At 33.5% G+C, this 67,498-nt stretch overlaps 2 protein-coding genes across 5 annotated transcripts; both read left to right on the forward strand.

Annotated features, from left to right (window-relative positions):
- The first annotated feature begins 8,908 nt into the window (after positions 1-8,908).
- Positions 8,909-27,602, forward strand: LOC127808277 (putative 12-oxophytodienoate reductase 11). 3 transcript variants are annotated; one of them, XM_052346743.1, is made up of 5 exons: positions 8,914-9,282; positions 10,816-10,956; positions 11,109-11,239; positions 12,619-12,795; positions 26,600-27,602. In XM_052346743.1, the coding sequence occupies exons 1-5, from the start codon at positions 9,200-9,202 to the stop codon at positions 27,190-27,192; spliced, it is 1,125 nt and encodes a 374-aa protein (XP_052202703.1). In that variant the 5' UTR covers positions 8,914-9,199; the 3' UTR covers positions 27,193-27,602. The 3 variants fall into 3 exon arrangements, with proteins under 3 accessions (XP_052202704.1, XP_052202703.1, XP_052202702.1); XM_052346742.1 differs by lacking the exon at positions 26,600-27,602 and adding an exon at positions 13,782-14,784 and having other exon boundaries at positions 8,915-9,282; XM_052346744.1 differs by lacking the exons at positions 10,816-10,956; positions 26,600-27,602 and adding an exon at positions 13,782-14,784 and having other exon boundaries at positions 8,909-9,282.
- An 11,628-nt stretch (positions 27,603-39,230) lies between these two features.
- On the forward strand, positions 39,231-45,101 carry LOC127808278 (putative 12-oxophytodienoate reductase 11). Of its 2 annotated transcripts, XM_052346745.1 has the most exons (5): positions 39,236-39,600; positions 41,133-41,273; positions 41,426-41,556; positions 42,936-43,112; positions 44,099-45,101. In XM_052346745.1, exons 1-5 carry the CDS (start codon positions 39,518-39,520, stop codon positions 44,689-44,691), a joined length of 1,125 nt encoding a protein of 374 aa, XP_052202705.1. In that variant the 5' UTR covers positions 39,236-39,517; the 3' UTR covers positions 44,692-45,101. The 2 variants fall into 2 exon arrangements, with proteins under 2 accessions (XP_052202706.1, XP_052202705.1); XM_052346746.1 differs by lacking the exon at positions 41,133-41,273 and having other exon boundaries at positions 39,231-39,600.
- Positions 45,102-67,498: the final 22,397 nt, after the last annotated feature.

Below are 67,498 nucleotides of genomic sequence, written 5' to 3' on the forward strand. Positions count from 1 at the left end.
GATTGCCAAAACTAAAATATGAAAGAGATCATATATGTGATGTATGTATGAAAGGAAAACAAATTAGTGAAGGGCTAATAGCGTGGTTTGATATTTTACTCTTGTATTTGGTTTTGATGATGAAAAATAAAATTAATTTATTCCCTAAGTCATTTGTCAAGAATATGGTTTTCAAACAAAAATCTATTTCAAATGAGTTGTTAAATCAAAATGAATTATGATTTTCTATTTAAACATATTTGATAGAAATTTGCAAAAACAAATATATTTTGATAATGGAAAATTATTTATTGAAAATCAATTGTTGAAATTTTGATGAGAGAGATATATTTTGATGATGAAGTTATTTTATTAACTTGGTCCTTCAAATTAATTCTATGTGATAAATTAAGCATAATAATAATTTTATCAATTGAATGTCAAAAAAAAAAATTCTTGTTATAAATTTCTTGATGACATTTGAAATATTGTTGAATGAAAATAACATATAATGCCAAAATATCTTGTGATAAATTTCTTAAATGGCATTTGATATATTATGTTTTTATTTGATGAAAATATATATATATTGAATGAAAATTAGTTTTAACAATCTAATGCCAAAGATCTTATGAAAAATTATTTGATGTCATTTGGAATATTTTATCTTATTTTTGATTAAAAATATTGCACCAAAAATTATTTATAGAGCCAAAAAGAAAAATAATATTCTAAACCTCCCAAGGTTTGATCGTGCGCCTCCTGCCAAGCTCAAGTCCTTAAGGAAAAATATGAACATTTATTTATGTGCACAAAATTATATATATTGTTTATAAAAATAAGTTAATTTTAATAAAAAGGCAACCGTTCCTTGGATTCGAACACGCACCAGCTGCAATCTAAGAACCTTATGCTTGCACGTGCTGCCATCTAGATTTTCAACTGTAGTGGCTACAAACGACTATATTTTTCTTGAGACTTTTGGGATATTTATAAATACAACTTAAGAATGATCAAGAAAAGACTAATGGATGAAAATGAGTTGATCTAAATATTGAAAGAAGTGAAGTGAGCTTACAAATTATTTTTATTCTTTTTCATTGTATTTGTATTTTAATTTTTGTCTCTCCAAGGTTTTGCTCTATCTTTGTAAATTTATTTTCAAACCTTATATTTTATTTTTGAGAGATCATTGTAACTAAGAGTATTATACTCTTAGATTTTCTTTCTTGTTCACTATTGTATTTTCTTTTCCAAGCTTGTGGGCCTACCCATTATTGGTAGGAGGTTTGTATTTCCTAGTGTTGGACTGGATTGGTTTAAAAAATCTTTAGTGAGGAGTTAAGGTAGTGGATTAAGTTTGATTTAATGCAAACCACTATAAATTCTTGTGTTAATCTCTTACTTATGTTTTTTGTTTCATTTATTGTTTCAAGCATTTCAATAATCTTTACTTGCATTATATTCTTATTTGTTTTTGAAAAAGATTTCAAGTTTTAAAGCTATTTTTTTAATAACCCAATTCACCCCCATTTTGGGTTGGTGCCATAGCATTTCAAATCTATTATGGTTTACCCTCAACTTAGGGACATTTTGCAATTTTATCCTATTTTGAGAAATGCGTCAATTTGGTCCTCGTACTTTAAGATTGATGTCAAATTTATTCTTTTGGTTTGTCCAAAAACGATATCATTTTGCTAATGTGTTAATCGAAAATAAAATTAACATCAATTTTAAAGTATGAGGACTAAATTAAAGCAATGTTTAAAAAGGAATAAATTAAAAAATGACAAAAAGTTGAGGATAAATCTGCTTATTAGCCCCCCACTTTTTTTTACTTTTATCCAAACACTATAAAAAATCATGAAATACTTTTATTTAAAAAAAAGAAAGAAACTTTTATCCTTTTTGTGCCCAAACAAGTTATAAGTTGTTTTTGAACATTAATATCTTTTGACAATTGTATTCTGATCAATATATGTAATTATAATAGTATGTGCTTGTTAATTAAATATCAATTGAATGTAGTTGTTATTATTATTATATAACTCTAGAGAATGTTAGATTATTTAAAATATGTGATGAGATTAACGCACCTATTATGAAGAGTTGCTTTCAGAGTTCTTGAGCCTTAACCCTTATTGCTTAAAAGAAAGAGGGTGTCGTGAAGGAATGTTTTAGGCAACCCACTACTATGTACCCACCTTGGCTTGGCAAGACAACAGATTCAAGCAGTTTTCCAAAGCCAATGGGTATGGGTATGATTGATGCTCACCCTTAGCACTAATAAATATTGGAGATCTAATCCAAGCAAGTTAATTATTTATTATTGATTCTTTTATCTTGCTCTCAGTTTAGTGTTTGCATTTGTGCACAATGATCCAAATTGACAAATAAAAGTATTTCGTGATTTTTTATGGTGTTTGGGTAAAAGTAAAAAAAAAAAAAAAAGAGGCTAATAAACTGATCCATCTTCAACTTTGGGTCACCTTTCAAGTTTAGCCCGTTTTAAGAATTGTTTCAATTTGGTCCTCATACTTTAAAATTGCAAAATAGTCCTAAGTTGAGGATAAATCAAGATATTAGCCCTTACTAAAACCAATTTTCATATAATCTTAAGATTTCCGCACCTGCCTTCCATGTAGGCTGCCCATTTTCTTCCAATTTTTCTCTTTACGTCCTAATTCACTTTCTACATATTTATGGGTGATTTTTCAAGGCTTGGAGTGAGCATGTGAGACCCCTACTCGAATACCCCAACCAAACCGAAGAACTCGAGCGAGAGCACCTTGAGGGGTAAAGAAAATAGAATAGAAATCATCATAACCTGCCATGCATGCTCAACTAGGATTATCCAAACTCATGTATAAGCAACAGATGCAGAAGCATAACTCACATCCTAGGCATGCATACAAAAGATAAGCGGTCATCGGGTTACATGGTGTGTATACATATACATATACAAAAAAAAAAACCATGTCAAGCACTCAAGTGCTAAACATCCATGGTATAACATCACAAGGAACACACCAATCAGGATATACTAGGACTGCTCTATACACCACCTATTGGGATAACTCAAGACCGCTAGCCTCACTCCCATACTTAGCTTTGCCCTTACCTGGAATGAAGAGAAGCAAGAGTGAGTCACAAGACAAAGCAATCATATAAGGAAGGAAAGACTGATAAGAGTATGGAAGCTAAAGAATAAACCGCACCCAAGTGCAAAACTCATGCAAAACATAACAACCAATCATCCATCCCATGTCCATGAACCACATGACAAATATATATGAAAATGCTGCATAATAAAATATGCACATACTGGTTCATGGGGCTCACATAAGACACATGGCACCCAAGTCTATATCACAAACCTGTTATTGCCCTGAAAGGTAGGTGTACCTGAATCTCGAGTCGAAGCTTACTCGAGTAGGAGCGACCAACACCTATCTCTGTAATTGGAACCGTAGCTTTAACTGAAGCCGAACCTCTGACTGGAGTCGAAGCTCTAATTGGAGCTGAAGCTTGCTCAGCACGCTGAAACGTTTGAAAAACATCCACACACACACACATACACACGACTACAGTAACCATGCAATGCACAAATATAATACAGTGGCATATGAGCATAAACGATGATACATAACCCCCATAAGCCATGCATCAAGCCTTGCTTGCCCATATAAGAAATCACATACGATGTCGTGCTCATGTCTAAATATGATGTAGAGGCATAATGAGCATAAATAATGATACATAGCCTCCATAAGCCATGCATCAAACCTTGCTCGCCTCGATAGGAAGACACATATAATGCATTATGCCAGTGACCAAGCACAAAAGTCTCATGGAAACCCCCAAATGCATATCCCCAGTCATGCATGCTTTTAAATGAATAACATAGTGTCATGACCTCAATAGAGAACCCGGTAACCAACCCAATAACAATGCCTAGGTTGGGAACTAGCCCACTAAGCCTAGCTTCATTCCACAAGGAGAAAAGAGAGCGAACAAACCCTCCCGAACCACAACGATGACTCAATACTCGCAACTATACTTGCTAATATTTAAGGTTGACCTCAAAAGTCAATTTACAACATCAAACCAATTGCAGAATAAAGGTGACCCTTCTCTCTATGCCTTTGTCCTAACACCATTTATTTTACTTGTAGGCCCTAGATAATATTCCCACTGTAAGCCTCTTTCCAGTTCATGTTTATGTTATAGCCTAGATCACCCGACAACAAGACCCCCTTTGAACGAGTCCAAACAAGGCTTAATAATAAACATATAAGGCTAACAAATTTCAATCCGCAGGGATCGGCATGCTTAATATGAGACCCACATTCAAAATAACCCAAAGGTCAGAGCTCATGGAACTATCACCTCACAAAACCACCAGTTCATAAAAACTTATATGCCCTGTTAGGATCACAATGGAAAAGAAGAGGAAATATGGACTCCTCTCGACTTCCACTATGTTACTACAAAAACCCTAATTAATCCTCTAAGACACCCACTAGAAGTCGAGAGAAAGTCCACCTTAATATCCCAACAAGGCTAGCAAGAATGATTCGTAACCTATATATGCATAGTTGATAAATAGAGAGATAACATAAGCTAAGGAAAGATAATAACTTGTGCAACAAAAAATGAGAAGAATAAGGAACTCGTATATGTGAAGGAAAAGTGATCGGGAAGCTTGCCTGGAACGAGAATGATGCCAATTCCAGAAGCTAAGCCCAATCTCTTATTCTTCTTCCTCACTGCTCTCAGCTAACTCTTTGCCAATTTTCTTCCCACAACATTCCCTTTGATATATAGGTAAAGGCAAGAGACAGAGAATAATAGGCTTAGACACGTGGGAACCATGGAGGAAAAGTTTTCCGACATGCCGTCTAGAAGAATCAAGGTTAAGAAAATGGCTTGGGAAGTCATTCCCAGAAACACACATTCGCTGGATTAAGAAGATATCTGGATGCCTAGGCTTATATCTAGATACAAGAGGCTTTAAATGAAAAACACAAATTCTGGACAAATTCGACACCCTTTTGAATTTTAGGCATAACTCTCTCTTACGAGCTCTGATTGAGGTGATTCAAGATTCTATGGAGAGAAAAGAGAAAGATATATAACTTTCATGTTTTGAGTTTTAAGATATTCGGGCTAGATCAAGGTCAAAATGAGGTTGAAAAGAAGTAACTACAATGCTAAAACATGGGTTAGTCAAATGATTCACTCCCCATTCAAATCACTCATTGTAACATTCAAATCACACTCACAAAAACTCATTCGGATTAGCCTCATTCTCATCTGGATACAATAGTCAAACACCATCCTAATACCTCATGCCTACATCTGGATACCACACCACAAAAGCTCCAAACTTGAATGTAACATTATATATCATTAGATATTCCAAACTTAGACACAACACTTAATTAATAATCGCCAAAATATCATATTACAAATCAAGGCTACCCAACTCAACCTCAAAGCATGATATAACATTTAATAACTAAATTTGGGTCATTATAGAGCACAACAAGCCCATGACCCTAACACAACGTTGTTTCATGCCTTGCGTGCCTTTAGAAAAAATCTAATGCCTCCCCCATGATTCAAACCCGCAACTTGCCAGTGGCCAAAGACTTATTAGGGCACGCCCTGCAACAAGGCAATGAACCCCATCACTTGTATACATGCAAAAGTTAATTTTATATCAATTCAACTCTAAATTTCTAAAATTACGTTTAGACTCCAAAAATTTTCTTAAACTTTGAATCTGTTGTTTTACTTTTGTATACTTAGTTTTGATGATAAAAAATAATATTTTATTTAATCCCTAAGTCATGAATCAAGGTTATGGTTTTCAACATAAATCAATTTCAATATCAAGTATCACTTTGTGAGAATGAAAACCAAATGAATTTCAAGTATCGAGATTTCAAAGTCATATTTTTCTAAGTCTAGAAAGTTAGTACCTTATAAGGAGACATATATGAAAATGTTTTCTTTTTAGAAAACTAACTCCCGGTAATTCAATAGCTAACATTCATTAGTGATAAAATGATTTTTAATGAATTTTTCAAGAAATAGAAAGTATATATCTTGGAGGTGGTAAAATCGCAAAATTATAAGTTTGTACTAAAACCCAAATTCTACTTTCTTATTCTTATGGATTTTGATTTTTTTGATATTTTTATTGAATTCAAATGGGAGGTACTTTGTTATTTACATTTATGTATTAAAGTAAATGGAAGGTAGAATATAAATTAAGGAAAATGAGGAAATGTAACTATGTTGGATTGAATTTGCTCTTGCTTGGTTGACTAAAGCTATGGGATCTGTTGACTAACAGTGTGTTTGTTTGTGCCTTGGTCGACTAACTATAAACATTGGTCAACTAACAGTATATATGTTATGGTCTTGGTCGACTAACTCTTTGAGTCTGTCGACAGATGGGTAACCTTAGTCGACAAACTACCATGCCTATTTTTGTCTTGGTCGACTAAGTGCCTTGTTGTCTTTATGACTTGGTCGACCAACCTATTTTCTCTGTCGACTAAGCCTGTTATTTTTGCTTGATTCTATCGACTAACCATTTTCATCTATCGACTAATTTTCTTTCGCAGAAAGCACAACGACTAGTTTTTCAAATCCCAACGGTCACAAACGGCTAGTTTTCTCTTAGATCTTATGAGATGTTTATATATACAACTCATTGATGACCAAGAAGAGGCTAATGGATGGGAATGAAGTGAAGTGAGCTTAAGGATTATTTCATACTTCTCGATTTACATTTATGCTTCTACTTTTCTCTCAAAAGGCTTTGTATTAAATTTGTTTCATTTGATTCAAGCCTTGTACATTTATCAAGAGTCATTGTAACTAAGAGGATATACTCTTAGAAACTCTCTTTTGTATCTTTCTTGTTTTTCCTAACTTGTATTGCTAGAGGGCTTACTTGAAAGCAAAAGGTTGTTTTTCCTAGTTTGTATTGCTAGAGGGTTTGCTTGAAAGCAAGATGTTGTATTTCCTAGCTTGGTGCTAAAGGGCCTATCCGAAGTGATAGGAGGTTTTAGTGGATTGTTTGCAAAATCCTTAGTGAGGAGATAAGGTAGTGGATGAGGCTTGGGTTAAGCCGAATCGCTATAAATCATTGTGTTCTTTTGTGTTTGTGTTCTTTGCTCTATTTATCTTTCCAAACATTTCATTATTACTCACTTAGTTTACTTATTTATCTTTGCAAACTTATATTTGTCATTTTATATGTTTTACGTTTTTAAATCACTAAAACCTTAATTTGTATTAAAAAGTTTTTCAAGTTCAATTATGTTTTTAAATTATCCAATTCACCCCCCCTCTTGATGTGTGCCATAGCACTTCTATTCTAACAGAATCATCTCTCTACTCAAAAACACAATAATTTTAATTTCTCCTATCAACTTTTTCAAACCCACAAATCACCAATAAATCTAAAATAAATTATTTGTTTTCAAAATATCAAGATATTACAGTAGATATTGTAATCTTCTTAAATAAAACCTTTTTTTTTTTTTCCTACTAGCAGTGGTTTGCAAGTTGCCATCTCAAAACTTGACAACCTTTCTCACCCAACTCATCAATTTAATATTTATTTAGGATTTTATTATAATTTGCTTTATCTTTATTGTGATATTGTTTTTTTGTTAACATTTTAGGATTTTATTATAAAATTATGTGATAAAGTTTTAATTTTCAGCTTTAGATTATATATTTATTTGCTTAATCAAATACATTTTTTTCTTCCCCACATCTTTTCTTATTTTCTTGTTTGATATTCAGCTCTAATTTTCTATTCTTACCTAAAATACATCAATAATTTCATAAAATAAAATAAATAAATTTATATATTAATTACAATAAACAGTAACATACACAAGTATCCTAAGTCTTATCTTCATTAAAAGAGATTGAATACATAAATTTCAAAATTATATATTATATATAAGGTATTCATGGCAATATGCCTTATATATATCCATATTACATTTTAAAAAATATTAATATAAATTGATATAACAGTGACTTTTTTTTTGTAATTATTAATTTGTTAAGTTGTATAGATATAGATATAGATTTTTTATTGTATCCTTACGTATATATTAAGAACTCCACTACAAAGCTAGAGAGAGTCACAGAGAGATTTACAAAAAAGGGGCAAAAAGACAAAATTACCCCTGCCTTACTTTCTTCTCTCCCCTTCCATGGATTGCCCCTGCCCCTGCTTCTCTCTTCTCCCTCCCATGGCCGCTGCCCTAACCTCGTTGCCGCCCTCGCCTCGACTAGCCTCGCCGTTGCGTTTCTGTCGCCTCACCACCTTCGTCTCGCCTTGTCTCCGTCGCCCTGCTGTCATCGCCGCCTCACCTCGCCTCGTCTCGCCAATCGTCGTTGCAACAAATCGGCGAGGCCAGGCGACGAGGGCAGCGGGGCGATGGAGGCAAGGCGAGGCGAGGGTGGTGAGGTGATAGAGGTGCAGCGATGAGGCGAGGTGAGGGTGGCGACAAGGTTAGGGCAGCGACCATATGGGGTAGAGGAGAGAAGTAGGGCCGGGGGCTATCCATGGGAGGGGAGAGGAGATAGCAGGGCGGGGGGCAAAATTATCTTTTTTCCCTTTCGATAATCCTGTCGGTAAACTCGTCGGGCTTTCTAGCATTTTTCGCATTTTTCATATATTAATAAACATGACATGCATGCATTATATGTAGAGAGCAGTTGGGACCGAAACATCAGCCCCCAATGTGCTGAGGTGAGCGGTGACGATAGCAAATTTCATTCGGCGCCGCGGCTGGATGGATTGCATTTATTTACTTTGTTTTTTATTTATCCAGCAATAAGATATAGATTTCACTACTGCTCTTTACAAATTGGGTCCTCCATGCATCCGCAGAATGGGGAGTGGCGCAAAGCAAGTTCTCTTTGTCTCCCTCGCAGCAGGATCAAGATGTTCGGGGAGGAGTAGATCAATCAGTATTCAGCCGCCACCTGGGCCGGCCTATTTTGACCTGCTGTTTCTGTTTGAATCAATCGGTGCAGCAAGACATGAACAAACGAAGGTGGGTGTGGCACTCTATAAATACCCCTGCTTTCCAGTCTTTGAGCATCTCATCTCATTCGCCATCCACAAAGATCATCCAGCACCAGTTTTCCATCTCTACTGTAAACTAAAGAAAGAATGGAAAGGCACGAGCAAGAAGAGCATGTTCCGCTTCCCCTTCTCACCCCTTACAAGATGGGAAACTTTCAACTTTCTCACAGGTACGTATATATATATGTATATCATTCAAATGCTGGTGTACTTTGCTTAATTTAATCCCCAATTGATCTTTTCCCCTTTCTCTTTTCTTATGTTCCTTTATTTACTGGATTTGGGGGTTTGCGTAGCATGAGTCTTATTTTCGGCAACAGAGTGCCGAATGTGGACAACAATTTTGGCGCTCTTTTTTTTCTTTTAAATATTTTCTCCCGTTGCTGTATACGTGGAATTCAGCACTTCATTTCATAAGCCATCTTCTCTGAGTCTAGTTAAGTCTTTTTTTGAATTAACTATTATTTATTTTATTATCTTGTTGGAGTTATATGAAATGTTTCTGAATAGAGTATTCAGGCATGGACATGGTTTTTCATCTTTTGGTTTATTATTGTGTTCTATTTTTAATTGATTTACTTCTGTTTGACCTGAATTTCCTCAGCCTATGCAGCCAAATCCTAGTTATACAAATCCCTTTGTTTGACCAACAAATAAAGGGATGGGGAAGGTTGCATCTTCCTTTTCTTGATTCTCCCAAATTTTGAAGAGAAACGTTCTTTCTTTTCTCTTTTCACTTCTGAAGTTCCTGGTAGTTGTGGCTTTGCTTTGATTTGGACGATGCCCCCTTCTTTTGATTTTATGTTTTTCCAATTTCAGTTCCCTTTCCCTAATAGACTCGATAAATCTCATTTTCATGGTTACATTCAATGACAAGTGCAGTTCATGTTGTTGGTCGTGGCTTGAGTCTTGCCAGATTTTCTAATTCTGGTTTAGTTGTAATCAGCATTAACGCTTAAGGTTTTTTTTTTTTTTTCAAGTTCATTAGTCATACATCTTCCAGTTGGTCTTTGTTGAATCTTTTTCTTTACCTTGTCTGCGCGTGTGTTCTTTATTATTATTATTTTTTAAACCACAAAGGAGCTATTGTTATAATATTGGCACCTAATTGTGTACAACAACAACAATAATTACAAGCCTTATTACATGATTTCTATACCTCCACTATCTCCATCCATGGTCATATCATGTGTAAGGCTACTGTATTCTGTCTGTATCATGTTTGAAGGTTCCAACTGCAGTTTTCTTTGGTTTTTCTCTCCAATTTTTGTTACAAACTTACTCCATTTCATTCACTTGCCCCACAAGTATATCTATTGGTCTTTTGTTCACATATCCAAGCCATCTTATTCACTACCCTCACATCTTATTTTCAATAAGTGCCACTCCCAACCTTATTATGTGCGATCTGATTTCTATTTTGTCTTTTGTTGTATGGCCACACATTTGCCTAACAACCTTATCTCAACTACACTGATCTCTTGCACATGTTTGTGTTTAACTGCCCAACATTCTAAGCCATATAATGGGGGTGGCATGTCCATGCTGTGTGCATTGTTCGTTTACATAGTTTTTTTTTTCTTTACCAATGAATTCCATGTGTAATGTAATATGTCTGGTACTTTTCTTCTACTCCCATTTGGCCATTAAACTAATTCTGGATGTAGTGATATTTTTCTCCTGGTCATTTTTTCTCTCTTCAGAATTGTCTTGGCACCATTGACCAGGCAAAGATCTTACAACAATGTTCCTCAACCACATGCCATCTTATATTACTCACAAAGGACCACAAAAGGGGGTCTTCTCATTACTGAAGCAACCGGAGTTTCAGATACTGCACAAGGGTTTGTTAAATAATTATATTTATGGGTTTCCATGGTTCTATGTTTTTGATAGTTGGAAGGATGATATGCAGTCTTGATCTTTAAAATGCATGTTTATAAGCATGAGTGTGGAAGTATCTTATCTGTTACTACTGCATTCTCTTTGAGTGAAGGTATACAGATACACCTGGTATATGGACAAAAGAACAAGTTGAAGCTTGGAAACCTATAGTAGATGCTGTTCATGCTAGAGGTGGAACCTTCTTTTGTCAACTTTGGCATGTGGGAAGAGTTTCAAATCAAGGTATAGCTTTCACTTTTGTCCCTTTTTTTTGTTCTCTTCCATGAAGGATGGCATTCCAAAGATTAAAAAAGAGAAATGGGTTAATGAAAATATTTCTTGCTCTTTGCTTAGCGTGGTTGCTTGTGTAACATAAATTAAATTTGCGGTGGACCACTACTTTTTCATTGCTAGTTTTTTGTTCTGATCTTATATGCTTGGGCTACATTTATTGGCTTAATATGCACGTGGAACATAGGTATATATTGAATTTTTCCCTAATAATCACCATATACTAGAAGATGCCAGCTAGATGTACTTTCCTTGCAAAAAGATTGGTTGGGGCAGGGGTTGGGTGAGGCTCATTCTGCCCATGAAGGTCCTCTGACACTAGTTTAACCTTTTGGTTTAGCCAGAATATTAAAGAAAAAATTATTAAATTGAAAGCAATGAAGTTTTAATCCATCATTAACCATTAGAATGGCCTGCTCTTAAGGGGATCAAGTGGTGGAGATCTTGCAATACCAATTCTGACAAGAATTTCTACTATAAATGAATGTGGGTTTTCATGTCATGTTTGAGATGATATTCTTGTTGTTGCAGTCAGATAGGCAATGCTTTACATGAATAAACTAAACCATTCAAATGTATGCTTTTTGAGGGATTTAGAGAAGGAACGTGTTATCCATCTTGATACTGTATTCTATCCAGATTCTTTGATGGCTCCAATTGCATTAATGTAACATGTTATCCATCTTGGTTTTCCAATATCTTCAATTTCCAGATGGTTGAATTACTTCACAATTTCTCTTCAACTAGAACTTCTCCTCCCTAGAATTATTGCCACATTGTTTCAACTTGTTTTTCTTTCATTCTCCCCACTGCCCTGTCCCCAACAAAAACTAGTTTTTCCCTTTTTGTTTTTAGTTTTTCCTGAGTGGAGAAGATCCTGTGGACTTAAGATGGTTGCTTCTGAAAACTTTTTGATTGTTTAAAAAATGAAGGTTTATTATGTCATCTGCTTGTTGGCCTTTTCTTTTTCCTTTCTCCACTCCTTCACTTACCAAATTATTCATATCTTTGCTAATGTAGTTGAATATCAATAATAGCAGTACATTTTGGTTATCTTAATCAAATCTGTGTTAATATATTAGTGGGCTGTCTTTCTTCTCCCTTCACCTCCTCTCCATGTTTGTCTGGCATTTTTCCTTTAATCCTCCTCTCATGCATCAATCTATGTTAATATATTTGCTTTCTTCATCCAGCCCTAGCCCCAAACCGCAAAATAAATAAATAAGTAAAAAATTCTGTATTTTATATTTTGTGGTGACCTACTTCCCTTATCAGTATTAGGGCTTTCTACAAGTTGGTTCACTGTGAAATAATTAATGCAATTTGTACAGATTTTCAGCCAAATCATCAGGCTCCAATCTCTTCCACCGACAAGTCTATAACGCCTCAACTTCAATCTAAAGGTTATGATGTTGCATACTTTACACCTCCCCGACGGCTAAGGACAGATGAAATTCCGCAAATTGTCAATGATTTTAGACTTGCTGCAAAGAATGCAATTGAAGCTGGTAAGTTTGTGGCTAACTTCAAAATTGGGTAAACTAATTTGACATCTCTGTTTGGAATGGCTAACTTCAATTTGGTTCCTTTTGTTTGAAATACGAACAATTAGGCACTGAACTTTCCCATTTTTGCTATCTTGGTCCATCCATCACACTTCATTAGCATTTTGATGAAACAAAGATACATCAGTGCCGTGTCAATCCCATGGAAGATCCACATAAGCTTATCTGATCATAGAAACCCACATGCATTGACATGCATGTTTTAGTCCAAATTCCAAGTTGAGTTGTGCCTTCTTGCCAACTTAAGCGTTTAGCCTTTTATGTATTGTATGACAGTCCAACCACTAAAGGAAATGAGAAAAGCTGGTCATTTTAACATAATGAACTTCTTGCTTGGGCTGATTTCAGTCTTTAGGTTGAGAAAAAATAAATTGATCGAGAGATAGAAGGAAATCAACAACAGTTTCAGGTACAGTTGAGTTATGCTGAAACTGTAAGCCTGTAATAGATGGCAAACTGCCTTGTTAACTCATTTTCTTTCTCAAGTTCCTAATCCTTGGTCCAACCAACTAGATAATTCTAATGTTATTGAATATGGTCTGGAAATTTCTATATCTCAAGCAAGGTCTTATACAGGATAGGAAAAATATGTATCTTAAGAAAAATATAAGGTCATGATACCTTATGTCGGCTATGAAACAGACTTCTTTGAATTATTATTACACATAATGCCTATGTGCTCTTGCTGGATCATGTGGAGCAACATTTTCTATTGGGAGGTAAAAACTATACAAACTTAGGCTAGTTTAAGACGTATACTCAATTAATCTTGCAAATTTTCATTCATCCGGCAACCTACCTTGATCAGTACGATGTGAGTTCATCTATTGATATATTTTATGAAATTTTCCTCACACCAGATGAAGTGTAAGAGTTGATCATCATTCTTCTTTCACATAATGATAGTCGCTGTCTGATATCATATGCAGGTTTTGATGGAGTTGAGATCCATGGAGCTCATGGTTATCTAATAGAGCAGTTTCTGAAAGACCAAGTCAACGATCGAAATGATCAATATGGAGGATCTCTTGAGAACAGATGTCGGTTTGCTCTTGAAATTGTTGAAGCTGTTACTAATGAGATAGGAGCAGATAAGGTTGGGATTAGGCTTTCTCCATTTGCTCACTTCATGGAAGCAGGAGACTCAAATCCAAATGCTCTGGGTCTGTATATGGTCGAAGCCTTGAATAAATACGGTATTCTATACTGCCACGTGGTGGAGCCAAGAATGAAAATTCTTGGAGAAATAACAGAAACCCAAGACAGTCTTATGCCAATGAGGAAAGCTTTCAATGGCACTTTCATGGTGGCTGCGGGTTTTAACAGAGAAGAAGGCAACAAAGCTGTGGCACAGAACCATGCAGATCTTGTTGCTTATGGACGTTGGTTCTTGGCCAATCCAGATCTGCCACGGAGGTTTGAGATCAATGCTCCTCTTAATAAGTACAACAGGGAAACTTTCTACACTTCCGATCCTGTTATTGGCTATACGGATTACCCTTTTCTTGAAACCATTGACTAAATTTTTAGGGGCTGATTATCTGAAGTTTAAAATACATTACTATTGTTGTCCTCCAGATTTCAGGAGCCTCGGCTCTCTGTTGGAACCAAATATCTTTTCCTGTTTGTTCTGTTCTGCTTTGTTAATGTAATCAGATCACTCCAAGCTGTTATAGGTAACCAGGTCGCTCCAAGTTTCCGGTATTTGGCAGTTTTAACTTAGAACGATTGTATCTGAAGCCTGCAGCTTGAATGTGTGTTTAGAAATATGTCAATCCCCATCCTCGATTTGTGAGATGAAGAAAGCCCTACAGTTGTATCTTCACTCGCATAATTGAACTATATATGTTCAATTTTTTTACATTGTCTTTGATATGTGAGGTATCGTCATTCATTATGAACAAATAAAAATCTATAAGAAGATTTCCACCACCCTCTGTATTTTTAATTTTTTTTTTCTTGTACTCAGTTGTATCTATGTATTGGAACACTCAACAACATTGTAAATCTCTCTTAGAAAGAGATACAATATAATTTGTTGATAATTAAAGAAGGGTATGTTTAAAATTTTTGGAGCCTTCAATCCCACAGAAACCTTGAAGACGTTTGCGTACCAACATGGTGTAATTCGGAATAGCAAAATATGCCGCCTTGCAGGCAAAAAGAAGTGATGATTTTTCTTGATTCCAGTTCGAACCTTTCCCTAGATGTTCTTGTAGCTTCGATTGAAGAATTTTCTGTTAACCCAAGCAACAACTGATGTATCTTTGTTGTTGATATTTTAAGATTGTTTATAACGTTTTGAAATCTATCATTCATATCACTAATATTTTTATTGTGAAATAGTTTAAATTCTTTATATTATGACATTTGTTGATTAATTTTTGTATCTTTTACTTGATCAGTACCTTTATACACTACTTCTAATTTTTTCCAAATTTGATGTGATATAGAATAAACAAATAATTTTTCATATTTATTAGACAGAATGGAATAAAAAATTATGTATTTTGGTTTATAATCCATTTGGTATTTTTTAATATTTTCTTCCTTCCAATCTTCCTCATCTAGGTTAAACTTTTCAAAACCATCTTTAACAATTTTTCATAAGTAAAAATCTTTTGAAATCAAATAAGACTCCATCCTTATTTTTCAGTAGGTAAAATTTGTGTCATCAATGAATGGTGGCCTAAAAGGTGATGATCCTTCCGCCATAGCTTGATTGGTGAATAAGACCATTTAGATCTCTTTTAAATTAAAGTTCAAACTAAGAATTTAACTATTTTAGAAGTTTGCTCTGATACAAATTGTTGATCCCTTAGGGTATGGCTACTCAAGAGATGGGTGAAATTGAGTGATTAAAATTTTTCTCTTTTTTAATAAATATTATTGATTATTGATTTTATTTAAGAATATATATTTGATAAATATAATAAATTATGTTTAAGATTAATAATTAATACAACCCACAAAATATAATAAGAATAAATAAAATGAGGTACAAAAAAATTTACAATGATTTGGTGTTTCTACACACATTTAGTCCACTCTCCCAAGATCTAACAACCATTGGGGTTCCACTAAATCAATTTTATTAAGATTTTCACACCAACTCACCTTGAGAACTAGATACACACCTAAATTACAACGAGTTTTAGACAATCAATATACCAAGATTTCCACCCTAACTTATCTTGGAAACTAGATTCACCTAGATTTTAACGGTTCTAGAAAATTTATACAATCCACAATGGTAATTTTATCGTTTATAAATAATTTGTCCATATTTGGACACAAATAAGCAATTAAGAACAAATTATATAAGGTAAATGAAATATAAATAAAGTAAATAAATTTGTAACCTCAAATGGAGAAGTTTGAATTTGTAGTAGAAGACTTGAAGAATTTTTCTCCTTTTGCCTTGTAGCTTTTCAATTGATGTGCAATAACACTTTGATAGCCTTGAATTGTTTGGATGTTTTGCTTGAGAAGGTTTAAGAGATTTCGGGTGATTTGAATTTGCAATGGAAGCACTTAATTGTCTCAAAAATGAGTTTGGGGATATTTTTATGTATTTGGGGCACTATTTCAAATGGTCATTTTTTTGACCGTTAGGCTGAGGGTTGACCTTCCAAAGGGGAAGGGTCGACCTTTGCTTGAATTTGCAACGGTTGAAAAATCTGAATATTGGGCCAAGGGTCGACCTTCTGGCACACAAAGGGTCAACCTTCAAGGGTTGACTTTCTAGCACCCAAAAAGTCGACCTTTTGGACTTCAAGGGTCAACTTTCATGCACACTGAGAGTTGACTTCAGGGCATTAAGGGTCGACTTTCTAGTCTAGTTTTTGAGAAAAATATTTTTTGTGCATAGTGAAATTTTCTAAAAAATAATTTTAATGGAAAATAATATTTCTGCTAATACATATATTATGAAAAAAATATTTTATAAATTAATCGAAAATAATTTGATACTACAATTAATATATTTAAGAAAAATACTCATTGTTAATCACCAAAAACACTATAATTTGTATATTGAAAATACCTTTTTTGTTAATCATCAAAACTTAATTAATATGAGTAAGTTGGCACAACAGCTCAACTGCCTAAAACGGTCGATCGGATGCCTTGTGCAATCAATTGTTTATGCCATTAATGCCCCGTCGCTTCGTCGCATCAAAGCATTAAATGTTCTGTTGCATAATGATTTGAAGAGGAATGGAGGGAGGTGGAGTGGACAACAATTCAATAGATGGGAAAGGAGATTTTGGAGGGAATTTTGGGGTTTTAAGCTGTTATAACGCATGAGCTGCTCCCTCTTTCTTCCTTTTTCTTCTCTTTGTTCTTCTTCTTCCTTCATTGCTACAGCCAAGGCTCCTTCTTACTTTGAGCTTGGCCAGTGCATCATCTTCTTCATTGTCTCCCTCATAGATAAGTTGTTAGAGAGCCATGGTATAACTGAAGAAGGGACCACTTAATAGCTTTAGGACACCTCCATCGAAAGGGTCCTATCATGGCTCTGTTGGAGGGTTCCGAGGTGGTCAAACGTGAACTGACTAGATCCTCTAGGATTGGGGTGGTGAGATGGTCACCTGGACACTACAGGTACATGGGAGCTTGCTAAATAGGAAGAAGAGCAGCCACTATGTGGACAATCGACACTGGATCTTCATTTGAGAGGTATACCGCCAAACCCCTTATAGCATGGGTTTTTTTGTTTTAGCATATCGATGATGAATATTGAGTCTTGCAAGGTTGATTTTGTTTCCACTATGTATGCTTTATACTTCCGCTGTGCTACTTTTTGTATTGAAAATGCTCTAAAAATGTAAAACCTTGCATTGACCTACTAAGAATTGGTGTTTTGGCCATGCTATCGGCATTACCTTTTAACGGTTGATAGTTTTCTTTGAGAAATTTGAAAACATCTTTTGGGTTTGGGAAAACGGTTGACTGTTTTAACAACATGTCGACATTATACAGTGATGGTCAACATTTTTTGAACTTACGTGAAAAGAACAGAGAGTGAAAAAATACCCAGTCGACAGTTCACAAGAACGGTCGATAGTTTTTGCATATCCCATTCGTTTTAGCCTAAAAATGATCAACTATTTTCTAAAATGGTCGACCTTACATCTAAAACAGTTGACAATTTGGTTATTCAAGTCGACTTCTTTATTAAAATGTTGAAAGTTCTTGAAAACTTGTTTTAAAATTCAAATGTTTTGAAAGAAATGGTCAATTGATTCTATGAATTTGTTGATAGTTTTTGTTCTGACAGCATTAAAAAGCTAGTTTTCAGGTATTTAATGCGGGGCAATGGCCATTAAAGGCAACGATCATTAAATTGAATTTAAGTGATTAGCTGACCAAAAAGCTATATATAGAGCATGAAGGAGCTTGTGGGAGAGCTAATGAACAAGTGCAAGTGCTCAAGCAAATCTCCCATCTCATATTTCTCTTTATGCTTTCATTTTCATTCAAAGGCAAAGTGTATCTATTGTAATATTTGTTGTAGTCTGTGATTCTTGTATGAGCCTTATTGTAACTAAGAGAGTTGTCTCCTAGATTCTCATTGATTGTAAACATTTATTGTTGTATTGCTTAAGTTGTGAGCTAGAGGACCTATCGAGCAATGGTAAGAGGATTTGTATTTACCTAACTGATTGCTAGAAGACCTACTTGAGTTCAAGTAAGAGGTCTTAGTGGATTTGAAAATCCATAGTGAGGAGTTAAGGTAGTGAAATAGGCTGGTTGAGCCGAACCGTTATAAATTACTTGTATCATTCTTTTAGACTTGCTTCATATTGTTCACGCATTGCAAACTTCATTTTTCATTCACTGTTTTATAACACTTACTCCACATTTCAAGCGAAAATTTTCAAATCTCAATGAATTTTTAAAAACACTTAATCCACCCCTAACAATTGATATCAGAGTAGGTTATCTTGTATTTCAGGTTTAATCACCTACGGAAGATCCACACATGGCACGTATCTTTGGATCAATGCAAGATGAAGGCTAAAGCACCTCTAGACCTTCATTTTTTAATGAAACAAACTATGGGTATTTGAAGAAAAGACTTTTATGTGTCCTTATGCAAGATACTAACATTTTACAGGTTATAATGGAAGGAGTATCTTTACTCTTGGTTGAAAGAAACAAGGATTGTATTGATAAGGAAAGAAAGGCAGTGGAGATCAATGCCAAAGCAATGAATACATTGTTTTGTGCTTTAAGCCCCGAGAAATTCAATCGTGTGTCAACATGCAAAATTGCCAAAGAAATTTGGGATAAATTGGAAGTGACACATGAAGGTACAAAGTAGGTTTAAGAAACCAAAATTAACTTGCTAACCCATGATTATGAATTGTTTTCCATGAAGGAGGATGAGACCATCAAAGAAATTTTCACCCAATTCAACAACATTGTTACCGAATTGGAATCATTAGGAAAAGTCTACTCTAGTGGTGAAAGGGTAAGAAAAATCCTAAGATGCCTTCCAAGGGCATGGAATCCTAAGGTAACTACTATAATAGAAACTAAGGATTTAGATACTTAATCTTTTGATAATTGGCTAGGCTCCTTGATGACCCACGAAATCATGTTAAAAAGATATGTATGAGAAGATTTTAAGAAAATGAAAATGAAGCTTTTGATGTTTTGCATTTGATATAATTTTGATGATGAAATAAAGTTATGAGATTTCCATGTTAAAGAATTTTATGATTCAAATATTCTTTTTCCATGTTATCATTTATCGATTCAGTTTTTATAAAAAGAATAGTGGACTATGTGTTTGTGTTCTGTTGACTATGTTTATGGATAGTCGACTATGTGGTTTAGTGCTGTCGACTATGTCTGAAAATAGTTGACTATGCTGGTTTGATCTGTTGACTATTTAAGGCTTCTGTCGACTATCATGTAAGGATAGTCGACTATGGCTTTTCATTTGTTGACTATTTTTGTTCATAAAATTCAAAATCCTCTTCATATTTTTACATCTATCGACTATGTCTTTGTGTCTGTCGACTATGGGAAATTTGTGTTAGAAGATAGTCGACTATGCTTTTTTATCTGTCGACTATATCTTGTTTTACTTGTAAAAATAGTCAATTATGTATTTTCTTCTGTCGACTATATCTTTTGCAGAAAGCTTCCAACGGCTAGTTTTTCAAACTCCAACGGTCACAAACGGCTACATTTCTCTTCAATCTCTTGGGAAGCTTATAAATACAAGTCATGGATCATCAAGAGAAGGCTAATGGATGGAAAGGAAATTATTTGAGCTTACATCGTATACACATTTGTATTTATATTGATTGTGCTTTATTTTTCTCTCTTCAATGCTTTGATCTTCACTTGTAATTATTCATTTCAAGCCTTGTATCATTTTTGAGAGACATTGTAACTAAGAGATTCATCTCTTAGATTCTCTCCAATTGTACACTTCTTGTATTTCCTAGCTTGTGTAGCTAGATGGCCTACTTGTGTAAGTAGGAGGTTTTAATGAATTGGTTTAAAATCTTTAGTGGGAGTTAAGGTAGTGGATTAGGCTTGGTTTAAGCCGAACCACTATAAATCCTTTGTGTCATTTATTCTTCTTGCTTTACATTTGTCATTTCATATGTTATATGTTTTAAATCACTAAAATCTCGATTGGGTCAAAAAGTTTTCAAGTTCTATCAAAATTTTTTAAAATATCCAATTCACCCCCTTCTTGGTGTGTGCTATAGTACCTCTCGATCCAACAGCTTTTAAGGTAGACAAAGATCAAGATGAAGACCTTGACAGTGATAATGAAGATATGGCTCTATTAGCTAAGAAATACAATATATTTCTCAAAAAAGGTAGATTCAACCAAAAAAAAAAAAACTTCAAGAAAGATAAAGTTCAAAAGGAAAATACCACTAAGGAAATTCGATATTATGAGTGCAAGAAACTAGGCCATATAAGGATGGAATGTCCTTTCTTGAAGAAGAGCTCAAAGAAAGGGAAAAAGAAAGCACTTGCTACATGGAGTGATGAAGACTTATCAAGTGAGGGATCAAGTGACCAAGAAGAGGTCAATCTTTGTCTCATGGCAAATGAAGATGATAAGGTTGCCTTGGAATCAAATCAAATGGGAAGCAAATGGTTTCTTGATAACAAATGATCTAAGCATATGACTAGGGATGAATAGCTCTTCAACAACATCATTTACAAAAACAGAGGTAATGTTGTATATGGAGACAATTTCAAAGGTAAAATACTTGGTATAGGTATAATCTCCTTCCCTAATTTGATTTTAGAAAATGTGTTCTTGGTTCAAGGACTAAAACGTAATTTGATTAGTATAAGCCAATTATGTGACAAAGATCATAAAATTCTTGTGAAGTTGCTTGCTTATAATCAAATGAATCAAGATTGATAGGAAATAGGATAGGGAATGTATATATAGTGTACTTAGACATATTATCATTGAGTATAGAAAGTTGTCTAGTTGCTTCCATTTCTCAAAACTCTTGGTTATGGCACAATATGTTAGGACATGCGAGTATGACTGTTCTTGCTAAACTATCCAAAAATAATCTTGTTAAAGGATTGTCAAAACTAAAATATGAAAGAGGTTCATATATGTGATGCATGTATGAAAGGAAAGTAAATTAGTGAAGGGCTAATAGTTTGCTTTACCCTCAACTTAGGGCCATTTTGCAATTTTATCTTGTTTTGAGAAGTGCTTCAATTTGGTCCTTGTACTTTAAGATTGATATTAATTTTATCCTTATGGTTTGTTCAGAAATGACATCATTTTTCCTTATAGTTTGTAGTAAAAGCAAGGCAAAACGATGTCGTTTTGCTGATGTGCCAATCGAGGATAAAATTGTCATCAATCTCAAAGTATGAAGACCAAATTGAAGCAATTATTAAAATGGGATAAAATTAAAAAATGACCCAAAGTTGAGGATAAACAACCTATTAGTCCTTTTTTTTTTTTTATCCAAACACCATAAAAAATTACAAAATACTTTTATTTAAAAAAAAGAAAGAAACTATTATCCTTTTTTGGGTCCAAATGAGTTATAAGTTGTTTTTGAACATTAATATCTTTTGACACTTGTATTTTGACCAATATATATGTATATAATTATAATAGTATGTGCTTGTTAATTAAATATCAATTGAATCTAGTTATTATTATTACTATTATTATATTTTAACTTTCGAGATATCATGTTAGAGTATTGAAAATATGTGATGAGATTAGCACACCTATTATGAAGAGTTACTTTTAGAGTCCTTGGGTCTTAGCCCTAATCACCTAAAAGAAAAGAGGTGTCATGAAGGAATGTTTCAGGTAGCTCACTACTATGTACCCACCTTGCCCTGGCAAGACAACGGATTCAAGTAGCTCTCCAGAGCCAATGGGTATGGGTTGATGTTCACCCTTGGTAGTAATAAACATTAGAGATCTAATCCAAGCAAGTCAATTATTTATTATTGATTCATTTATCTTGCTCTCAGTTTAGTGTTTGCATTTGCGCACAATGATCGAAATTGACAGATAAAAATATTTTGTGATTTTTTATGGTGTTTGGGTAAAAGTAAAAAAAGAAAAGGCTAATAAGCTGATCTATCCTTAACTTTAGGTCATTTTTTTAATTTTAACCCATTTTAAGAAATACTTCAATTTGGTCCTCGTACTTTAAGATTGATGTCAATTTTATTCTCGATTGATGCATTGACAAAAAGATACGATATTATTTTGCCTTACTCTTACTGCAAATCATAAGGTAAAACAATGTTGTTTTGTTGATATGTTAATTATTGGACAAATCAACAAGGCACCTCAGCCGCCATGTCAGTTGGGTCACATGTTAGGTCAATCGAGGGTATAATTAACATCAACCTTAATACGAGCACTAAATTAAAGCAATTCTCAAAATAAAATAAAATTGCAAAATATCATATTACAAATCACTCATTGTAACATTCGAATCATACTCACAAAAACTCATTCGAATTAGCCTCATTCTCATCTGAATACAACAGTCAAACATCATCCTAATACCTCATGCCTACATCTGGATACCACACCACAAAAGCTCCCAACTTGAATGTAACATTATATATCATTAGATATTCCAAACTTAGACACAACACTTAATTAATAATCGCCAAAAATATCATATTACAAATCAAGGCTACCAAACTCAACCTCAAAGCATGATATAACATTTAATAACTAAATTCGGGTCATTACAGAGCACAACAAGCGCATGGCCCTAACACAACGTTGTTTCATGCCTTGCTTGCCTTTAGAAAAATTCTGATGCCTCCCCTATGATTCAAACCCGCAACTTGCCAGTGGCCAAAGACTTATTAGGGCACGCCCTGCAACAAGGCAATGAACCTCATCACTTGTATACATGCAAAAGTTAATTTTATATCAATTCAACTCTAAATTTCTAAAATTACGCTTAGACTCCAAAAATTTTCTTAAACTTTGAATCTGTTATTTTACTTTTGTATACTTAGTTTTGATGATGAAAAACAATATTTTATTTAGTCCATAAATCATGAATCAAGGTTATGGTTTTCAACATAAATCAATTTCAATATCAAGTATCATTTTGTGAGAATGAAAACCAAATGAATTTCCAGTATCAAGATTTCAAAGTCATATTTTTCTAAGTCTGGAAAGTTAATACCTTATAAGGAGACATACATGAAAATATTTTCTTTTTAAAAAACTAACTCCCGATAATTCAACAGATAACATTCATTGGTGATAAAATGATTTTTAATGAATTTTTCAAAAAATAGAAAGTATATATCTTGGAGGTGGTAAAATCGCAAAATCATAAGTTTGTACTAAAACCCAAATTCTACTTTCTTATTCTTATGGATTTTTATTTTTTTGATATTTTTATTGAATTCAAATGGGGGGTACTTTGTTATTTACATTTATGTATTAAAGTAAATGGAAGGTAGAATATAAATTAAGGAACATGAGAAAATATAAATATGTTGGATTGAATTTGCTCTTGCTTGGTCGACTAAAGCTATGGGATCTGTCTACTAACAGTGTGTTTGTTTGTGCCTTGGTCAACTAACTATAAACATTGGTCAACTAACAGTATATATGTTATGGTCTTGGTCGACTAACCTTAAACCTTGGTCGACTAACAGTGTTTTTTATATGACTTGGTCGACTAATTCTTTGAGTCTGTCGACAGATGGGTACCCTTAGTCGACTAACTACCATGCCTATTTTTGTCTTGGTCAACTAAGTGCCTTGTTGTCTTTATGACTTGGTCGACCAACCTATTTTCTCTGTCGACTAAGCCTGTTATTTTTGCTTGATTCTGTCGACTAACCATTTTCATCTGTCGACTAAGTTTCTTTCGCAGAAAGCACAATGACTAGTTTTTCAAATCCCAACGGTCACAAACGGCTAGTTTTCTCTTAGATCTTATGAGATGTCTATATATACAACTCATTGATGACCAAGAAGAGGCTAATGAATGGGAATGAAATGAAGTGAGCTTAAGGATTATTTCATACTTCTCGATTTACATTTATGCTTCTACTTTTCTCTCAAAAGGCTTTGTACTAAATTTGTTTCATTTGATTCAAGCCTTGTACATTTATTGAGAGTCATTATAACTAAGAGGATATACTCTTATAAACTCTCTTTTATATCTTTCTTGTGTTTCCTATCTTATATTGCTAGAGGGCTTGCTTGAAACCAAGAGGTTGTTTTTCCTAGCTTATATTGCTAGAGGGCTTGCTTGAAAGCAAGAGGTTGTATTTCCTAGTTTGGTGCTAGAGGGCCTATCCGAAGTGATAAGAGGTTTTAGTGGATTGTTTGCAAAATCCTTAGTGAGGAGCTAAGGTGGTAGATGAGGCTTGGGTTAAGCCGAACCACTATATATCATTGTGTTCTTTTGTGTTTGTGTTCTTTGCTCTATTTATCTTTCCAAGCAATTCATTATTACTCATTTATTTTTGCAAACTTATATTTGTCATTTTATATGTTTTACGTTTTTAAATCACTAAAACCTTAATTTATATCAAAAAGTTTTTCAAGTTCAATTATGTTTTTAAATTATCCAATTCACTCCCCTCTTAGTGTGTGCCATAGCACTTCTATTCTAACAGAATCATCTCTCAACTCAAAAACACAATAATTTTAATTTCTCCTATCAACTTTTTCAAACCCACAAATCACCAATAAATCTAAAATAAATTATTTTTTTTTCAAAATACCGAGATATTACAGTTTATATGGTAATCTTCTTAAATAAAACCTTTTTTTTTTCCTACTAGCAGTGGTTTGCAAGTTGCCATCTCAAAACTCGACAACCTTTCTCACCCAACTCATCAATTTAATATTTAATTAGGATTTTATTATAATTTGCTTTATCTTTATTGTGATATTGTTTTTTTGTTAACATTTTAGGATTTTATTATAAAATTATGTGATAAAGTTTTAATTTTTAGCTTTAGATTATATATTTATTTGCTTAATCAAATACATTTTTTCTTCCCCACATCTTTTCTTATTTTCTTGCTTGATATTCAGCTCTAATTTTCTATTCTTACCTAAAATACATCAATAATTTCATAAAATAAAATAAATAAATTTATATATTAATTACAATAAACAGTAACATACACAAGTATCCTAAGTCTTATCTTCATTAAAAGAGATTGAATACATAAATTTCAAAATTATATATTATATATAAGGTATTCATGGCAATATGCCTTATATATATCCATATTACATTTTAAAAAATATTAATATAAATTGATATAATAGTGACTTTTTTTTTGTAATTATTAATTTGTTAAGTTGTATAGATATATATTTTTTATTGTATCCTTACGTATATATTAAGAACTCCACTACAGAGCCAGAGAGAGTCACAGAAAGATTTACAAAAAGGGGGCAAAAAGATAAAATTGCCCCCGCCCCTGCTTCTCTCCTCTCCCTCCCATGACCGCTTCCCTAACCACGTTGCCACATTCGCCTCGCCTAGTCGTTGCGCCTCCGTCGCCTCGCCTTACTTTCGTCGCCCCACTGCCATCGCCGCCTTGCCTCGCCAATCATCGTTGCAGCAAATCGGCGTGACGAGGCGGCGATGCCAGCGGGGCGACAGAGGCAAGGCGAGGTGAGGATGGTGAGGCGATGGAGGCGCAGCGACGAGGCAAGGTGAGGGTGGCGACAAGGTTAGGGCAGCGACCATAGGGGGTAGAGGAGAGAAGTAGGGGCGGGGGGCAAAATTATCTTTTTGCCCTTTCGATAATCCTGTCGGTAAACTCCTCGGGCTTTCTAGCATTTTTCGCATTTTTCATATATTAATAAACATGACATGCATGCATTATATGTAGAGAGCAGTTGGGACCGAAACATCAGCCCCCAATGTGCTGAGGTGAGCGGTGACGATAGCAAATTTCATTCGGCGCCGCGGCTGGATGGATTGCATTTATTTACTTTGTTTTTTATTTATCCAGCAATAAGATATAGATTTCACTACTGCTCTTTACAAATTGGGAGCTCCATGCTATCCAGAACTGGGGAGTGGCGTAAAGCAAGTATCTCAATTTCTTGCTCCAGCAATCAAGATGTTCGGGGAGGAGTAGATGAGTTCATCTATTGATATATTTTATGAAATTTTCCTCACACCAGATGAAGTGTAAGAGTTGATCATCATTCTTCTTTCACATAATGATAGTCGCTGTCTGATATCATATGCAGGTTTTGATGGAGTTGAGATCCATGGAGCTCATGGTTATCTAATAGAGCAGTTTCTGAAAGACCAAGTCAACGATCGAAATGATCAATATGGAGGATCTCTTGAGAACAGATGTCGGTTTGCTCTTGAAATTGTTGAAGCTGTTACTAATGAGATAGGAGCAGATAAGGTTGGGATTAGGCTTTCTCCATTTGCTCACTTCATGGAAGCAGGAGACTCAAATCCAAATGCTCTGGGTCTGTATATGGTCGAAGCCTTGAATAAATACGGTATTCTATACTGCCACGTGGTGGAGCCAAGAATGAAAATTCTTGGAGAAATAACAGAAACCCAAGACAGTCTTATGCCAATGAGGAAAGCTTTCAATGGCACTTTCATGGTGGCTGCGGGTTTTAACAGAGAAGAAGGCAACAAAGCTGTGGCACAGAACCATGCAGATCTTGTTGCTTATGGACGTTGGTTCTTGGCCAATCCAGATCTGCCACGGAGGTTTGAGATCAATGCTCCTCTTAATAAGTACAACAGGGAAACTTTCTACACTTCCGATCCTGTTATTGGCTATACGGATTACCCTTTTCTTGAAACCATTGACTAAATTTTTAGGGGCTGATTATCTGAAGTTTAAAATACATTACTATTGTTGTCCTCCAGATTTCAGGAGCCTCGGCTCTCTGTTGGAACCAAATATCTTTTCCTGTTTGTTCTGTTCTGCTTTGTTAATGTAATCAGATCACTCCAAGCTGTTATAGGTAACCAGGTCGCTCCAAGTTTCCGGTATTTGGCAGTTTTAACTTAGAACGATTGTATCTGAAGCCTGCAGCTTGAATGTGTGTTTAGAAATATGTCAATCCCCATCCTCGATTTGTGAGATGAAGAAAGCCCTACAGTTGTATCTTCACTCGCATAATTGAACTATATATGTTCAATTTTTTTACATTGTCTTTGATATGTGAGGTATCGTCATTCATTATGAACAAATAAAAATCTATAAGAAGATTTCCACCACCCTCTGTATTTTTAATTTTTTTTTTCTTGTACTCAGTTGTATCTATGTATTGGAACACTCAACAACATTGTAAATCTCTCTTAGAAAGAGATACAATATAATTTGTTGATAATTAAAGAAGGGTATGTTTAAAATTTTTGGAGCCTTCAATCCCACAGAAACCTTGAAGACGTTTGCGTACCAACATGGTGTAATTCGGAATAGCAAAATATGCCGCCTTGCAGGCAAAAAGAAGTGATGATTTTTCTTGATTCCAGTTCGAACCTTTCCCTAGATGTTCTTGTAGCTTCGATTGAAGAATTTTCTGTTAACCCAAGCAACAACTGATGTATCTTTGTTGTTGATATTTTAAGATTGTTTATAACGTTTTGAAATCTATCATTCATATCACTAATATTTTTATTGTGAAATAGTTTAAATTCTTTATATTATGACATTTGTTGATTAATTTTTGTATCTTTTACTTGATCAGTACCTTTATACACTACTTCTAATTTTTTCCAAATTTGATGTGATATAGAATAAACAAATAATTTTTCATATTTATTAGACAGAATGGAATAAAAAATTATGTATTTTGGTTTATAATCCATTTGGTATTTTTTAATATTTTCTTCCTTCCAATCTTCCTCATCTAGGTTAAACTTTTCAAAACCATCTTTAACAATTTTTCATAAGTAAAAATCTTTTGAAATCAAATAAGACTCCATCCTTATTTTTCAGTAGGTAAAATTTGTGTCATCAATGAATGGTGGCCTAAAAGGTGATGATCCTTCCGCCATAGCTTGATTGGTGAATAAGACCATTTAGATCTCTTTTAAATTAAAGTTCAAACTAAGAATTTAACTATTTTAGAAGTTTGCTCTGATACAAATTGTTGATCCCTTAGGGTATGGCTACTCAAGAGATGGGTGAAATTGAGTGATTAAAATTTTTCTCTTTTTTAATAAATATTATTGATTATTGATTTTATTTAAGAATATATATTTGATAAATATAATAAATTATGTTTAAGATTAATAATTAATACAACCCACAAAATATAATAAGAATAAATAAAATGAGGTACAAAAAAATTTACAATGATTTGGTGTTTCTACACACATTTAGTCCACTCTCCCAAGATCTAACAACCATTGGGGTTCCACTAAATCAATTTTATTAAGATTTTCACACCAACTCACCTTGAGAACTAGATACACACCTAAATTACAACGAGTTTTAGACAATCAATATACCAAGATTTCCACCCTAACTTATCTTGGAAACTAGATTCACCTAGATTTTAACGGTTCTAGAAAATTTATACAATCCACAATGGTAATTTTATCGTTTATAAATAATTTGTCCATATTTGGACACAAATAAGCAATTAAGAACAAATTATATAAGGTAAATGAAATATAAATAAAGTAAATAAATTTGTAACCTCAAATGGAGAAGTTTGAATTTGTAGTAGAAGACTTGAAGAATTTTTCTCCTTTTGCCTTGTAGCTTTTCAATTGATGTGCAATAACACTTTGATAGCCTTGAATTGTTTGGATGTTTTGCTTGAGAAGGTTTAAGAGATTTCGGGTGATTTGAATTTGCAATGGAAGCACTTAATTGTCTCAAAAATGAGTTTGGGGATATTTTTATGTATTTGGGGCACTATTTCAAATGGTCATTTTTTTGACCGTTAGGCTGAGGGTTGACCTTCCAAAGGGGAAGGGTCGACCTTTGCTTGAATTTGCAACGGTTGAAAAATCTGAATATTGGGCCAAGGGTCGACCTTCTGGCACACAAAGGGTCAACCTTCAAGGGTTGACTTTCTAGCACCCAAAAAGTCGACCTTTTGGACTTCAAGGGTCAACTTTCATGCACACTGAGAGTTGACTTCAGGGCATTAAGGGTCGACTTTCTAGTCTAGTTTTTGAGAAAAATATTTTTTGTGCATAGTGAAATTTTCTAAAAAATAATTTTAATGGAAAATAATATTTCTGCTAATACATATATTATGAAAAAAATATTTTATAAATTAATCGAAAATAATTTGATACTACAATTAATATATTTAAGAAAAATACTCATTGTTAATCACCAAAAACACTATAATTTGTATATTGAAAATACCTTTTTTGTTAATCATCAAAACTTAATTAATATGAGTAAGTTGGCACAACAGCTCAACTGCCTAAAACGGTCGATCGGATGCCTTGTGCAATCAATTGTTTATGCCATTAATGCCCCGTCGCTTCGTCGCATCAAAGCATTAAATGTTCTGTTGCATAATGATTTGAAGAGGAATGGAGGGAGGTGGAGTGGACAACAATTCAATAGATGGGAAAGGAGATTTTGGAGGGAATTTTGGGGTTTTAAGCTGTTATAACGCATGAGCTGCTCCCTCTTTCTTCCTTTTTCTTCTCTTTGTTCTTCTTCTTCCTTCATTGCTACAGCCAAGGCTCCTTCTTACTTTGAGCTTGGCCAGTGCATCATCTTCTTCATTGTCTCCCTCATAGATAAGTTGTTAGAGAGCCATGGTATAACTGAAGAAGGGACCACTTAATAGCTTTAGGACACCTCCATCGAAAGGGTCCTATCATGGCTCTGTTGGAGGGTTCCGAGGTGGTCAAACGTGAACTGACTAGATCCTCTAGGATTGGGGTGGTGAGATGGTCACCTGGACACTACAGGTACATGGGAGCTTGCTAAATAGGAAGAAGAGCAGCCACTATGTGGACAATCGACACTGGATCTTCATTTGAGAGGTATACCGCCAAACCCCTTATAGCATGGGTTTTTTTGTTTTAGCATATCGATGATGAATATTGAGTCTTGCAAGGTTGATTTTGTTTCCACTATGTATGCTTTATACTTCCGCTGTGCTACTTTTTGTATTGAAAATGCTCTAAAAATGTAAAACCTTGCATTGACCTACTAAGAATTGGTGTTTTGGCCATGCTATCGGCATTACCTTTTAACGGTTGATAGTTTTCTTTGAGAAATTTGAAAACATCTTTTGGGTTTGGGAAAACGGTTGACTGTTTTAACAACATGTCGACATTATACAGTGATGGTCAACATTTTTTGAACTTACGTGAAAAGAACAGAGAGTGAAAAAATACCCAGTCGACAGTTCACAAGAACGGTCGATAGTTTTTGCATATCCCATTCGTTTTAGCCTAAAAATGATCAACTATTTTCTAAAATGGTCGACCTTACATCTAAAACAGTTGACAATTTGGTTATTCAAGTCGACTTCTTTATTAAAATGTTGAAAGTTCTTGAAAACTTGTTTTAAAATTCAAATGTTTTGAAAGAAATGGTCAATTGATTCTATGAATTTGTTGATAGTTTTTGTTCTGACAGCATTAAAAAGCTAGTTTTCAGGTATTTAATGCGGGGCAATGGCCATTAAAGGCAACGATCATTAAATTGAATTTAAGTGATTAGCTGACCAAAAAGCTATATATAGAGCATGAAGGAGCTTGTGGGAGAGCTAATGAACAAGTGCAAGTGCTCAAGCAAATCTCCCATCTCATATTTCTCTTTATGCTTTCATTTTCATTCAAAGGCAAAGTGTATCTATTGTAATATTTGTTGTAGTCTGTGATTCTTGTATGAGCCTTATTGTAACTAAGAGAGTTGTCTCCTAGATTCTCATTGATTGTAAACATTTATTGTTGTATTGCTTAAGTTGTGAGCTAGAGGACCTATCGAGCAATGGTAAGAGGATTTGTATTTACCTAACTGATTGCTAGAAGACCTACTTGAGTTCAAGTAAGAGGTCTTAGTGGATTTGAAAATCCATAGTGAGGAGTTAAGGTAGTGAAATAGGCTGGTTGAGCCGAACCGCTATAAATTACTTGTATCATTCTTTTAGACTTGCTTCATATTGTTCACGCATTGCAAACTTCATTTTTCATTCACTGTTTTATAACACTTACTCCACATTTCAAGCGAAAATTTTCAAATCTCAATGAATTTTTAAAAACACTTAATCCACCCCTAACAATTGATATCAGAGTAGGTTATCTTGTATTTCAGGTTTAATCACCTACGGAAGATCCACACATGGCACGTATCTTTGGATCAATGCAAGATGAAGGCTAAAGCACCTCTAGACCTTCATTTTTTAATGAAACAAACTATGGGTATTTGAAGAAAAGACTTTTATGTGTCCTTATGCAAGATACTAACATTTTACAGGTTATAATGGAAGGAGTATCTTTACTCTTGGTTGAAAGAAACAAGGATTGTATTGATAAGGAAAGAAAGGCAGTGGAGATCAATGCCAAAGCAATGAATACATTGTTTTGTGCTTTAAGCCCCGAGAAATTCAATCGTGTGTCAACATGCAAAATTGCCAAAGAAATTTGGGATAAATTGGAAGTGACACATGAAGGTACAAAGTAGGTTTAAGAAACCAAAATTAACTTGCTAACCCATGATTATGAATTGTTTTCCATGAAGGAGGATGAGACCATCAAAGAAATTTTCACCCAATTCAACAACATTGTTACCGAATTGGAATCATTAGGAAAAGTCTACTCTAGTGGTGAAAGGGTAAGAAAAATCCTAAGATGCCTTCCAAGGGCATGGAATCCTAAGGTAACTACTATAATAGAAACTAAGGATTTAGATACTTAATCTTTTGATAATTGGCTAGGCTCCTTGATGACCCACGAAATCATGTTAAAAAGATATGTATGAGAAGATTTTAAGAAAATGAAAATGAAGCTTTTGATGTTTTGCATTTGATATAATTTTGATGATGAAATAAAGTTATGAGATTTCCATGTTAAAGAATTTTATGATTCAAATATTCTTTTTCCATGTTATCATTTATCGATTCAGTTTTTATAAAAAGAATAGTGGACTATGTGTTTGTGTTCTGTTGACTATGTTTATGGATAGTCGACTATGTGGTTTAGTGCTGTCGACTATGTCTGAAAATAGTTGACTATGCTGGTTTGATCTGTTGACTATTTAAGGCTTCTGTCGACTATCATGTAAGGATAGTCGACTATGGCTTTTCATTTGTTGACTATTTTTGTTCATAAAATTCAAAATCCTCTTCATATTTTTACATCTATCGACTATGTCTTTGTGTCTGTCGACTATGGGAAATTTGTGTTAGAAGATAGTCGACTATGCTTTTTTATCTGTCGACTATATCTTGTTTTACTTGTAAAAATAGTCAATTATGTATTTTCTTCTGTCGACTATATCTTTTGCAGAAAGCTTCCAACGGCTAGTTTTTCAAACTCCAACGGTCACAAACGGCTACATTTCTCTTCAATCTCTTGGGAAGCTTATAAATACAAGTCATGGATCATCAAGAGAAGGCTAATGGATGGAAAGGAAATTATTTGAGCTTACATCGTATACACATTTGTATTTATATTGATTGTGCTTTATTTTTCTCTCTTCAATGCTTTGATCTTCACTTGTAATTATTCATTTCAAGCCTTGTATCATTTTTGAGAGACATTGTAACTAAGAGATTCATCTCTTAGATTCTCTCCAATTGTACACTTCTTGTATTTCCTAGCTTGTGTAGCTAGATGGCCTACTTGTGTAAGTAGGAGGTTTTAATGAATTGGTTTAAAATCTTTAGTGGGAGTTAAGGTAGTGGATTAGGCTTGGTTTAAGCCGAACCACTATAAATCCTTTGTGTCATTTATTCTTCTTGCTTTACATTTGTCATTTCATATGTTATATGTTTTAAATCACTAAAATCTCGATTGGGTCAAAAAGTTTTCAAGTTCTATCAAAATTTTTTAAAATATCCAATTCACCCCCTTCTTGGTGTGTGCTATAGTACCTCTCGATCCAACAGCTTTTAAGGTAGACAAAGATCAAGATGAAGACCTTGACAGTGATAATGAAGATATGGCTCTATTAGCTAAGAAATACAATATATTTCTCAAAAAAGGTAGATTCAACCAAAAAAAAAAAAACTTCAAGAAAGATAAAGTTCAAAAGGAAAATACCACTAAGGAAATTCGATATTATGAGTGCAAGAAACTAGGCCATATAAGGATGGAATGTCCTTTCTTGAAGAAGAGCTCAAAGAAAGGGAAAAAGAAAGCACTTGCTACATGGAGTGATGAAGACTTATCAAGTGAGGGATCAAGTGACCAAGAAGAGGTCAATCTTTGTCTCATGGCAAATGAAGATGATAAGGTTGCCTTGGAATCAAATCAAATGGGAAGCAAATGGTTTCTTGATAACAAATGATCTAAGCATATGACTAGGGATGAATAGCTCTTCAACAACATCATTTACAAAAACAGAGGTAATGTTGTATATGGAGACAATTTCAAAGGTAAAATACTTGGTATAGGTATAATCTCCTTCCCTAATTTGATTTTAGAAAATGTGTTCTTGGTTCAAGGACTAAAACGTAATTTGATTAGTATAAGCCAATTATGTGACAAAGATCATAAAATTCTTGTGAAGTTGCTTGCTTATAATCAAATGAATCAAGATTGATAGGAAATAGGATAGGGAATGTATATATAGTGTACTTAGACATATTATCATTGAGTATAGAAAGTTGTCTAGTTGCTTCCATTTCTCAAAACTCTTGGTTATGGCACAATATGTTAGGACATGCGAGTATGACTGTTCTTGCTAAACTATCCAAAAATAATCTTGTTAAAGGATTGTCAAAACTAAAATATGAAAGAGGTTCATATATGTGATGCATGTATGAAAGGAAAGTAAATTAGTGAAGGGCTAATAGTTTGCTTTACCCTCAACTTAGGGCCATTTTGCAATTTTATCTTGTTTTGAGAAGTGCTTCAATTTGGTCCTTGTACTTTAAGATTGATATTAATTTTATCCTTATGGTTTGTTCAGAAATGACATCATTTTTCCTTATAGTTTGTAGTAAAAGCAAGGCAAAACGATGTCGTTTTGCTGATGTGCCAATCGAGGATAAAATTGTCATCAATCTCAAAGTATGAAGACCAAATTGAAGCAATTATTAAAATGGGATAAAATTAAAAAATGACCCAAAGTTGAGGATAAACAACCTATTAGTCCTTTTTTTTTTTTTATCCAAACACCATAAAAAATTACAAAATACTTTTATTTAAAAAAAAGAAAGAAACTATTATCCTTTTTTGGGTCCAAATGAGTTATAAGTTGTTTTTGAACATTAATATCTTTTGACACTTGTATTTTGACCAATATATATGTATATAATTATAATAGTATGTGCTTGTTAATTAAATATCAATTGAATCTAGTTATTATTATTACTATTATTATATTTTAACTTTCGAGATATCATGTTAGAGTATTGAAAATATGTGATGAGATTAGCACACCTATTATGAAGAGTTACTTTTAGAGTCCTTGGGTCTTAGCCCTAATCACCTAAAAGAAAAGAGGTGTCATGAAGGAATGTTTCAGGTAGCTCACTACTATGTACCCACCTTGCCCTGGCAAGACAACGGATTCAAGTAGCTCTCCAGAGCCAATGGGTATGGGTTGATGTTCACCCTTGGTAGTAATAAACATTAGAGATCTAATCCAAGCAAGTCAATTATTTATTATTGATTCATTTATCTTGCTCTCAGTTTAGTGTTTGCATTTGCGCACAATGATCGAAATTGACAGATAAAAATATTTTGTGATTTTTTATGGTGTTTGGGTAAAAGTAAAAAAAGAAAAGGCTAATAAGCTGATCTATCCTTAACTTTAGGTCATTTTTTTAATTTTAACCCATTTTAAGAAATACTTCAATTTGGTCCTCGTACTTTAAGATTGATGTCAATTTTATTCTCGATTGATGCATTGACAAAAAGATACGATATTATTTTGCCTTACTCTTACTGCAAATCATAAGGTAAAACAATGTTGTTTTGTTGATATGTTAATTATTGGACAAATCAACAAGGCACCTCAGCCGCCATGTCAGTTGGGTCACATGTTAGGTCAATCGAGGGTATAATTAACATCAACCTTAATACGAGCACTAAATTAAAGCAATTCTCAAAATAAAATAAAATTGCAAAATATCATATTACAAATCACTCATTGTAACATTCGAATCATACTCACAAAAACTCATTCGAATTAGCCTCATTCTCATCTGAATACAACAGTCAAACATCATCCTAATACCTCATGCCTACATCTGGATACCACACCACAAAAGCTCCCAACTTGAATGTAACATTATATATCATTAGATATTCCAAACTTAGACACAACACTTAATTAATAATCGCCAAAAATATCATATTACAAATCAAGGCTACCAAACTCAACCTCAAAGCATGATATAACATTTAATAACTAAATTCGGGTCATTACAGAGCACAACAAGCGCATGGCCCTAACACAACGTTGTTTCATGCCTTGCTTGCCTTTAGAAAAATTCTGATGCCTCCCCTATGATTCAAACCCGCAACTTGCCAGTGGCCAAAGACTTATTAGGGCACGCCCTGCAACAAGGCAATGAACCTCATCACTTGTATACATGCAAAAGTTAATTTTATATCAATTCAACTCTAAATTTCTAAAATTACGCTTAGACTCCAAAAATTTTCTTAAACTTTGAATCTGTTATTTTACTTTTGTATACTTAGTTTTGATGATGAAAAACAATATTTTATTTAGTCCATAAATCATGAATCAAGGTTATGGTTTTCAACATAAATCAATTTCAATATCAAGTATCATTTTGTGAGAATGAAAACCAAATGAATTTCCAGTATCAAGATTTCAAAGTCATATTTTTCTAAGTCTGGAAAGTTAATACCTTATAAGGAGACATACATGAAAATATTTTCTTTTTAAAAAACTAACTCCCGATAATTCAACAGATAACATTCATTGGTGATAAAATGATTTTTAATGAATTTTTCAAAAAATAGAAAGTATATATCTTGGAGGTGGTAAAATCGCAAAATCATAAGTTTGTACTAAAACCCAAATTCTACTTTCTTATTCTTATGGATTTTTATTTTTTTGATATTTTTATTGAATTCAAATGGGGGGTACTTTGTTATTTACATTTATGTATTAAAGTAAATGGAAGGTAGAATATAAATTAAGGAACATGAGAAAATATAAATATGTTGGATTGAATTTGCTCTTGCTTGGTCGACTAAAGCTATGGGATCTGTCTACTAACAGTGTGTTTGTTTGTGCCTTGGTCAACTAACTATAAACATTGGTCAACTAACAGTATATATGTTATGGTCTTGGTCGACTAACCTTAAACCTTGGTCGACTAACAGTGTTTTTTATATGACTTGGTCGACTAATTCTTTGAGTCTGTCGACAGATGGGTACCCTTAGTCGACTAACTACCATGCCTATTTTTGTCTTGGTCAACTAAGTGCCTTGTTGTCTTTATGACTTGGTCGACCAACCTATTTTCTCTGTCGACTAAGCCTGTTATTTTTGCTTGATTCTGTCGACTAACCATTTTCATCTGTCGACTAAGTTTCTTTCGCAGAAAGCACAATGACTAGTTTTTCAAATCCCAACGGTCACAAACGGCTAGTTTTCTCTTAGATCTTATGAGATGTCTATATATACAACTCATTGATGACCAAGAAGAGGCTAATGAATGGGAATGAAATGAAGTGAGCTTAAGGATTATTTCATACTTCTCGATTTACATTTATGCTTCTACTTTTCTCTCAAAAGGCTTTGTACTAAATTTGTTTCATTTGATTCAAGCCTTGTACATTTATTGAGAGTCATTATAACTAAGAGGATATACTCTTATAAACTCTCTTTTATATCTTTCTTGTGTTTCCTATCTTATATTGCTAGAGGGCTTGCTTGAAACCAAGAGGTTGTTTTTCCTAGCTTATATTGCTAGAGGGCTTGCTTGAAAGCAAGAGGTTGTATTTCCTAGTTTGGTGCTAGAGGGCCTATCCGAAGTGATAAGAGGTTTTAGTGGATTGTTTGCAAAATCCTTAGTGAGGAGCTAAGGTGGTAGATGAGGCTTGGGTTAAGCCGAACCACTATATATCATTGTGTTCTTTTGTGTTTGTGTTCTTTGCTCTATTTATCTTTCCAAGCAATTCATTATTACTCATTTATTTTTGCAAACTTATATTTGTCATTTTATATGTTTTACGTTTTTAAATCACTAAAACCTTAATTTATATCAAAAAGTTTTTCAAGTTCAATTATGTTTTTAAATTATCCAATTCACTCCCCTCTTAGTGTGTGCCATAGCACTTCTATTCTAACAGAATCATCTCTCAACTCAAAAACACAATAATTTTAATTTCTCCTATCAACTTTTTCAAACCCACAAATCACCAATAAATCTAAAATAAATTATTTTTTTTTCAAAATACCGAGATATTACAGTTTATATGGTAATCTTCTTAAATAAAACCTTTTTTTTTTCCTACTAGCAGTGGTTTGCAAGTTGCCATCTCAAAACTCGACAACCTTTCTCACCCAACTCATCAATTTAATATTTAATTAGGATTTTATTATAATTTGCTTTATCTTTATTGTGATATTGTTTTTTTGTTAACATTTTAGGATTTTATTATAAAATTATGTGATAAAGTTTTAATTTTTAGCTTTAGATTATATATTTATTTGCTTAATCAAATACATTTTTTCTTCCCCACATCTTTTCTTATTTTCTTGCTTGATATTCAGCTCTAATTTTCTATTCTTACCTAAAATACATCAATAATTTCATAAAATAAAATAAATAAATTTATATATTAATTACAATAAACAGTAACATACACAAGTATCCTAAGTCTTATCTTCATTAAAAGAGATTGAATACATAAATTTCAAAATTATATATTATATATAAGGTATTCATGGCAATATGCCTTATATATATCCATATTACATTTTAAAAAATATTAATATAAATTGATATAATAGTGACTTTTTTTTTGTAATTATTAATTTGTTAAGTTGTATAGATATATATTTTTTATTGTATCCTTACGTATATATTAAGAACTCCACTACAGAGCCAGAGAGAGTCACAGAAAGATTTACAAAAAGGGGGCAAAAAGATAAAATTGCCCCCGCCCCTGCTTCTCTCCTCTCCCTCCCATGACCGCTTCCCTAACCACGTTGCCACATTCGCCTCGCCTAGTCGTTGCGCCTCCGTCGCCTCGCCTTACTTTCGTCGCCCCACTGCCATCGCCGCCTTGCCTCGCCAATCATCGTTGCAGCAAATCGGCGTGACGAGGCGGCGATGCCAGCGGGGCGACAGAGGCAAGGCGAGGTGAGGATGGTGAGGCGATGGAGGCGCAGCGACGAGGCAAGGTGAGGGTGGCGACAAGGTTAGGGCAGCGACCATAGGGGGTAGAGGAGAGAAGTAGGGGCGGGGGGCAAAATTATCTTTTTGCCCTTTCGATAATCCTGTCGGTAAACTCCTCGGGCTTTCTAGCATTTTTCGCATTTTTCATATATTAATAAACATGACATGCATGCATTATATGTAGAGAGCAGTTGGGACCGAAACATCAGCCCCCAATGTGCTGAGGTGAGCGGTGACGATAGCAAATTTCATTCGGCGCCGCGGCTGGATGGATTGCATTTATTTACTTTGTTTTTTATTTATCCAGCAATAAGATATAGATTTCACTACTGCTCTTTACAAATTGGGTCCTCCATGCATCCGCAGAATGGGGAGTGGCGCAAAGCAAGTTCTCTTTGTCTCCCTCGCAGCAGGATCAAGATGTTCGGGGAGGAGTAGATCAATCAGTATTCAGCCGCCACCTGGGCCGGCCTATTTTGACCTGCTGTTTCTGTTTGAATCAATCGGTGCAGCAAGACATGAACAAACGAAGGTGGGTGTGGCACTCTATAAATACCCCTGCTTTCCAGTCTTTGAGCATCTCATCTCATTCGCCATCCACAAAGATCATCCAGCACCAGTTTTCCATCTCTACTGTAAACTAAAGAAAGAATGGAAAGGCACGAGCAAGAAGAGCATGTTCCGCTTCCCCTTCTCACCCCTTACAAGATGGGAAACTTTCAACTTTCTCACAGGTACGTATATATATATGTATATCATTCAAATGCTGGTGTACTTTGCTTAATTTAATCCCCAATTGATCTTTTCCCCTTTCTCTTTTCTTATGTTCCTTTATTTACTGGATTTGGGGGTTTGCGTAGCATGAGTCTTATTTTCGGCAACAGAGTGCCGAATGTGGACAACAATTTTGGCGCTCTTTTTTTTCTTTTAAATATTTTCTCCCGTTGCTGTATACGTGGAATTCAGCACTTCATTTCATAAGCCATCTTCTCTGAGTCTAGTTAAGTCTTTTTTTGAATTAACTATTATTTATTTTATTATCTTGTTGGAGTTATATGAAATGTTTCTGAATAGAGTATTCAGGCATGGACATGGTTTTTCATCTTTTGGTTTATTATTGTGTTCTATTTTTAATTGATTTACTTCTGTTTGACCTGAATTTCCTCAGCCTATGCAGCCAAATCCTAGTTATACAAATCCCTTTGTTTGACCAACAAATAAAGGGATGGGGAAGGTTGCATCTTCCTTTTCTTGATTCTCCCAAATTTTGAAGAGAAACGTTCTTTCTTTTCTCTTTTCACTTCTGAAGTTCCTGGTAGTTGTGGCTTTGCTTTGATTTGGACGATGCCCCCTTCTTTTGATTTTATGTTTTTCCAATTTCAGTTCCCTTTCCCTAATAGACTCGATAAATCTCATTTTCATGGTTACATTCAATGACAAGTGCAGTTCATGTTGTTGGTCGTGGCTTGAGTCTTGCCAGATTTTCTAATTCTGGTTTAGTTGTAATCAGCATTAACGCTTAAGGTTTTTTTTTTTTTTTCAAGTTCATTAGTCATACATCTTCCAGTTGGTCTTTGTTGAATCTTTTTCTTTACCTTGTCTGCGCGTGTGTTCTTTATTATTATTATTTTTTAAACCACAAAGGAGCTATTGTTATAATATTGGCACCTAATTGTGTACAACAACAACAATAATTACAAGCCTTATTACATGATTTCTATACCTTCACTATCTCCATCCATGGTCATATCATGTGTAAGGCTACTGTATTCTGTCTGTATCATGTTTGAAGGTTCCAACTGCAGTTTTCTTTGGTTTTTCTCTCCAATTTTTGTTACAAACTTACTCCATTTCATTCACTTGCCCCACAAGTATATCTATTGGTCTTTTGTTCACATATCCAAGCCATCTTATTCACTACCCTCACATCTTATTTTCAATAAGTGCCACTCCCAACCTTATTATGTGCGATCTGATTTCTATTTTGTCTTTTGTTGTATGGCCACACATTTGCCTAACAACCTTATCTCAACTACACTGATCTCTTGCACATGTTTGTGTTTAACTGCCCAACATTCTAAGCCATATAATGGGGGTGGCATGTCCATGCTGTGTGCATTGTTCGTTTACATAGTTTTTTTTTTCTTTACCAATGAATTCCATGTGTAATGTAATATGTCTGGTACTTTTCTTCTACTCCCATTTGGCCATTAAACTAATTCTGGATGTAGTGATATTTTTCTCCTGGTCATTTTTCTCTCTTCAGAATTGTCTTGGCACCATTGACCAGGCAAAGATCTTACAACAATGTTCCTCAACCACATGCCATCTTATATTACTCACAAAGGACCACAAAAGGGGGTCTTCTCATTACTGAAGCAACCGGAGTTTCAGATACTGCACAAGGGTTTGTTAAATAATTATATTTATGGGTTTCCATGGTTCTATGTTTTTGATAGTTGGAAGGATGATATGCAGTCTTGATCTTTAAAATGCATGTTTATAAGCATGAGTGTGGAAGTATCTTATCTGTTACTACTGCATTCTCTTTGAGTGAAGGTATACAGATACACCTGGTATATGGACAAAAGAACAAGTTGAAGCTTGGAAACCTATAGTAGATGCTGTTCATGCTAGAGGTGGAACCTTCTTTTGTCAACTTTGGCATGTGGGAAGAGTTTCAAATCAAGGTATAGCTTTCACTTTTGTCCCTTTTTTTTGTTCTCTTCCATGAAGGATGGCATTCCAAAGATTAAAAAAGAGAAATGGGTTAATGAAAATATTTCTTGCTCTTTGCTTAGCGTGGTTGCTTGTGTAACATAAATTAAATTTGCGGTGGACCACTACTTTTTCATTGCTAGTTTTTTGTTCTGATCTTATATGCTTGGGCTACATTTATTGGCTTAATATGCACGTGGAACATAGGTATATATTGAATTTTTCCCTAATAATCACCATATACTAGAAGATGCCAGCTAGATGTACTTTCCTTGCAAAAAGATTGGTTGGGGCAGGGGTTGGGTGAGGCTCATTCTGCCCATGAAGGTCCTCTGACACTAGTTTAACCTTTTGGTTTAGCCAGAATATTAAAGAAAAAATTATTAAATTGAAAGCAATGAAGTTTTAATCCATCATTAACCATTAGAATGGCCTGCTCTTAAGGGGATCAAGTGGTGGAGATCTTGCAATACCAATTCTGACAAGAATTTCTACTATAAATGAATGTGGGTTTTCATGTCATGTTTGAGATGATATTCTTGTTGTTGCAGTCAGATAGGCAATGCTTTACATGAATAAACTAAACCATTCAAATGTATGCTTTTTGAGGGATTTAGAGAAGGAACGTGTTATCCATCTTGATACTGTATTCTATCCAGATTCTTTGATGGCTCCAATTGCATTAATGTAACATGTTATCCATCTTGGTTTTCCAATATCTTCAATTTCCAGATGGTTGAATTACTTCACAATTTCTCTTCAACTAGAACTTCTCCTCCCTAGAATTATTGCCACATTGTTTCAACTTGTTTTTCTTTCATTCTCCCCACTGCCCTGTCCCCAACAAAAACTAGTTTTTCCCTTTTTGTTTTTAGTTTTTCCTGAGTGGAGAAGATCCTGTGGACTTAAGATGGTTGCTTCTGAAAACTTTTTGATTGTTTAAAAAATGAAGGTTTATTATGTCATCTGCTTGTTGGCCTTTTCTTTTTCCTTTCTCCACTCCTTCACTTACCAAATTATTCATATCTTTGCTAATGTAGTTGAATATCAATAATAGCAGTACATTTTGGTTATCTTAATCAAATCTGTGTTAATATATTAGTGGGCTGTCTTTCTTCTCCCTTCACCTCCTCTCCATGTTTGTCTGGCATTTTTCCTTTAATCCTCCTCTCATGCATCAATCTATGTTAATATATTTGCTTTCTTCATCCAGCCCTAGCCCCAAACCGCAAAATAAATAAATAAGTAAAAAATTCTGTATTTTATATTTTGTGGTGACCTACTTCCCTTATCAGTATTAGGGCTTTCTACAAGTTGGTTCACTGTGAAATAATTAATGCAATTTGTACAGATTTTCAGCCAAATCATCAGGCTCCAATCTCTTCCACCGACAAGTCTATAACGCCTCAACTTCAATCTAAAGGTTATGATGTTGCATACTTTACACCTCCCCGACGGCTAAGGACAGATGAAATTCCGCAAATTGTCAATGATTTTAGACTTGCTGCAAAGAATGCAATTGAAGCTGGTAAGTTTGTGGCTAACTTCAAAATTGGGTAAACTAATTTGACATCTCTGTTTGGAATGGCTAACTTCAATTTGGTTCCTTTTGTTTGAAATACGAACAATTAGGCACTGAACTTTCCCATTTTTGCTATCTTGGTCCATCCATCACACTTCATTAGCATTTTGATGAAACAAAGATACATCAGTGCCGTGTCAATCCCATGGAAGATCCACATAAGCTTATCTGATCATAGAAACCCACATGCATTGACATGCATGTTTTAGTCCAAATTCCAAGTTGAGTTGTGCCTTCTTGCCAACTTAAGCGTTTAGCCTTTTATGTATTGTATGACAGTCCAACCACTAAAGGAAATGAGAAAAGCTGGTCATTTTAACATAATGAACTTCTTGCTTGGGCTGATTTCAGTCTTTAGGTTGAGAAAAAATAAATTGATCGAGAGATAGAAGGAAATCAACAACAGTTTCAGGTACAGTTGAGTTATGCTGAAACTGTAAGCCTGTAATAGATGGCAAACTGCCTTGTTAACTCATTTTCTTTCTCAAGTTCCTAATCCTTGGTCCAACCAACTAGATAATTCTAATGTTATTGAATATGGTCTGGAAATTTCTATATCTCAAGCAAGGTCTTATACAGGATAGGAAAAATATGTATCTTAAGAAAAATATAAGGTCATGATACCTTATGTCGGCTATGAAACAGACTTCTTTGAATTATTATTACACATAATGCCTATGTGCTCTTGCTGGATCATGTGGAGCAACATTTTCTATTGGGAGGTAAAAACTATACAAACTTAGGCTAGTTTAAGACGTATACTCAATTAATCTTGCAAATTTTCATTCATCCGGCAACCTACCTTGATCAGTACGATGTGAGTTCATCTATTGATATATTTTATGAAATTTTCCTCACACCAGATGAAGTGTAAGAGTTGATCATCATTCTTCTTTCACATAATGATAGTCGCTGTCTGATATCATATGCAGGTTTTGATGGAGTTGAGATCCATGGAGCTCATGGTTATCTAATAGAGCAGTTTCTGAAAGACCAAGTCAACGATCGAAATGATCAATATGGAGGATCTCTTGAGAACAGATGTCGGTTTGCTCTTGAAATTGTTGAAGCTGTTACTAATGAGATAGGAGCAGATAAGGTTGGGATTAGGCTTTCTCCATTTGCTCACTTCATGGAAGCAGGAGACTCAAATCCAAATGCTCTGGGTCTGTATATGGTCGAAGCCTTGAATAAATACGGTATTCTATACTGCCACGTGGTGGAGCCAAGAATGAAAATTCTTGGAGAAATAACAGAAACCCAAGACAGTCTTATGCCAATGAGGAAAGCTTTCAATGGCACTTTCATGGTGGCTGCGGGTTTTAACAGAGAAGAAGGCAACAAAGCTGTGGCACAGAACCATGCAGATCTTGTTGCTTATGGACGTTGGTTCTTGGCCAATCCAGATCTGCCACGGAGGTTTGAGATCAATGCTCCTCTTAATAAGTACAACAGGGAAACTTTCTACACTTCCGATCCTGTTATTGGCTATACGGATTACCCTTTTCTTGAAACCATTGACTAAATTTTTAGGGGCTGATTATCTGAAGTTTAAAATACATTACTATTGTTGTCCTCCAGATTTCAGGAGCCTCGGCTCTCTGTTGGAACCAAATATCTTTTCCTGTTTGTTCTGTTCTGCTTTGTTAATGTAATCAGATCACTCCAAGCTGTTATAGGTAACCAGGTCGCTCCAAGTTTCCGGTATTTGGCAGTTTTAACTTAGAACGATTGTATCTGAAGCCTGCAGCTTGAATGTGTGTTTAGAAATATGTCAATCCCCATCCTCGATTTGTGAGATGAAGAAAGCCCTACAGTTGTATCTTCACTCGCATAATTGAACTATATATGTTCAATTTTTTTACATTGTCTTTGATATGTGAGGTATCGTCATTCATTATGAACAAATAAAAATCTATAAGAAGATTTCCACCACCCTCTGTATTTTTAATTTTTTTTTTCTTGTACTCAGTTGTATCTATGTATTGGAACACTCAACAACATTGTAAATCTCTCTTAGAAAGAGATACAATATAATTTGTTGATAATTAAAGAAGGGTATGTTTAAAATTTTTGGAGCCTTCAATCCCACAGAAACCTTGAAGACGTTTGCGTACCAACATGGTGTAATTCGGAATAGCAAAATATGCCGCCTTGCAGGCAAAAAGAAGTGATGATTTTTCTTGATTCCAGTTCGAACCTTTCCCTAGATGTTCTTGTAGCTTCGATTGAAGAATTTTCTGTTAACCCAAGCAACAACTGATGTATCTTTGTTGTTGATATTTTAAGATTGTTTATAACGTTTTGAAATCTATCATTCATATCACTAATATTTTTATTGTGAAATAGTTTAAATTCTTTATATTATGACATTTGTTGATTAATTTTTGTATCTTTTACTTGATCAGTACCTTTATACACTACTTCTAATTTTTTCCAAATTTGATGTGATATAGAATAAACAAATAATTTTTCATATTTATTAGACAGAATGGAATAAAAAATTATGTATTTTGGTTTATAATCCATTTGGTATTTTTTAATTTTTTCTTCCTTCCAATCTTCCTCATCTAGGTTAAACTTTTCAAAACCATCTTTAACAATTTTTCATAAGTAAAAATCTTTTGAAATCAAATAAGACTCCATCCTTATTTTTCAGTAGGTAAAATTTGTGTCATCAATGAATGGTGGCCTAAAAGGTGATGATCCTTCCGCCATAGCTTGATTGGTGAATAAGACCATTTAGATCTCTTTTAAATTAAAGTTCAAACTAAGAATTTAACTATTTTAGAAGTTTGCTCTGATACAAATTGTTGATCCCTTAGGGTATGGCTACTCAAGAGATGGGTGAAATTGAGTGATTAAAATTTTTCTCTTTTTTAATAAATATTATTGATTATTGATTTTATTTAAGAATATATATTTGATAAATATAATAAATTATGTTTAAGATTAATAATTAATACAACCCACAAAATATAATAAGAATAAATAAAATGAGGTACAAAAAAATTTACAATGATTTGGTGTTTCTACACACATTTAGTCCACTCTCCCAAGATCTAACAACCATTGGGGTTCCACTAAATCAATTTTATTAAGATTTTCACACCAACTCACCTTGAGAACTAGATACACACCTAAATTATAATAAGTTTTAGGCAATCAATATACTAAGGTTTCCACTCTAATTTATCTTGGAAACTAGATCTACCTAGATTTTAACGGTTTTAGGAAATCTATACAATCTACAATGGTAATTTTATTATTTATAAATAATTTGTCCATACTTGGACACAAATAAGCAATTAAGAACAAATTATATAAGGTAAATGAAATATAAATAAAGTAAATAAATTTGTAATCTCAAATGGAGAAGTTTGAATTTGTCGTAGAAGACTTGAAGAATTTTTCTCTTTTTGCCTTGTGACTTTTCGGTTGATGTGCAATAACACTTTGATAGCCTCGAATTGTTTGGATGTTTTGCTTGAGAGGGTTTGAAAGCTTTAGGGTGATTTGGATTTGCAATGGAAGCACTTAGTTGTCTCAAAAATGAGTTTGGTGATATTTATATGTATTTGGGGCACTATTTCAAATGGTCATTTTTTTACCGTTAAGCTGAGGGTTGACCTTCCAAAGGGGAAGGGTTGACCTTTGCTTGAATTTGCAACGGTTGAAAATCTGAATATTGGGACGAGGGTCGACCTTCTAACACACAAAGGGTCGACCTTCAAGGGTTGACTTTCTAGCACTCAAAGAGTTGACCTTTTGGACTTCAAGGGTAAACTTTCATGCACATTGAGAGTCGACTTTCAGGGCATTAAGGGTCGACTTTCTAGTCCAGTTTTTGAGGAAAATATTTTTTGTGCATAGTGAAATTTCCTGAAAAATAATTTTAATGGAAAATAATATTTTTGCTAATACATATACTATGAAAAAAATATTTTATAAATTAATCAAAAATAATTCGATACTACAATTAATATATTTAAGGAAAATACTCATTGTTAATCACCAAAAACACTATAATTTGTATATTGAAAATACCTTTTTTGTTAATCATCAAAACTTAATTAATATGAGTAAGTTGGCACAATAGCTCAACCGCCTAAAACGGTCGATCGGATGCCTTGTGCAGTCGATTGTTTCTGCCATTAATGCCCCGTTGCTTCGTCGCATCAAAGTATTAAATGCTCTGTTGCATAATGATTTGAAGAGGAATGGAGGGAGGTGGAGTGGACAACAATTCAATAGATGTGAAAGGAGATTTTGGAGGGAATTTTGGGGTTTGAAGCTGTTATAATGCATGAGCTGCTCCCTCTTTCTTCCTTTTTCTTCTTCTTCCTTCATTGCTACAGCCAAGGCTCCTTCTTACTTTGAGCTTGGCCAGTGCATCATCTTCTTCATTGTCTCCCTCAAAGATAAGTTGTTAGAGAGCCATGGTATAACTGAAGAAGGGACCACTTAATACCTTTAGGATACCTCCATCGAAAGGGTCCTATCATGGCTCTGTTGGAGGGTTCCGAGGTGGTCAGACGTGAACTGACTAGATCCTCTAGGATTGGGGTGGTGAGATGGTCACCTGGACACTACAGGTACATGGGAGCTTGCTAGACAGGAAGAAGAGCAGCCACTGTGTGGACAATCGACACTGGATCTTCATTCGAGAGGTATACTGCCAAACCCCTTATAGCATGGGTTTTTTGTTTTAGCATATCGATGATGAATATTGAGTCTTGCAAGGTTGATTTTGTTTCCACTATGTATGCTTTATACTTCCGCTGTGCCACTTTTTGTATTGAAAATGCTCTAAAAATGTAAAACTTTGCATTGACCCACTAAGAATTGGTGTTTTGGCTGTGCTATCGGCATTACCTTTTAACAGTTGATAGTTTTCTTTGAGAAATTTGAAAACATCTTTTGGATTTGGGAAAACGGTTGACTGTTTTAACAACATGTCGACATTATACAGTGATGGTCAACATTTTTTGAAGTTATGTGAAGAGAATAGAGAGTGAAAAAATACCCAGTCGACAGTTCACAAGAACGGTCGATAGTTTTTGCATATCCCATTCGTTTTAGCCTAAAAATGATCAACTATTTTCTAAAATGGTCGACCTTACATCTAAAACAGTTGACAATTTGGTTATTCAAGTCGGCTTCTTTGTTAAAATGTTGAAAGTTCTTGAAAACTTGTTTTAAAATTCAAATGTTTTGAAAGAAATGGTCGATTGATTCTATGAATTTGTTGATAGTTTTTGTTCTGACAGCATTCAAAAAGCTAGTTTTCAGGTATTTAATGCGGGGCAATGGCCATTAAAGGCAACGATCATTAAATTGAATTTAAGTGATTAGTTGACCAAAAAGCTATATATAGAGCATGAAGGAGCTTGTGGGAGAGCTAATGAACAAGTGAAAGTGCTCAAGCAAATCTCCCATCTCATATTTCTCTTTAAGCTTTCATTTTTCATTCAAAGGCAAAGTGTATCTATTGTAATATTTGTTGTAGTCTGTGATTCTTGTATGAGCCTCATTGTAACTAAGAGAGTTGTCTCCTAGATTCTCATTGATTGTAAAAATTTATTGTTGTATTGCTTAAGTTGTGAGCTAGAGGACCTATCGAGCAATGGTAAGAGGATTTGTATTTACCTAATTGATTGCTAGAAGACCTACTTGAGTTCAAGTAGGATGTCTTAGTGGATTTGAAAATCCATAGTGAGGAGTTAAGGTAGTAAAATAGGCTGGTTGAGCCGAACCGCTATAAATTACTTGTATCATTCTTTTAGACTTGCTTCATATTGTTCATGCATTGCAAACTTCATTTTTCATTCACTGTTTTATAACACTTACTCTACATTTCAAGCGAAAATTTTCAAATCTCAAAGAATTTTTAAAAACACTTAATCCACCCCTAACAATTGGTATCAGAGTAGGTTATCTTGTATTCCAGGTTTAATCACCTATGGAAGATCCACACATGGCACGTATCTTTGGATCAATGCAAGATGAAGGCTAAAGCACCTCTAGATCTTCATTTTTTAATGAAACAAACTATGGGTATTTGAAGAAAAGACTTTTATGTGTCCTTATGCAAGATACTAACATTTTACAGGTTATAATGGAAGGAGTATCTTTACCCTTGGTTGAAAGAAACAAGGATTGTATTGATAAGGAAAGAAAGGCAGTGGAGATCAATGCCAAAGCAATGAATATATTGTTTTGTGCTTTAAGCCCCGAGAAATTCAATCGTGTGTCAACATGCAAAATTGCCAAAGAAATTTGGGATAAATTGGAAGTGACACATGAAGGTACAAAGTAGGTTTAAGAAACAAAAATTAACTTGCTAACCCATGATTATGAATTGTTTTCCATGAAGGAGGATGAGACCATCAAAGAAATTTTCGCCCAGTTCAACAACATTGTTACCGAATTGGAATCATTAGGAAAAGTCTACTCTAGGAGTGGTGAAAGGGTAAGAAAAATCCTAAGATGCCTTCCAAGGGCATGGAATCCTAAGGTAACTACTATAATAGAAACTAAGGATTTAGATACTTAATCTTTTGATAATTAGCTAGGCTCTTTGATGACCCACGAAATCATGTTAAAAAGATAGGTATGAGAAGATTTTAAGAAAATGAAAATGAAGCTTTTAAGGTAGACAAAGATCAAGATGAAGACCTTGACAGTGAGAATGAAGATATGGCTCTATTAGCTAAGAAATACAAAATATTTCTCAAAAAAGGTAGATTCAACCAAAAAGAAAAAACTTCAAGAAAGATAAAGTTCAAAAAGAAAATACCACTAAGGAAATTCGATATTATGAGTACAAGAAACTAGGCCATATAAGGATGGAATGTCCTTTCTTGAAGAAGAGCTCAAAGAAAGGGAAAAAGAAAGCACTTGCTACATGGAGTGATGAAAACTTATCAAGTGAGGGATCAAGTGACCAAGAAGAGGTCAATCTTTGTCTCATGGCAAATGAAGATGATAAGGTTGCCTTGGAATCAAATCAAATGGGAAGCAAATGGTTTCTTGATAACGGATGATCTAAGCATATGACTAGGGATGAATAGCTCTTCAACAACATCATTTACAAAAACAGAGGTAATGTTGTATATGGAGACAATTTCAAAGGTAAAATACTTGGTATAGGTATAATCTCCTTCCCTAATTTGATTTTAGAAAATGTGTTCTTGGTTCAAGGACTTAAACATAATTTGATTAGTATAAGCCAATTATGTGACAAAGATCATAAAATTCTTGTGAAGTTGCTTGCTTAGAATCAAATGAATCAAGATTGATAGGAAATAGGATAGGGAATGTATATATAGTGTACTTAGACATATTATCATCGAGTATAGAAAGTTGTCTAGTTGCTTCCATTTCTCAAAACTCTTGGTTATGGCACAATATGTTAGGACATGCGAGTATGACTGTTCTTGCTAAACTATCCAAAAATAATCTTGTTAAAGGATTGTCAAAACTAAAATATGAAAGAGGTTCATATATGTGATGCATGTATGAAAGGAAAGTAAATTAGTGAAGGGATAATAGTTTGCTTTACCCTCAACTTAGGGCCATTTTGCAATTTTATCTTGTTTTGAGAAGTGCTTCAATTTGGTCCTTGTACTTTAAGATTGATATTAGTTTTATCCTTATGGTTTGTCCAGAAATGACATCATTTTTCCTTATGGTTTGTAGTAAAAGCAAGGCAAAACGATGTCGTTTTGTTGATGTGCCAATCGAGGATAAAATTATCATCAATCTTAAAGTATGAAGACCAAATTGAAGCAATTATTAAAATGGGATAAAATTAAAAAATGACCCAAAGTTGAGGATAAACAACCTATTAGTCCTTTTTTTTTTTTTTATCCAAACACCATAAAAAATTACAAAATACTTTTATTTAAAAAAAAGAAAGAAACTGTTATCCTTTTTTGGGTCCAAATGAGTTATAAGTTGTTTTTGAACATTAATATCTTTTGACACTTGTATTTTGACCAATATATATATATATATAATTATAATAGTATGTGCTTGTTAATTAAATATCAATTGAATCTAGTTATTATTATTACTATTATTATATTTTAACTTTCGAGATATCATGTTAGAGTATTGAAAATATGTGATGAGATTAGCATACCTATTATGAAGAGTTACTTTTAGAGTCCTTGGGTCTTAGCCCTAATCACCTAAAAGAAAAGAGGTGTCATGAAGGAATGTTTCAGGTAGCTTACTACTATGTACCCACCTTGCCTTGGCAAGACAACGGATTCAAGTAGCTCTCCAGAGCCAATGGGTATGGGTTGATGTTCACCCTTGGTAGTAATAAACATTAGAGATCTAATCCAAGCAAGTCAATTATTTATTATTGATTCATTTATCTTGCTCTCAGTTTAGTGTTTGCATTTGCGCACAATGATCCAAATTGATAGATAAAAATATTTTGTGATTTTTTATGGTGTTTGGGTAAAAATAAAAAAAAAAGAAAAGAAAAGGCTAATAAGCTGATCTATCCTTAACTTTGGGTCATTTTTTAATTTTAACCCATTTTAAGAAATACTTCAATTTGATCCTCGTACTTTAAGATTGATGTCAATTTTATTCTCAATTGATGAATCGACAAAAGGATACGATATTGTTTTGCCTTACTCTTATTGCAAATCATAAGGCAAAACAATGTTGTTTTGTTGATATGTTAATTATTGGACAAATCAACAAGGCACCTCAGCCGCCATGTCAGTTGGGTCACATGTTAGGTCAATCGAGGGTATAATTAACATCAACCTTAAAATACGAGCACTAAATTAAAGCAATTCTCAAAATAAAATAAAATTACAAAATAATCTTAAGTTGAGGATAAACCAAGCTATTAACCCTTACAAAAACCAATTTTTATCTAATCTTAGCTTTTCGCACCTACCTTCCATGTAGGCTGCCCACTTTCTTCCAATTTCTCTCTTTACATCCTAATTTACTTTCTACATATTTATGGGTGATTTTTCAAAGCTTGGAGTGAGCACAGCAAGCGCATAGCCCCAAACAACTCCATTTCATGCCTTGCTTGCCTTTAGAAAAAATCCGGTGCCTCTCTCACAATGTGAACCTGCGACTTGCGAATGGCCAAAAACTTACCAAGGCAAGTGCTGCAACAAGGCAATGAACCTCGTCACCAACGTATATGCAAAAATTAATTTATATTAATTCAACTCCAAATTTTCAAAATTATGCTTAGACTCCAAAAATTTCCTTAAACTTCCAATCACCTCCTTACTCAAAAACACAATAATTTTAATTTCTCCTGTCAAATTCTTCGAACTCACAGATCACCAATAAATTATAAATAAATTATTTTAAATTTAAAATTATTATTTTTTAAAATGCCGAAGTGTTATAGTTGATACGACAATCTTCTTAAATAAAACCCTTTTTTTTTCCTACTAGCAGTGGCTTGCAAGTTGCCATCTCAAAACTTGACAACCCTTCTCACCAACTCATCATTAACATTTAATTAGGATTTTATTATGATTTTCTTTATCTTTCTTATGATGATGCTTTTTTGTTAACATTTTAGAATTTTATTATAAAATTATGTGATAAAGTTTTAATTTTTAGTCTTATATTATATATTTATTTTCTTAATCAAATATATTTTTTCTTCCTGACATCTTTTTATTTTTATTTTTTATTTTCTATTTTGATATTCAGCTCTAATTTTCTATTCTTGGTTTAAATGCATCACTAATTTCATAAAATAAAAATAAATAAATTGATATATTATTTAAAATAAACAGTAACATAACAAGCATCCTAACTCTTAACTTCATTACAAGAGATTGATTACATAAATTTCAAATTTATATATTATATATAAGGTTTTCATGGCAATATACCTTATACATATATACATATTACATTTAAAAAAAATAATATAAAATGATATAACAGTAACTTTTTTTTTGTAATTATTAATTTTTTAAGTTATATAGAAATTGATATATTTTTTTATCGCATCCTTGTAGATATTAATAAACATAATATGCATACTTTATATAAAGAGAGCAGTTCAGACTAAGGGTGTTCAAAAAAATCAACTCACTGTGAAAACCGACCGAACTGCGCTGCACTACGTGATTTTTTAGGTGAGCGGTTCAATTCAAAATCAAACAGCCCGAGTAATATTTTAATAATAAAAAAATAAAAAATAAATGATAAAATATAAAAAAAGGTGTGCCCATGTATACATTGTTTCATTTGATATAAATCTCATCTATTAAATTTATAAATTTAGTTCTTAAAGCATCTTATTTTAATATAAAGTAATGAATTCATTTGATTTCTAGGGTAGCCCAGAAGGTGATTTGGTGCATTCTATTGAGTGCATGTCGAATTGCAGAAACCAAACTGAGCCAAACTATGCCGAATCGCGAAACCAAAACGCGCTAAACTGCAAAAACTAAGCATTCAACAAACCGCAAAATGTTATGTGGTTCATTGCAGTTTTCCCTCACCAAACCAAACCGTGTAGTTTGATTTTATAAGAAAACTGCATATGCGGTTTGACGTATTGAAAATATCAAAAATTGACCAAATCAAACCCTGCACACCCCTAGTTCGGACTATAACATCAACCCCCAATGTGATGAGGTGAGTAGTGACGATGGCAAATTTAATTCGGTGGTGCCGCAGGATGGTTTGTATTTATTTACTTTTTTTTTATTTATCCAAGAATAAGATATAGATTTCACTCTTGTTCTCTACAAATTGGGTCAGGAAATTTGGAAAAATAGGACTCTTGGTACGAAACATTGGAAAAATAGGACACTTTGAAAATCTTTGCAAAACTAGGACTTTTAAAAATTGATTGGACAAAATGCCACCACTTTAAATCAGACAGCTATAGGATCCTGTTGGTCCTGATCCTATCTTCTCTTTTTCCCCTTCTTCTTTCACAAACATTCTCACTTGCTCGTCGTCAATTTGCTGCTTCTTCATCAATCGTATTCTTCAAACCCATTATTGTTCTTCCCTAAGTGTTGCTGCTTTCGCACATCAATCGTCTTCTCTCTATCTAGGTATTTATTTATTTTCCTATCTTTGAAGAATTTTGGTTAATGAATTTGAGAAATTTGGGTGAGTTCGGGGATAGTTTATCCTCGTTTCTGTTATTTTTTGAATGAAAAAGTAATAGGTTTGTAAATGAAGTCGGCTTTGGTTCTTCTTTCAGAAGCTCGATTGATTTAGTGAAAAGTATGCATTTCGCTAGTTTGGACATATATCAGTTGATATATTAGCAATTTACGTCCTGACATATTTCAACCAATATAGGTTCAAACACAGAAGTATCATGAAAAATGATTATGTCAGTTTCTATAACGGTCATGTAAGGATATATATATATCAACTGATATATATATATATATATGTATCGACATCATTTCTCAACTGATATATCGGTAGATTGTTATTGGTTGAGGTCTTATGTAAACTGATATATATTAATCGATACGATCTTATGCAATCGATATGTTTTTATACTTACAGAATCGATATGTTTTATTTAATTTAGAAATTGATTCAATTTATATTATAGGAATGGTAGCTTTGAGACATATCTTAGTACCTGTGATTTATGGAGGTCACTGGTAATATGATGTTGATGCAAAAGAATATAAATACGTGACTGATAAATGTGGGTCGGTAATACGTGTGGAGCCAGATTGCACATTCGACCAACTGGTAAGTTCCCTATGTAGCAAGTTCAGTGTTAGTTCTGCTGAGAAGTCAGTTGTGCTAAAGTACAAGATTAAGTAATAAGATCTATCCGCACTTCCACGGGAGATTCATGATAATACAAATGTTGAGTGCTTTCTAGTTGAATGCTCTTGGATAGAGTCCAGAAGCGCATTGTGTGTTGATTTTTTGGACAAATTACAACCTAATTTAGGTGTTAAGGAAAAGGTTGCAGAAAATAAAGTTTGTAGGGACTCTCCGGTGACATGCTTGGGCAACGATAGTCCAATTTAGTCAAAAGACAAGGTTAATTGCGATGATGTTGTGGATGGAAATGGTTATGAAGATGTTAATTTGGATGATGTTAGACAAGGGGTTGAAGATGTTAATTGGGATGATGTTGGACATAGGTTGAAGATGTATTCAATGCTGATGATGCTAAGAATTTGGACATTATCAATGTAGAGGTCGGCGATAGTGCTGGGTAGCCTAGTTTACTCCCATCTTCAAGATTATCAAAGGTTAGTTTGGGAACATCGTTGGCGGTGTCAGAAGCTGAGTTGAACTAAATTTTTGGGTCAAAGTCAGAATTGCATGAACGGATGAGTTTGTTGGCTTTGAAGAAGAATTATGAATACAAAGTGGTCAAGTCAACTAAGAAGATAGTGCACATTAAATGTAAGAATCGTGATTGTAAATGACGGTTGAGGGAAGCCACACTTGGCACTTGTTTTGGTTGGATAATCAGGAAATATGTAAATATTCATTCATATTCATCTTCAATAATGCACCGCGATAATTGTCAGGCGAAGAGCAGAGTAATTGGTTCTTGTATAAAAACCAATTTCGAGAATGTTAAGCGTATTTATAAGCCTAAGAACATTGTCGATGATTTTCCAAGGACTTTGGGGTCAACATAAGTTATGATAAGGCATGGCGATCACGGGAAAAAGGCTTTAGACATGATCAGGGGGGGCAGAGGAATCATTCTAATTGCTTCCATCTTATATGTGTATGTTGAAGTTGAATAACCCCGGGACTATTGCAGAATTCAAGAGTGAGAGTGACAACAGACTTAAGTACCTTTTTATGGCCATTTGTGCATGCCTTGCTAAATTTCGTAGCAAGATGCAGCTCGTTATTATAGTTGATGCTTGTTTCCTTATGGGTAAGTATCTTAGTAGTTTTCTTGTTGCCTCATGCAAAGACGGTAACAATAATGTTTATCCTATAGCGTGGGAAGTCAGAGATTCTGAGAATGATGCCTCACGGGAATGGTTCTTCAATAAATTATGCTTTGCAATTGGTTATGAGATACCTGATTTGGTATTTGTCTCTGACTTGCACAAGAGCATCCATAAGGCGGTCATGACAGTGCTCCCTAATTCATTGCACATTTCATGTATATATCATATTAGCCAGAATGTTAAGGCTAAATTCAAATAAGAAAATGTGCATGCTCTTTTTTACAAGGCTGCGAAGGCTTACTGACAATCAAAATTTCATGAATACTTTAATGAGCTCAAGCGATATGCTCTAGCCATTGGTGCCTATCTTAGAGAGGATAGCTTCAGTTGTTGGGCACGTGTATATTCGGATGGCAAGAGGTTTGATGAAATGACAACAAACATTGCAGAATGCCTTAATGCAACTCTGGAGGATGCAAGTAAATTGACTATTCAATGTTTGATAGAGTATATAAGGAATATGTTGCAATAATAGTTTTATGAGAGACAAGGTGATGCTAATAAAATGGGTGGATATATAACAGCTTGGGCTGTGGGAGAAATAGCCAAAAGATTGGCTATCTCCCAATATTGGTGTCCAAAATCGATTGATATGTATAGATTCAATGTTCAGGATGGTCACTTTGGTGGCATTGTCGACTTGAACGCGAAAACTTGCACATGTCGAGTGTTTGATTTTGAAAAATTGCCATGTGGTCTTGCCCTAACTGCTGCACGTTCATGCAATATTGACCCATACACTTTATGCTCCTCATATTACCAAACAGAAGCTCTGTCGATCCAATAATGCCTGTGGGCAGCCAAGCCAACTGGATCGTGACGGAGAAAATTACGTCTATTAAATTGCTACCGCCGAAAAATAGACACCAATGTGGAAGATGTAAGATTTGTCGAATTCCTTCAGCTGGTGAAGAGAAGAGAAGGGTTCTATTGCAGTGGTTATCAACTGATACATTTTGACCGATATCCTTTGTACATAACATCGGTTTACATACATCGTTTATATAATCAATATCTGTACATAAACTGAATATAAAAAGGACCAGAATATTTTGATATTAATATCATTTATGTTGAATCGATTATAAATCGATAGGTTGGACCGATGTCCTTTGAATAAGTTTTCATCCGTTTACATACTTCGTTTATATAACCGATGTATCTGAATTGATATTGATTCCCTACAAGTTCCACATCGTTTACCTAACCAAAGAAAATAGATGCAAAAGGAAATGACCGATGTAATTCTGTTTACATAAACGAAGTAACAACCGATAGGACTTCACCCATTTATTATGGATATATTAAGTTTACATTGCAATTTATACACATATTGCTCATGTAAAAGAAGTATGTAAAACCAATGAAAACAGATGCAAAAGGATATCGATCTAATGTATCGGTTGGTGATCAATGCAACAGAACCGATATTACTCTTAATGTTTATGTTCACATAATAGGGTGTACCAAGAGTAGTACAAAACAAAAGGCAAACCCAATGATCACTGAGTTTACCTTTTGTTTTGCACGTCTGTTGGAGAACCCTCATATGCTGCTACTCTTTGAATCCGTTGTTCCTTTCTGAATCTTTTGTGACGTGACAACTTCACAACTTCATGATCTTTCTGTTTTTTATCTATACTATATATATATAATGTCGAAGTAGTGGGTGGACTAAATCAGCTTGTGGCTTCCCAAGAAAGCATAACAAAGGTAGAGTCGGTACTGTATAAATTAGCTAGTGGCTTACCAAGAAATCATACCAAAGGTCGGGCAAATAAATAGATGGTCTTAATTAATATCGGTTGTGTTTCATCGACTATTAACTAATATGTTTGACCAATGTTCAGGGCATCGGTTATGAACCAATATGTTTTGACCAATGTCATTTTAATCAATTTCAATCAGTTCCAAATGTCGACAACCAAACATGTCTTGATTAATATTGGTTGTGTTTCATTAATTAATAACCGATATATTTGACTGATGTCCTAGGCATCTTTTATCATCGATTTTCGATGCATTGGTTGTGTCCTTTCAATCAGAGAAGACATAACAGTTAGAGAGAGAGAGAATGTAATGAAGCTAGAGCAACATGGCAAAGGGAAAGTAAAGGTACACGTGGCGAGCGGGAAGAGCATTGTTGTCCAAAGGAAATTGAAAGGTCATATCAGTGCAGACATTATGAACTTCAAAGGATAAATTTAAAAAAACAAAAAACACATCTCATTGCATTATTAATAAAAAAATTGCAATAAAATTTTCAGGATTTGTGACCGTTTGGTTGCCCGACTTTTGGTATGCTTTCTTGGGAAGCCACTAGCTCATTTAATCAAACTATAGGATATCGGTCCAATATATCAGTTATACACCGATATAACATAACTGATATTATTCCAGCTATATGATATTAATCAAACATATCAGTCCAAATTAATAAAATCTTCATGATTTGTGACCCTTTGGTTGCCTGACTTTTGGTATACTTTATTGGGAAGACACTAGCTCATTTATTCCAATTGTATAATATTGGTCAAACATATCAGTGTGTAACCGATGTAATATAACTGATACTATTTCAACTGTATGATGATATCGGTCAATACATATCGATGTATAACGGATCTATAATTACTTCGTGATTTACAACCGTTTGGTTACCCGACACTACAAAAAAAGGGTTTATTGCGGCGGTTTTAAAAACCGTCGCAAAACATGGAATTTTGCGGCGATTTTGAAACAGCGCAAAATATGATTATTGCGGCGGTTTCTTTAAAATTTTGCAGCGGTTTCAAAAAAATCGTCGCAAAATTCAGTAAAACATGTTTTTTTGCGGTGGTTTTTAAAAAACCGTCGCTAAATTTAAAAAATAATTAAATAATAAAAAAATTAAATTCTTTTTCGCGATAGTTTTTGAAAAACCGCTGCTAAATTAAAAAAAATAATAATTTAAAATTAAAATTAAATTAACATTTGAGGCGATTTTCAAAAATCGCCGCAAAATTAAAAAAAAAATTAAATTTAGCGACAGTTTTTGAAAAACTGTCGCTAAATTTAAAAAAAATTAAATAATTTAAAATTAAAAATAAAATAAAATAATTCATTAAAAAATTAAATTTAGCGACGATTTTTGAAAATTGCCGCTAAATTGAAAAAAAAATTAAAGTTAAAATTAAATAAAAATCTGAAATATTAAAATTCATTATTTTCATTAAAAAAATTAAATTTTTCTTAAGAAAATAATTAAAAATTAAATAAATATAAAATTGCATTTAAATTAATAGCAAAATTCATTAAAAATATAATTTAAAAAATAAAAATAAATTTAAAAACATTTTAATATATAAAATCTTATTTTTTATTTTTAATCAATTAATTTATTTAATTTAACTCAATTAATTTATTTTTAATTTATTCTATTATTCTTTTAAAAATAATCAATTAATAAATATTTTTAATATATATTAAAAAATATAAAATATAATTTAAATATTAATTTACATTTTGTAATTTGCATTAATAATTTAAATCTTTCAATTGCTTTGAAATAATAAGTAGTAATAAAATTTCCCCCAAAACTTGCATTAATGATTTGCGTTTACTACTTATCGCATTAATAATTTACATTTTGTAATTTGCATTAATAATTTAAATCTTTCAATTGTTTTGAAATAATATGTACTAATTATTGTAAAATTAATAATAAATTTTAAATATACGAGTTTTTCAATGTTAATTGTTTTGTATTAAATTTGCATGAGTTTTATGAGAAATATTAATAAACAACTTAAACTATTAATTAAGTCATAGAAAATTATTCATTTATTTAAAATATTATTTTTATATCTTTATTCTATGTATATTTAAATAATATTAAATATGATAGTCAAATAAAGTATTTTACCAAGTGTCAATCAATGGTGAATTTTTTCCCTCAAAAACTTGCATTAAATCAAAGGTAGTGATTAATTAATTATTAATTACTTTAATAATTATATTATAGTTTTGAAAATGTGATGTCTTAATAAATTCATAAAAAATTATTTAAGGTTGTCAAATGCTACGGTTTTTTAATACTAATTAATATTTAAGGTATCACATTTTTAAGACTATGGAAGAAATCAAAATTAATTTTTTTTAAATTTTGTTATTATTGAAAAAACTTATTCTTACTCATATTTAAGAGTTTTAATTTATATTTATAATTATCATAGAATTAAAATTAAATAAGAATCTTAAATATTAAAATTCATTATTTTCATTAAAAAAATTAAATTTAGCTTAACAAAATAATTAAAAATTAAATTAATAAAATTAAATATAAAATCTTAAAAATAAATTTAAAATTGCGTTTAAATTAATAGAAAAATTCATTAAAAATCTAATTTAAAAAAATCTAATTTAATATTTTTTGATAATTTATTTAATTTAACTCAATTAATTTATTTTTAATTTATTCTATTATTCTTTTAAAAAATAATCAATTAATAAATGTTTTTTAATATATATTAAAAATATAAAATATAATTCTGAAATTTTAATAAATATAATTCTGAAATTTATTAATAAATAAATTTATTAAATGTTAAAAATCTATTTATAAATATAATTCTAAAATATCATTCTGAAATTTAAATAAACTTATTTTAATAAATATAAAATTAGTTGTTAGAAACTTATTTTCAGAATTATAAAATTTTAATATAGATTTTTAATTTATTAAAAATCTATTTTTAATTTATTCTACTATTCTTTTATATATTTGTTTTTAAAATATATAAAATATAATTTTGCTAATGTATATAATATATATATGTCGACATATGTCAAGGGGTGTTTCACAGATCAAGTGGTTCGCGAGCGCGTGCACAGTAAGGGTTCTAGATTCGAAACTTGGGCGAGGGCAGGGCTCGCGGGCGCGGGCTGGGCTAGCTAGTGTAGGTAATTAAAAAATTAATTTTTTTTATTAATTTTAGCAGTGGTTTTGAAACCGCCACTAAAATTAAAAAATTAATTTTTTTATTAATTTTAGTGGCAGTTTTGAAACCGTCGCTAAAATTAAAAAAATTAATTTTTTTTATTAATTTTCGCGGCGGTTTTGAAACCAAAACCGCCGCTAAAATTAAATATTTTTTTAATTTTTAAAAATAAAATTTTAAAAAAATTAAAAAAATAAAATTTTAATTTTAGCGGTGGTTTTTAAAACTGCCGTAAAATTTAAAATTAGCGGCGGTTATTCCAGCGGTTGTAAAAAACCGCCGCTAAACGCTCCGCGACGGCTGACATAGAAAACCGCTGCTAAAATACTTAGCGGCGATTAAAAACCGCCGCTAAATGCTGATTTTTTTTGTAGTGCGACCTTTGGTATGCTTTCTTGGGAAGACACTAGCTCATTTATTCCAACTGTATAATATCGGTCAAACATATCAGTATGTAACTAATGTAAAATAACCGATACTATTCCAAGTACATGATGATATCAATCAAACATATCGGTGTATAATCGATTGATAATTATTTCGTGATTTGTGACTATTTGGTTGCCCGACTTTCGGTATGCTTTCTTGGGAAGACACTAGCTCATTTATTCTAACTGTATAATATCGGTCAAATATATCCGTGTGTAACTGATGTAACATAATTGGTACTATTCCAACTATATTATGATATTGGTCAAACATATCGATGTGTAACTGATCGATAATTACTTCGTGATTAGTGACAGTTTGGTTGCCTGACTTTTAGTATGTTTTCTTGGGAAGACACTAGCTCATTTATTCCAACCGTATAATATCGGTCAAACATATTGGTGTGTAACCGCTGTAACATAACCAATACTATTCCAACTATATGATGATATCGGTAAACACATATCGGTGTATAACCGATCGATAATTACTTTATGATTTGTGATTGTTTGGTTGCCCGACTTTTGGTATGCTTTCTAGGGAAGCCACTAGCTTATTTATATTGTATCGGCTACTGGGAAGCCACAATTGAAACTATATATATATGGTCACTCACTCTCCTTAATTGTTTATTATTTAAAACTCTCTTTTTCTTCTAACCATTCCTTTTGCCTTGCTCTAGCTTCTTTACATTCTCTCTATCTCTAACATAGCTTTTTATTCTCATTGCGTAGAACTTGTCTCATTGCCCTCGTTATCTCGCTTCTTACAAATTTTTTCTTTCTATTCCTGATGAAGGTATTAGGAGTATGATTTGCATTCACAATGTTTGTAAGAATCCCAATCCAAGGCCAGCAATAGAGATCACTTTCCTCGGGCTTCATAGATATTGGAGTAGGTTTATTCACACACTCTTATTGCACTGCATCCTATTGTTAATCCAGATTCCAAGTACATTGCTAATGCACTGCTACCCCAGTATCTATTTGGCAGCAGGACATTGGCAATGTACTTGGAATCTGAACTAACATAGGAGGTAGTGAATTAGAGTCTGTGAATGAACTTGCCCCAGTATCTGAGAAGTCCGAGAAAGTTCTATTACTGGCCTTGGACAGGGATTCTTACAATATCGTAGAAAATGTTTGGGAAACAATATCGATGCAATCATATCGATAAGTTTATGTTTACATTGCAAAATATACAAAGATATCATGATAGCAGATGCAATGTATATTGGTCAATTCATATTGGTTGGTAACTGATACAACAAAACTGATATATCTATTTAGTTTCTGTTTACATTACAATTTATACATAGATCAATAACATATGCAAATGATATCGGTTGAAAGAACCTGCTCCACTATTTAGTTTCACACGCTCTGATTTTTGTGCATCCTCTTGGCAAGTCGAAGTTGACAACGTGGGCAACATGTGGTACGTGTAGCCCAAAACTGGAGTTGCTCCACTTTTGAATGACTTCAGGGATCGTTCTTGTAACGACCCATTAGAGGGTTTAGATTTTATTTAGAAATTATGGAATTTCTTAATTAGTTTTGTTTGGAGTATTTTTGCCAATTAATTGTTAATGTGGCAATTTAGAGATTTAATTGAGAAAATAGCATTTAAATAGCATTTAATTATATTTAATTATTGTGAAAATTAAATGCAAGGACATGTTGGTCATTTAAGGATTTGATATTAGCATTTAATTATTAAATAAAGTTATTTTGATTAAGAGATTAATTAACCCAGCCGTGAGGAGGATTCGGATTGAAAGACTCCTAGTTATATTATGAGAGTGAGATGGGCTTTAGGGCTTCAAAGTATATATATATATATATAGCTTGATGACTAATAGCTCTTCACGCCGTGTGAAGAACAAAAGAGAGAAGAAGAGGCAGAGAGTTAAGAAGTCTTAGCAGTGTCTTGCTTAGTGGATTTCCATCAGAAGAATCGATCAAGAAGATCATAAGGCAAGTATCCTATCTGTAATTCCTTTCATTACAGATTCAAGTAAGTTCGTTCTCAGTTATTCCAGTCCTACATTGAGTTTCATATTTATATCAGTTCCAGTGTGTATGTATATATTTATATATATATACGTAGAACAGTGAGTGCATGAAGAAGATCGTGCGATTCTTGATAGTTAATCTTTTAAATATGATCTTCAAATCATATTAACAATGATCTCAGAATACCAGGGCCCTTTGCTTTGGGTTCCCAATTTAATCAAATGGTATGTTCATGATTATGTATATATATATGCATTACAGTGAGTACCAGCCAGTTCATGCATGTTCCTTGCAACATTTTCATTAGTTATGATCAGTAAATCATCCCTAAAGTTGTTTATATATCAATTGGGATTGATCTCTCAAGATTTCTTTCGGAATGGTGTAGTAATGTTAAGTTTCTAAATCAAAGTATCGTCTCTGTTATCATAAGTTTGTTTCTGTTGAGACTCCAGTCATTCGAATGAGTGTTGTGTCATTCGAATAAGTTTTGAGACATCCGAATGAATTCTCAGTGCTTTCGTAAGCTTTTCCCTTATAATATTCCAGTCATTCGAATGAGTTTTTGGTCATTCAAATGAGTCATGTGTTATCGTATCATTTGTATGTATTTTTGGTCTGTCATTCGAATGAGCTTCCTTGTCATTTGAATGAGTCCTTGAAGATGTGAGTAAGCTGTTGCTTTGTATAGTCTAGCATTCGAATGAGCCTTCTTGTCATTTGAATGACCCATGAGTACCCCATAAATTCATTCAAATGAGGGTACTGTTGCATTCGAATGAGTCGCTTTTTTGCCAGTTCAAAAGTTGGAAATTGTCAAAATTCATTCGAATGAATTTGTGAGTCATTCGAATGAGTCCTTGATCAGATCCGAATAGCCTTTTTATATATCATCTATCATTCGAATGAGCCTCTGTCATTCGAATGAGTTTTTCTGCCATTCGAATGAGCTTGCTGTAGTTCATTTTTTTCATTCGAATAGGCTGCTGTTTCATTCAAATTGCTTCCTTAAGCTTCCTCAATCATCCAAATAGTATCATATGGCATCCGAATGGCTTCCAATAAATTCTTAATGCAAGTCTTAAATTTAATATAAATATTCAATAATTTAAATATTGAATTTTTATGCCAAGATATGATAAAAATCCAATATGCCATGCCTATACTCAGAAATTTTAGAATATTTGTATCTCAATATTACTAGTAAAAATCATATACCATGTTTAGCAGTTCATTATGACATGGTCAGCATTATTCTGTGAGATTATGTGCATACACATTGTATGAGCATTGAGCATGACTTTATATGGAGCACTACATATCGTGTGCCAGCACTTATATGAGCATTGTATTATGCGCATCAGGCGGCTTGTCCACAGGGATCCCACTAGTATCAGTTTAGTTATATCTCAGTTATGAGTTGTTCGCCTGATGTCGACTAGGGAGCTAGGGGCATATTGCCCACAGTATGTGCTTACAGTTTTTATGTTTGCAGGACTCAGATCAGTCAGGTATGTATTACAGTTATGTGAGCCTACGTGCCAAAGTTGCATACCTGCATTTAGTTTACAGTTTATGTGCATTACATCTTATAAATGCCATCCAGTGATTATTATATCTCTCAGTACAAGTTCAGTAAGTATTTTTATTAGTATCGATATTCTTCAATTCAGCTTCAGTTATTCTTTTCAGTTTATTACTTGCTGAGCTTTGTAGATCACCTTGTACTCTTCACCATTCCAGGTCCTAGTGGGGGAGTACCAGATCTGGGGCCTAGCAGCAGTGTCCAGTAGTGTGTGTACATGGAGCCGCTAAAGACCAAAGATGTCTGGGAGTTGTTAGTTTATTAGTTAGTGTATGATCAGTTGGTTTATTTTATATTTCAGTTTAGGGATTTTCCCTTAGATGTAGTTTATGGTTTCAGTTTGTTGACTCTGAGGTTTATTTCAATTGATTGAGATATTCATTTTGGTATCAGATTTCAATTTTTCAGTCAGTTTATTTTATTTTTCCCGCAGCACCTCTTCTCGGGCAGTTCTAGGAGGGGGGTGTTACAATTCTCATCTTTTATCTCTTCTGTTATTGTTGTAAGTATAATTGGTTGCGTAAGGATACATCGGTTAATGGATATCGATTTAAATAAGATAGCAACCGATAACATGCTATCGATATATCAATTCATACCGATATCAAAACATTTTTCGCTGGTGCATGTGTTTTAAACCTATATCAGTTGAAATATATCATGACTTATAAGATATATCAACCAATATTTGAAAAAACTAGTTAAATGCATACTCTTTACTCAATCGAGCTTTGAATGAAGAACCATAGCCAAGTTCATTTACAAGCCCATTATGTTTTCATTAAAAAGAAATCAGCAAAGAGTATAAACTATTGTAAAATCACTCAAGCTACCAATATTCTTTTGGCGTAGATTTCCAAAGATAAGAAAATGAATACATACTTGGTATGGAGACAAGAATGGGTTTGAAAAATACGATTGATGAAGAAACAGTAAATTGACGATGGGCAAGTGAGAATGTACATGAAAAGAAGAAGGGAAGAAGAGAAGACAGGACCGGGACTGACAGGATCCTGTAGATGGCTGATTTAAAGAGGGGGCATTTTTGTCCCATCAATTTTCAAAAGTCCTAGTTTTGCAAAAGTTTTCAAAGTGTCCTAGTTTTCAAAACTTTTGTACCAAAAGTCCTATTTTTGCAAATTTCCCAATTGGGTCCAACCAATGAATTATTTGGGAAATTTACAAAAATAGGACTCCCGGTACGAAACTTTGGAAAAATAGGATACTTTGAAAATCTTTGCAAAACTAGGACTTTTGAACTTTTACTGAACAAAAATGCCCCTCTTTAAATCTGCCAGCTATAGGATCCTATCGGTTTCGAACCGGTTTTCTCTTCTTCCCTTCTTCTTTTCATGAACATTCTCACTCGCCCGCCGTCAATTTGTTTCTTTTTCATCAATTATCTTTTTCAAATCCATTGTTGTTCTTCCACAAGTGTTCTTGTTTTTGCACATTAATCGTCTTCTCTCCATCCAGGTATTTATTTATTTTTCTATCTTTGAAACAATTTGGTCAACAAATCTGAGGAGTTTGGGTGAGTTCGGGATAGTTTATCCTTGTTTATGCTATTTTTTGAATGAAAAAGTAATGGGTTTGTAAATGATGTCGGCTCTGGTTCTACATTCAGAAGCTCGATTGATTTAGTGAAAAGTATGCATTTCACTAGACATATATCGGTTGATATATAGACAATTTACGTCTTGACATATTTCAACCAATATAGGTTCAAACAAGCATCATGAAAACTAATTATATTGGTTTGTATATCGATTATGTAAGGATATATATCAGCCGATATATATGTACCGACATCAATTCTCAACTGATATATCAGTAGATTGTTATCGATTGAGGTCTTATGTAAACCGATATGACCTTAGAAAATTGATATGTTTTTATACTTACAGAACCGATGTGTTTTTATTTAATTTAGAAATTGATTCAATTTATATTATAGGAATGGCAGCTTCGAGACCTGTCTTTGTACTTGTGTTTTATGGAGGTCAGTGGCAATATGATGTTGATGCGAAAGAATATAAATACGTGACTATAAATGTGGGTCGATAATACATGTGGAGCCAGATTGCACATTCGACCAACTGGTAAGTTCCCTATACAACAAGTTCAGTGTTAGTTCAGCTGAGAAGTCAGTTGTGCTGAAGTACAAGTTGAGGTAGTCGGATGGAGATTCATGATGATATAGATGTTGAGTGCTTTCTAGTTGAATGCTCTCAGATAGAGTCCAAAAGGGCATTGTGTGTTATTGATTTTTGGTGGAAAAATTACAACCAAAATTTTGGTGTTAAGGAAGAGGTTGTAGAGAATAAAGTTTGCAGGGATT

This window comes from Diospyros lotus, chromosome 8 (genome assembly GCF_014633365.1).
Source record: "Diospyros lotus cultivar Yz01 chromosome 8, ASM1463336v1, whole genome shotgun sequence".
Classification (NCBI taxonomy): domain Eukaryota; kingdom Viridiplantae; phylum Streptophyta; class Magnoliopsida; order Ericales; family Ebenaceae; genus Diospyros; species Diospyros lotus.

Excerpts from the sequence above, each read along its gene's own strand:
- LOC127808277 (XM_052346743.1), top strand. The coding sequence starts at position 9,200 with ATGGAAAGGCACGAGCAAGAAGAGCATGTTCCGCTTCCCCTTCTCACC. Across the intron at positions 10,957-11,108 it reads GTTTCAGATACTGCACAAGG|GTATACAGATACACCTGGTA; the intron begins GTTTGTTAAATA and ends CTTTGAGTGAAG. Across the intron at positions 12,796-26,599 it reads AAAGAATGCAATTGAAGCTG|GTTTTGATGGAGTTGAGATC; the intron begins GTAAGTTTGTGG and ends TATCATATGCAG.
- LOC127808278 (XM_052346745.1), top strand. The coding sequence starts at position 39,518 with ATGGAAAGGCACGAGCAAGAAGAGCATGTTCCGCTTCCCCTTCTCACC. Across the intron at positions 41,274-41,425 it reads GTTTCAGATACTGCACAAGG|GTATACAGATACACCTGGTA; the intron begins GTTTGTTAAATA and ends CTTTGAGTGAAG. Across the intron at positions 41,557-42,935 it reads GGGAAGAGTTTCAAATCAAG|ATTTTCAGCCAAATCATCAG; the intron begins GTATAGCTTTCA and ends CAATTTGTACAG.